The sequence below is a fragment of the Megalops cyprinoides genome, unplaced genomic scaffold (genome assembly GCF_013368585.1).
Source record: "Megalops cyprinoides isolate fMegCyp1 unplaced genomic scaffold, fMegCyp1.pri scaffold_28_arrow_ctg1, whole genome shotgun sequence".
Taxonomy (NCBI): Eukaryota; Metazoa; Chordata; class Actinopteri; order Elopiformes; family Megalopidae; genus Megalops; species Megalops cyprinoides.
In genome coordinates, this window is record NW_023494724.1 from 44,506 (window position 1) to 116,594 (window position 72,089).

Consider the following 72,089-nt stretch of genomic DNA (forward strand, 5'->3'; position numbering starts at 1 on the left):
TCTATAGATTTTTTTTGTCTTAATTTCTTATGTGCTTTTGCCTTGTGATTGTTGATTCTGCAATAACAAAATATTGTATGCTAAATTGATGAATAAAATTGTTTTGAGTTTAAAACAAAGCTTTATGTCTACTTAATGACACGATTGAAATGCGTAATACCTGTAGGTTTATGTTGGTAGCATTTTCTGATGAGGTCCCTCAGGCTATCAGAACATTCTGCAGGCCTAGTTATACCCTGGTAAAAAAAAAAAAAAAAAAATGATTTCAATTTAAAACAGCTTTATGTCTACGGCACCTATTAATGACACTATCGAAATGCGCTACCTGTGGGTTGATGTTGGTAGTCTGAATGACCTTATCAGAAAATGCTATCAGAACATTCTATAGTTATATCCTGGTAGTCTTTTCTGATTAGATTGATTTTCTGGTTTAGAATAGGCCTATCAAAATATGTTACTTAAAGCACACAGCAGTAGTGCCCCAACCGGGAAACCAGCGACCTACACAATGCATAAAAATGTAAAGTCCATGCAGCTCACAGCATGAGGGTATCAGCTAAACCAGCCTTTAAAAACCTGAAATGTCTCTGTGGGACTCAGAATCCCTCCTGCTGTGGGCCAGAGAAAATGAACTTTTCTTAGGAGTTCCAGATTTCGGTCGCAGTTAGGGTTGCCAACCGTCCCGTAAAACACGGAATCGCCCAATAATTGGAAACTGAAAGACGTTCTGTATTGAACTGATATGATCCGAGTCATACTTGTGAGCCGTTCATTTTATCGCTGCGCCCAAATTTCACTGCGTGCCCTAAGGACGCGCTTGTTTCCGTATTTTTGAGAATCAATTCGGTGCAAATCTATGGGAGAGAAATATTACAGATTAGACTATAGAGACAAGGCGATTTGTATAAAAGGAAACCCTGCTGCTCTTCCTCAGCCTGTGTGTCATTATTTTCCCACTACCCTAACAGAAAATGCGCTTTTCATGAAAAGCGCTGTGAGCGTTGCTACGATACGCCTGACAGCGGCGCGCGATTTGTTGTGATGTTTTCTATGGTTCAGTTTTTGTAAAATACATACATTTCAATATTTAATTGTTCTTTTTGTTCTTGTGTTTCATCTGAAATCTAAAACGTTTTTGCACTAATAATTGAAATTCTTTCATAATACCAGGTCTGTTTTATCCAAAATAATATGTAAAATAGCTGTTTTGCACTGTTAAAATTAAATTCTTGAATGAGTACATGTCAATATGAAGTTTATATATATATATCTTTTTCTTAAAATACAGTTCTGAGTTATTCTAAATAATGAGAAAATAATATATTTTAAACTGTTGTTTTGCACAGCCCAAATAAAATTCTTGAATGCTAATCTATTACACACGTATTCCTATCGCTCAAAAATACAAACCTGATGAAATTCAGGTTTGTGTGTTACATATCTGGTAAATGGCTGAAACCATTGCAGCTTCCTTGATGTGATTACGTATGGCATGGATAGACCTAATGTCATTGTGCTTTACAAGGTAACCGCCATGAAACAATCGGAGGGGGAAATTTTCTCTCTCACTCTGCGGGGATCAAACCAGCAACCCTTTAGTTATGATTCCTACTCTATAACAACTGAGCTATACTGACTGAATGTAGGGCACGCAGTGAAATTTGGGCGCAGCGATAAAATGAACGGCTCACAAGTATGACTCGGATCCCTTAGTTCGTGAAGCCTACCAAAGAGCCGTTCAAAAGACTCGGATCAGTCGCGAACGTAACATCACTAGGCTACTTCTCAGTCATTTACTCGCCTTAAGCGCACGGAACGTACAGAGCAGCCATTCCGAAACCTTCTCCTCCGACTACTCTCTAGACACTCAACTGTCCCAGAATATGACAGCAAATTTAACGTGTTGAACAGGAGAACGCATTATAAACAGTTTTAACTCTTATACAGGCTACATAACCCAGATAAAGACGACATTGAAAAAATATTGATTTTCCATCTGAATCATCACTATAGTTGAGATTTAAATCTCATTGTAAATAAATTCTGGATTACCATTACAACACCGAAGAAACCCGACAGTATATTAATGTTGATGACTGACGGTGGAATATCATTAACTTATAGTTGACCTGATAATTGATTGAGCATCGACTTGTAGTTGACTAGGTAACAATGATGTTGAAAAGTCATCGATTTAGTTGACTGGGAAATGATGACGTGATATTGAAAAGCCATGGATTTATAGTTGACCGGGAAATATGATCGAAAAGTCATCGAATTATAGTTGACCGGGAGGCCATCGTGTGGTAGACCAACGTAGCCGTCTGCACCCGTAGCTCTGTACAGCGTCATCCTTCCACAAAGGACCGGTACGTTACAATAATTTAGACACCTTTAAATTGACATTGAAACGTCACATCTGTCAAGGTTGTCAGATTTAGACATCATAGACTAAGTTCACTCTACAGTTTCATAAATACCTACACTAAGTTAATTTAGTCAGATAGCTAACCTTAGTTTACCGTAGGGTTTTATTATATTCGTGGTAGCTATAAATTACGTTAAATATTTGGGATGTTTTACCGTCAATATGTCAAGACTGAAAGATGCAGATGCGTTAAGTTAGCTCGCTAACGTAACTGATCACTTTAAAGTTAGCATTAGATGACGGGATAACGGATCAGTTGAGAGGAAGAGAGAGGCATGCATAGGCTATATTTCGTAGACAACCCAAAATATGAACAAACATAAAATACACGTTTTTTCATGAATTACTCAGAGCAGGATTATTTCTTCCGACGATAAAGTTAGCATTTTGCTTTTATGCTAGTGAAAATGCCCTATTAAGTAGGCCTAACTGATGGAGCTTGGCTATTGTGCTATAAAGTCAGTATAAAATGGTAGTCTATCGAACACTTGCCTATATTGTCACCACTACTGTATTATTTTGGTAATTACACACTTTAACTTATGTGCTCAGTGCGGCGTTGTACACTATTCAACTTCTAAGTGCAATTTCTGTTGAACCTTTTTTTTTTAAATCTGAAATTCATTTTTTTGATTCTATGGTTTCTGTTTTAGATGCCCTGACTCAGCAAATGGGGGCAGGGGTTGTCTCTGAATTTGCTTTTGCCCAGGCAGTTCAGAGATGGCTCCGCTACGCTCCAGACCAGGTGGGTGGGGCTGGACGCTAGACAGCGCAGGAGTGAATTCGCAAAGAATGAAATTATGGAACTTAATAGAATGATTTTTTTTAACTTATGTAAAGTCCGTTGTCATTTATATAGCCTATAGATAAAACCTAATGTTTAATAATAGGCCTATAGATATAGGCCTATTTCATAACATTTATCCTGGCTGTGGACAAAGCAGGACATTTTTCCACAATATTTTGAAGTATTAATAGTAATTTGCTGTGGTTTAAAATCGGTTGAAATACCACCACGTTTATCTTTAGTTATTATTTCAACGTCGCTTCAATGGCCTATTAACCGAGAGTGCAAAAGTGAAGAAGAATCAACATCGGAGTTCGACGTTGAATCAATCAAATTAACGTTGACAGGCAGCGGAATGTTGATTTAACATAATTTCAATGATTGTTTGCTATCTGGGAAGTCTATAGGCTAATGCTTACCTTAAAACGGTTTCCAGATTTCAGTATAAGGTGGTTGTTTACTTGGGCACTGGGGAATGTATTATGTTTCACAGACATATTGATAGGCTACACGGCGCTGTAAAAGTTGTGCTTTTTAATAAGGCGGCGTCAAAGCAGTGTCATATTACTGAGAAGAACGAAAGTGAAAGGATTTATGCAGCTGGAACAATCGCCATTTTATAAAGAGAGCAGCACCTGTGGAATTATTAGCACCGTAAGGTAAGACGAATAAATAAAATACAGGACTATAAAATACCGTGTATATTTCAATGGAGTGTTGCGGGCTGGTTTGTCTGTAGCGGAAGACAAGTTTAAAGTTGCGTTTTGTCCAATGGCTCGTTAAGCAACAGATTTAGACTGAATACGGAAGTAAGAAAAAAGAGCCCAATAAAATGGTGCCATTAAATTCCATCAAATAATGCAAATTCGAAAGACACCTTAATTTTTAAATGTGACCTGAATTCCGTAGTTGAGGGGCTACTACAGGCTACTGTATTCGCTAAGAAGTAGGCTACCAGAGCGGCGCGGCAGGAAGCAACAAGTGTGACGCAGTTATTAGCGCAGAGCTTCTTTGAGTGAACCAAAGCGGACCTTAACCTAACAATGGGTAATAGAAATGTAGCCTATTACACTGAATATTTATTATATTGTATTTTAGATACATTCCCTGTGAATGTGTATATTCAGCTAGGCCTACTGTGACGGATAAAACTGGAATCATGCATCAAATACATCATCTGGAAAATTTTGAAAATTTGAACATTACTGTTTCAGTTTGAGTTACATGCGTTTTCGCTGGCTAAAAGCTTATTTCAAACGAATGTAACTCGTAATGTCCAAATACTTGAGAATGATCAATTTACGATGCAGGGTTTGAACATTGTTACCTGATGCCCGGTGCACACTAGAGGGTTTTCAGATCTTAACAGATTTTAAAAACGCGGGAGACCACAGACGTAGCGACAGATTTAATATTTTAATCGTAAGAACGCACACACCAGACGATTCAGTCAAGACGCAGGACCACACACTAAACGATTTCAGAGTGGCGATTCCCGGGACACACCGGGAGCGGCGAGAGCGTCAAAATTCGCTCTGACCGCCCTTCCAACAAAGTGCCGACCGGTATCTTTGTGCCGACTGACAAGTAGGGTTGACCTCATGAAATCTTTTAAATGTTAAGGTAAGAAATCGATCGATGAAGGAAAGAAATTAACAATAATAATTACATGTTTGGTAACAAAATAAACTAATTAAAAGCCATTTGCGTGGTGTGACTTTTGTATTGATACTACATGCTAAGTCAAATTTCAACATGCAGTTTATAGGATACATTTACTAGCCTTGGTCTTTAGTTAACATTAACGTTAATTTGTGTGTAGCATACATTAATTATCAACCTCTCCATTGTGCTTGGGAACTAATGTTTGGTGGGAAAAAAAGTTTACACCATTGTGTTCTCTAGAACTCTCTAGAGCGCAGTATTCTCTTCCGATTGGTTGCCGCCGAAACTCGTCATAGCTCATTACCATAAAGTTGCCCAGACTTCAACTTTATTCTGACGCCCAGAACGCCCAAGACGCGCCGCCAACGGCCATGCCGCTGCTCGCCGCCGAGAGACGCTGGCTCACATAGAAAATGAATGACTTCCGGTCGCTTTGACGCTCTCGCCGCTCCCGGTGTGAACGTAGGGTTAGTCTCAAACGGGGCTTGTGCAAGCTACTGCTACAAACTATTCGTTATTTGTACACAGGTGGAGGGGAGAGTAAAACCTGTGATCATTAGAAATGTAGTCATTTTTATATATTCTCTGACCTCCCACTGCCATGGAGATGACTTTCCATAATAATATTATTGTGCTCTTGGCTTGTACAAAGGTTAACTGGGTTGGTCACGCTTCCCGGCCGTTCGCTCGCTGTCATTAGCTGTTGCGGGTTTCTGCTCAAGATTCCATCGCTGTTCCTCTCACACAAGGGCGTAATTTTGCATATGGACGGTAGGGACATGTCCCTCCCAATATTTGAGCGAACTCGTTCGCATTACCTTTAGAGTGTCATAAAGTCATATTACATAATTCCAATGTCCCCACCAAAACTACGCCCTTGCTTTCAAACTACAGGATTTCAAGTCGTAAATATCAAACAATGTTTGATATTTAGGCCTACGATTCAAACTCGGGAGACTCCGATCAAGTCGGTAACACTAAGATTAGGCTACGTCTGTAAACCCCTCAAACTACAGAATCATTTGGGCAGACAATCGGTTCCGACCAGCCCCGAGTCGGGAACGCCCCCGATCGTCGGGGAGGGCGAATCGGACCCAAAATCAATGCAATTATCCTCTGTGTGGTTCCAGCATAAGAATATTGAAAACGACGTGCTGTAGTGACGCGCGAGTCGACCCATAACCCGCGGGTTCGGGTAAGCTTACTAGAAAAATATCACGGCTTCGGGCGGGTCGAACGCAGCGTTCAGACTGAGTTATAAATAACTTACAGAAACATTGCGTGTTTAAAATTAGCTAGATTTTTTCCCCCCAAATATAGTGTTCTAATCGCACCGGTTTTATCATACGCGCTAAACGGCAAATCACACCGGTGTGACCGTAGGCGCGAAAGGGTTAATGCAATTCGTTGATTTAACCATGCAATGGCCTAAGAAAGGCTAAATAACAACACAAGACTACTGTTTCAAATCAAATAATGCTTTTATTTCACAGCAGTAGTGAGGCCAGTAGGCTATTAAACCTGAGCATCCTCGCACAATTTAGGGAATCGAAGCACTGGGAACGTAGCTCTACAAAACGCAAAATAATAGAATTTATGAACGATTCTAACCACTGAGAGATGACTGCTAAACTCAACTAAATATTAGACAACAGTGTTTTGTTGTTTTTGCTGTTTTTGTATAGGGTACATAGAAACAATGGGGGACAGAAAATACAACTGAGGGAGTAAAGCCCCCTCGTGGCACCGGGTGCGGTGTGTGCAGAGAGAGAGTTAATGTCTTTAATGAAGGGTTACTTATTTTGCTGATATTCAACAAAAAAGAACACCGTTTGGAACAATTCGTCTGTTTATTTAGTAGCCTAGACCCAAACGCTATTAGGTTAAGATACAATAGGCTATGCCTTGCAATCAGTGTAGTAGCCTATGCTAATGTTTGGGCAGACAGGCCAAAAATGAAATAGTGCAACGCTGCTCACTTTTCTGTAACCTGCGGTGGCTCATGCAAAACCTTGTTGTCTACACGAGCGTCTGTCCTTTTCGAAACGTGCACTAATTAAGAAAACGTTATCTCTTACTCTGTGATATGGATGCCATCGTTATATAGGCTAAAGTTGGCGGTCTGCGAGTCGGGTTGGGTTCGGGTGGTTTATTAACGCGTATTTTTGCGGGTCGGCTCTCATAAAGGGTCGGGTGGGTGCGAGTATTAAAAAAAACCCTGACCCGCGCATCACTAACGTGCGGGTTTGTGGGAGAGTTTGCTGTAGGAGGTGAAGTCAAGCAAAGGAGATCCGCAAACTTAACCTAAATTGTGGAGCTGAAAAATGGTTCGGAATATCAGATGATCTGTTTCTCATAAATATGTTATTAATCTCTACAGAACACTTGTTCTGTGGGTTTGTAAGTTTTTTTCTCTGTCCTTAGAAGCTTTTCCTCGACTGCTCGCATAGACCATAACAAAGTCAGAGGAGCCTGTGAAGGGGGCGTGGCTTCTTACATGAATACTGAAGGAGAGGAGGAGGGCGTGGCCTCTGAAATGTACCACCCCCTCAGTGGAGCTGTGGACCCACAGAGCAAGAGGTGAGGAAAAGGTGTGTGTGTGCGTGCGTGCGCGGGTGTGTGTGCCCATGCACGTGCGCGTGCAGGTATCAAAGACTGTCACATGCCACAGGCGTGATTGGGCTTTTTGAGAGTGATCAGCCGGGGGTTTGGAGGTGATGTTTATCTAATCTGCAGACCCGTGTTTATGATTCAACATTGCTAAGGAGAAGAGAGCAAGAAACAAAACGAATCAGAAGTCCTCACAGGTCTGCCAACCAGAAAGCAGCAAACTAAAGCTACAAAGACAGAACAAACACATCTGGGACCCGTGGCCATTGTCCCTTTTCAGGGGTATTTGTAAGGTTTTCAGCAGAAGGGTTTCTTTCTGTTTTCTTTATAATAAAATCTCAGGTTATCTCTGAAAACAATAACTGGTTAGCTAACAGACAAAAGGAAATCATTTTATTGCAATATGATAGACCACTGGTTCTCAAACTTTTTTGGCTTAAGTACCCCCTTTTCATGATTTTTTAAGCCAAGTACCCCTTGACCAGACTACAACATTTTGCTTTAAAATACTATGAAATGGTAGGTAGCCCAGAGGCTGGAGAAGCAGTCTAGCAGACAGAGGGTCACCAGTTTGAGTCCTGAATAAGAATAACAGTGAGACAGTTATTATATTTGATGCCTCCCGAGCAGGTTTATTTGTTACAACTCCCAGCACAAATATTTCAGTATGTAGCTTTATGCAAGTCCAGTTTTATGTCAATAATTACCGGCTTGTGTCGGGGTTTTTTTCACAATGATCGGCTCGCTGTACATTATCCCGTACATTATCCCGCTTATTACACGGCTACTTCATTTCGACACAAAATATTGATTTACAAATGATTTTATTGCTTCTGCTAAAAAAAATAGTTCGTTAGAGTCTATGGTTGGAACTGCGTCCATAGCAACGTAAACTCAGTGGCCTTCTGAAGATTAGCCTACTCAGCATTATAATTCATGTTAAACTGAAGATTTCCATTGATGGTGAAGTGAGACAAGGTGAATGGGACTTCTTTGGGAATATTGATGTTGACGTTTCTGTCCTCATTCATCTCTACGTTTTCTTCTTGCTGGGGCTTTGCAGTTGACACACTTTGCATTTTACGAACCGTGCTTCCTTATTATCTGGCTATTAGACTAGCTACATGGATTGTCCACACGCACTTGATTTAAAATGACACGGCTCATAGCTTCACCATCCAAGGACCGTGGTTTTCCAGCTAGTGCTACCATGCAAAGCTTCTCAGCATCCTGAACCGCAACAAAGTAACGTTACCAGTCACTAACATATCACAAACTCAGCGGTGGCTACTTAGCCGGCTAACTACACCAGTAGGCCGGAAACTGCACGTTAAAAGACAAAAATACAATTTCCAACATTTTGTAAGAATCTAAAACGTATGCACATATTCATGCAACAGAAAGTAGGCGTACCCCTCAGGCCCGGTTCTAGATTTCCCCAACTGGGGGGGCAATCATAGTTTTGGGGTGGGCAATTTTTATTCACCAATGCATAATTTTCTTTTTACAGCATATCAAAAAATGCGTAGTACAGCCTATAGGCTACCAACAGCCTATAACTTGACAGAAGTGTAAGATATAAGGGGTGGCAGTATCTCATATAGGGAATTGAATGGTTTCTGGTTCAAATCCCGCTTCATGTTGCATCCTACTGAGGGTGTTTGAACATGGCTTGTTTCGCTGTAGCAGATGACCTATCATCAACAATCATTTAGAAAAAATGTTGGAATGTCGATGTGTTATTACAGTTTTTCTCAATTACTTTGACTTAACCTTCAAAAAGTGAGTTTTGCACTTGTTGTTTTGAAAATATTAAATATCATTAGCCAAAGCAATTAAGAAAAACTGTAAATTTATAAATTGACAGATTTATAAAGCTTCTGATTCCTAAAGCTACCACTCTTTCAAGACAGCAGTAGCTAACTAGCTAGGGGAACTGGCTAGCTAGCTAAGCAGCCTATCCTAAATCTGGGGCGATTCTAGGATCAAACCTTTAGGGGGGCTCAGCCCCTAATGAGAATGTGACATGCATACAGTGCCTTGCAAAAGTGTTCAACCCCCCTGTTAAATCACTCATTTCACTGGATAACAATTAATACATTAATATTTTTCTATATATGATATTTTAATTTACAACAATAATACATTTAATAAATTACTAGTAGCCTAAATTACATGAGTTTTACACCACAAAATATTTTTTTAAGAAAATGAACAATGAAATATGCTGCTTGCAAAAGTATTCAACCCCTATCACTTTGGCAAACCTCAATTCAATTAGGTACACAATCTTACCTTCAGAAGCAACCTAATTAGTTGGGTGGTCTATTGTAGTGTATAATAATAATGGTTCAAATGTACTGTAAATATACCATAAAGCCCAATTCTGTCAGAATAAGAAACATGTGACTACTTTAACTAAAATAATAAAGTGCATCAGTTAGCTCCTTAGCTGGCACCTGTGAAAGTAGACTAGCTCAGAAAGCAGACATTAGGCAATAATCTCTAGCGAACTAGGTCTTTGACACTATTCACACCTTGGAATTATAACCAGACACTTTCTAAGTAAAGAATAAAGCACAACTGGCAGTGCAGTTCTATGGAAATAAACCACGACAGGGTGGTGTGATGCGGCCCCATGGCGCGGGCCAAGGGGCTGTTAACCACCCTGAAGTGAAATAATGGAGAAGGGAATAATGCACACCCCTCCAGCCAATCAGCAACAAGTATTTAACCAAGCCGTGGTATAAACCTGTTTAAATAAAGCCATTTGAACCTGCAACTGTGTGTCCCGTCTCTACAGACAAGTTCACAAAATCTTACGTTAGAGGGCAAAAATGATTTAAGAAAATAATAATAATAAGTTATTATTATTATTATTATTATTATCATTAGGTGTCGCTAATCTAATGTCCTAAACCTCACCAGAAACGCCCCTTATACTGCACAACACAAAACCAATAATAGTAAAACTATCAAAAAATAAATGTACAATGATTTTTTTAATATGTCAGTGTTAAATTACATATGAGAAAAACGTTGCTATGATCTAGTCTTCAATCAAGAGCCATGCACTGTAGAACTGTCAGTTAATTTTTCCATCTCCAAGTTTTGTAGTATCCATCCAATCAGAAATGGGAATAGTATGAAATTGCTGAGCTAGCCAATGATATTGGCGAGGGGGGGGCAGAAAAAAGTGATTTGTCTACAGGATTCCAAACGAGCGTAACTACTCTGACAGATATAGCCTACACATGCTTCTGGCCAGAAAATTTGGGTGGGAAATGCTAAAATTTGGGTGGGCAATGCCCACCCTTGCCCACCTCTAGATCCAGCCATGGTACCCCTATTTGAGAAACACTGCTCCAGAATCAATGATCAGAACTGCGTCCATAGCAACGGTCTGTTATTCATAGCAGCGGTCTGCTGTTCAGAAATAACAGAATGCCCTAATCGACCAATCAGAATCAAGTATTCAACAAAGCCATGTAATAACTCTATTTAATACATTGAAATTCATTTTTAATTTATCTGCGTGTAGGTCTAATTTTATTTTAAAAATGTAATAGCCTATTTTCATGATTTATTCTTAAATATAAGTAAGTTTCCACTTTCTCTCACGTACCCCCTGCAGTACCCCCAAGTACCCCTATGGTACCGCGTACCCCTATTTGACAAACACTATGATAGATGATAACACTGTCATTGGAAAAAGGTGAGATTGGACTGATGATTCAGCCATCTGTTTGACATCGACATTCCCTATGGAGTAAACAGTAGCTATCTGTAGACAGTCCTGTGAAATAAATCACACAGAATTGGTTGGTCAGTCTCTCTGACCACTTTACCAATTACCTACCGAGTTATCCAGACGTCTGGAGAGCAAAATCACATTGTCCCGTCTCTGGTGATGGCAATGGCGACAGAGAGGATTGAGACACAGCTCTGTCAGAGCCTGAGAGCGAGGCATGAAGGAGCTCCCAGTTTCATGTAGGTCTCATGGTGTTGACAGGCAGTGTTTCCAGGGCTTTGGGTACAGCCAGTTCCTCTGCAGTAGAATTTGAAGTGTTTACTGCATTTTGTTTTTTGTACATGTTTGCTTTTGCTGTACAGATATTAGTATACAGATACAGTATTATTAGTATACAGATACAGTATTATTTTCTAGGATTTATTTGTGTAAAGAACACAGTTCTGTAATTAATCAGAGCTGCTGTGATGAGTGGAGTTTAATGACATTCTGTCTCCATGTGCTGTTACCAGGATCAGTCTGCAGAGGGCAGAGTCACCGGTGCCCAGCTGTCAGTCTGTGAAGAGTGACCAGACCATGGATCGTCCAGTTAAGTTTAGTGAGGAGCATCACCCCCTTGAGTCAAGGTGAGGTCACAATGGCTAAGACTGATATCACGACGGGTTAATCCAAGCCCAGTGTACCAAGATTTTACCTGAGATTTGAGCAAGTTTTGGATAAATATGGTGAAACTGCTTTTGTCTGAGTCTGATATGCTGCAAGGTTCATGACAACAGAAAGGGAAAGAAATGATTTTGCTTATTTTGACATATTAAAGCTAAGTGCAAGGTTAAAACCTTTAAGCACTCAGCTCAAATAATTGATATGCTTCCACTTGAGTTTAGTGGAATCTGTCATGGCAGTTTTTTTCATTTTTATATTTCCTGATTTGAAAATGCATACTTCAAAAATAGAAAACATTTTCAATAAAAATTACTTTTGTTGTCTTTTATTTCAGACTTAAGAGTATACTTAAATAGATCTAGGACATGAAATATTCATCAGATGTTGTGGGCTTCACAAGGCACATTAGACATGAATGTAGCTAGTTAGCCATGTACCAAACTCAAGAGCTTATTCAATTTGTAACATCTTATTTGGCCAGGAAGGTAAGTAGCAGTGGCGTGCAGTGGGTTTTTCACTTAGGCAAGTGAAAACCCCGAACATACATACACACAGATATCCACACGCATGGTGCCTGAAGTGGTCAAACATACCATTTTATGGCCATACAGGAAAACAACACTGCTCTCTAGATTTTGAAGTCTGTCCAACATGGTGCAACTGTCTGTCTCATGGTTTTCTACTGTCTGTCTTTCCTGCCTTGAAAGTAAAGTGCCTCTCCTGTGTCTTGCTGCACCCTGCCTAACCAAAGGAAAAAATTACTGCGATTATTTATTTTAATTGACACTAAACTTTGCACATATCTGGAGAAGCTTGCTTGAAAAGTATATTACAGGAAAACCTTCCACACTCAATACACAATTTTTGTGGTAATCTTCAAAATGCTTACCATTTGATGTAGGACCCTGGACCTTCCTTTCTGCACATATTGTGTCTCTCAAACTTACTGATAACCCTGCACACTGCCTTACCAACAGAAACAGAGTGGGGTCAGTCTTTAAAATCGAAAAAGGCACACTGAAAAATGTTTTGTTTTACTTGGTTTTAAAAAGTTTGTGAATATGCAAAATGCGATCCCAATATAAATATCAACATTTTATGCATGTATTTATGAACAATATGTCTAAAGATACTGCTTTATAAATGAGTTAACTACACCTGAGTGCACAGAATAAATCAGAAGACCGGATTTCAAGTATAAATGAAACTGTTCAGATTCTGAATAAATTTCAGAGTTTAGCCAGATTGAAAGTCTGGAGAAGAAGTGGCAATAGGGGTTTGAACTGAAAACACTGAGACCCTCCCATAAGCAAAAGAAAAGTATATCAAATAATTCAGACACGCTGTGACCTTGAACAGGGAAGCCACTGAGATCTTCAGCTGCTTTGAAGGCAAACCTGATTTCTCTTTGTCACCTTGAAACCTTATCGGAAACTTCAAAAAGATAATATGCATTTTGATCCTCTAGTTCTTTCCATTTAATATACGTAGAACTGCTATGCTGAATATTTTATCACTGTATAATTATTTGTGTATGAACTAACAGAAAAATGTGTGTGAAGTTTTAAGTCCTGCCTCCATGTGCTGTTACCAGGGTCAGACCACAGAGATCAGAGTCACCGGTGCCCAGCTGTCTGTCTATGAAGAGTGAAGATGACATGGAGCGTCCCAATATGTCTAGTGATGAACGTCACCCCCTTGAGTCAAGGTGAGGTCACTTTGGCCAAGACAGAAGTCTCAGTGGGTTTATCCAAGCCCAGTGTACCCAAATCTTACCTGCAATTGGAGCAAGCAGCTTTGGATAAATGTGGTGCACCTGCTTTTGCTTGAGTCTGATCTGCTCCGTGGTTTATGACATCAGAAGAGGAAGCACATGGTCATGCTTGTTTATTATGATAAATAAAAGCCCAGCACATGGTTAAAACCTTGCAGCACTCAGCTCAGTGAATTGATACAGTGCCACTTTAGTGTTGTTGTTACACCAGTGACTGGGACACACACGTGAACCACAGGATTTTCCGGTTCCAGGCGTTTATTGAAATTGGTAGGCAATTCGTAAGACCAGAGACAGGCAGGGTTCACAACACAGAGAAGCAGTCCGGAGGCAAATCCAGGATCGGGAGTCGGGGCAGACAGGATCAGGAACCAGGCAGGTGAGTCGTAAGCGGTCGAGTCCAAGCAGCAGGCAGAAATTATAATCAGGAATCAGGCAGGATCGGCAATGTGGCAAAGGAGCAGGAAAACTACGGCGGGGACGAGACAGATAGAAAACACTGAAACAAACTAGCAACAAGACAGAGACACACAGCGAAGATATAGGGCTGGGGTGACGAGGAGATGGGATGCAGGTGAGCAGGCAGGCAGGTAAGGCAGGTAAGGCAATGAGGAAATCAGGTGGGTGGGGACCAGGCGGGGAGCAGGGCGGGGCTGGAACACAAGGAAAACAAAAGCACATGGACAGGGAAAAACAAAACACCGCGGCTTAAGGGGGCAGAGCCCTGACAGTTGTGGCATGTGTTACGATTTTTCCATTTCTTCATTTCCTGAAAGGAAAGTGCATACTTAAAAAAAAAAAAAAACATTTTCATTCACATTTACTTCTGTTGTCTTTTAAGTCAGACTTAAGATTATGTTTAAACAGATGTAGGGCATGAAATATTCATCAAATATTATGGGCTTCACAAGGCACATTAGGCATGAATGTAGCTACATGGCTAGCTAGTCAGCGCCAGAGCTAAGAGAGGAGGAAGCTTGCGGTGAAGCAGAAGATGATAAGGAAGAAAGGGCAAAGAGTCCAAGTTTTGGAATTCCTAATATGGTCGCATGATTTTGTATCCAGATGATGTCTGTTTAAATGAGTTCGTATGGTACATAAGTACATGTTTGTAATGAGGCAGACCTCAGACTCATTGTGATTATTTCTTTAGGAAATTCCAAAAGTAGCCTAAGTGCAGGTGCTGTATATGTATGGGTTATGCCCGCAAGTTGGCAGATGGCACACTTGCTATCCCAATATAAATATCAACATTTTATGCATGTATTTATGAACAATATGTCTAAAGATACTGCTTTATAAATGAGTTAACTACACCTCAGTGCACAGAATAAATCAGAAGACTGGATTTCAACTATAAATGAAACTGTTCAGATTCTGAATAAATTTCAGAGTTTAGCCAGATTGAAAGTCTGGAGAGGAAGTGGCAATAGGGGTTTGAACTGAAAACACTGAGACCCTACCATAAGCAAAAGAAAAGTATATCAAATAATTCAGACACGCTGTGACCTTGAACAGGGAAGCCACTGAGATCTTCAGCTGCTTTGAAGGCAAACTTGATTTCTGTTTGTCATCTTGAAACCTTATCGGAAACTTCAAAAAGATAATATGCATTTCGATCCTCTAGTTCTTTCCATTTAATATACGTAGAACTGCTATGCTGAATATTTCATCACTGTATAATTATTTGTGTATGAACTAACAGTAAAATGTGTGTGAAGTTTTAAGTCCTGCCTCCATGTGCTGTTATCAGGGTCAGACCACAGAGATCAGAGTCACCGGTGCCCAGCTGTCTGTCTATGAAGAGTGAAGATGACATGGAGCGTCCCAATATGTCTAGTGATGAACGTCACCTTCTTGAGTCAAGGTGAGGTCACTTTGGCAAAGACAGAAGTCTCAGTGGGTTTATCCAAGCCCAGTGTACCAAGATCTTACCTGAGATTTGAGCGAGCTTTGGATAAATGTGGTGCACCTGCTTTTGCTTGAGTCTGATCTGCTCCACGGTTGATGACATCAGAAGAGGAAGCACATGATCATGCTTGTTTGTTATGATAAATAAAAGCCCAACGTATAAAATTCCGAAAGTAGCCTAAGTGTAGTTGCTGTATGTGTATGGGGTATGCCCGCAAGTTGGCAGATGGCATATCTTCCATCCCAGTATAAATGTAAACATTTCCCGGATGTACTGGTGAACTATATGTCTAAAGTTACTGCTTAATAAATGAGTTAACTACAATTGAGTGCACAGAATAAATCAGAAGACTGGATTTCAACTACAAATAAAACTACTCAGATGCTGAATTAATTTCAGAGCTTAGTCAAATTCAAAGTCTGGAGAAGAAATGGCAACAAGGAGTGGAAGTCAGAACATTCAAAGCATGTGCTTTGGATCATAATTTTAAGAGGTCTTGGAAAATAAAAGTGCATTTTTGTGCTATATTCTTTATAGCTGGGTTGTACAACAATTCTCAGGTTTGCAGACAGGGTATACTTACAAAACCTGGTGGATCAAGAGGTGAAAAATAAATAAACAAGTTTACAAAAAGGCTCTTGTGAAGTCAGTGGAGTGAAGTTGTGAAGTCAGCTAGGCATCAGTAGTTTTACCTCTTGCTCCCTGAAGCCTCTCATGAGGATATTAGCAACTACTAACCAATGGAATGGTAGGTGTAAAGCAGAGGAGGCTCGTCCATTGAGGAAAGGGAGGACCACTCTCCCTAAAATTTCAGGGAAAAATAAACTTCCAAATAAATAAGCACACTTAAATACATACACAAATACAATAAATACACTTAAATTTAACAGATTAATCTGTTAAAATACTGATAATATTACTATTTTAACACTTCGAAGCCACAAAAATCCTCTCCCCCACCGCAATTGAAAATTACTGTACGGAGGTCCGACCTCCCCAAGCCTCTCATTGATGTCCATTATAAAAGGTTGTTACCCCAGCGGCTTATGAGTCCTGGCTTTTAACATGAGGGTGAATGGCCGTAAGGGAGGACGGACCTCCCTTTGGGCGGGTCTAGCCAGAGGCTCTGGATTTAGCGCCTAACATCAGTGAACCAATCAGCGGACCTGACTGCGCTGGTGAATACCCAATCAGAGTTTTGAGGGAGGGGGTTATCAATCATATCATGCAAGAATCTTGTCTTGCGTCATACAGCAAGCATAACAATTGTTGTGTTTAGTCGAGAAGTTTTTTTTTTTTCTTTTGGAAGTTAGCTTTGTTGATCGCTAATAAAGCCCCAATGGAAACAGCGGATGTTGTCCGTGTTTTATTAAATACACCATTTCACTCGTTGAACTACAGTGAGAAGCAGCAGCAGAGAGACCAGTTCCAAAAATGGAGATGGAGACCAAACCAAATGGTAAGGTCAGTGTGTTCAACACCACATGGTATGAGAAATACCGATGGCTCACTGGCAGCCTAACGAATAACCGTCTGTATTGCAGGCCTTGCCTGATAATGGGGAAATCTCAAACATGATGTATTCAGGGATTTAGTGATAGAAAGAATTTGGATAGGGCAACAAAACGCCACGATAGATGTAAAGACCACGTTGGTGCTGCAGTTAGATTGAAATTGCTGGGCAGGATGCCAATCAGTCAAGTGGATGAGGGTGTACGGTTGAAAATGGCGCAGCACAATGCAAATGTGTGTCGTAATAGAGATACTGTGAAGCGCCTGGTTGATGCCACTACTTATCTGGGCATGCAAAAATTAGCATTCAGGGGGCATATCGAAGGGGCAAGTTCAGACAAGGGAAACTATAGAGAGCTAGAGGTGATTGCACGATATGACGATTTACTTGCAGAGCATTTGCAGTCTTCATCGGTGTTTGCCGGCATGTCTAAAACCATCCAAAACGATTTGATTTCAGCAATAGCCATCTCAATTAAAAGCGAAATCAAGCAGGAATTAGAGGAGGCTCCATTCTTCTCTTGGCAGACTGATGAAACCGCAGACATAAGCAAGCTGTCATTCACAGCTCTCAGTCATCGTCAGATGTGTAGACCATCAGGGAACTATTCAGGAATGTTTTCTGGGTTTTTTCTATGTTCCGAGGGGGCAAGATGCGCAGTTGTTGTTCAAAGTTGTCGACTTCTTTTTCAAATGAATGCCCATGTACCCTCAGTAATTAGCTTAAACCTGGCACGTCCCATTCACTACAAGAGTACAATTTATCAGTTTCAATCAGTATAACTTATAATTCAGTATAATTTAAAGTCTAGCAATTTGGCTTTAAAACAACAGAACGCAGCAATCTACTACTTTTTAGGTATATTTTTACTGGCAACTAGTTTTGGTGTCATCTTCAAATTCATTTTTATAGTATATGGTCATGTGAAGGACAGAAGAAGTGTTTTGATATATTTATGTTGCAGTCTCCATTGTGATATGAGTGCATAATTAATGGATCATTTTTAACGGAAAGGGTTTTAGGCTGTATTCGAAACCGCCTACTGCATACTGTGTACTGCGTACTACACAAGTATATACTGTATGCTGCATGCTATTTTTCAGTGTAGTACCCAGTGCGACCATGAGTGATTACATTTGTAGTATGTTACATTGTCGCGTGAAATCATGGTGAGTTTAGATCGCATTTATTATGTGAAGGACGCGCTCATCATCACCGCTTAGAGAGTTATACACCTGTAGTAGCATAGTGGTTAAGGAGCAGTGTTAAAGGAGCAGGATGCAGGACTTGTAACTGAAAGGTTGCTGGTTCAATGCCCCATGGGGGCACTGCTGCTGTACCCTTGGGCAAGGTACTTAACCCACAATTGCCTCAGTAAATATCCCGCTGTATAAATGGATGACATTGTAAAAACATGTAATTGATTGTAAGTCACTCTGGATAAGAGCTTCTGTCAATGTAAAAAAAAGTCATATAGACGTTCATTGTGGTCTGAACGAGAGGGCTGGTTGCCCTGACTTCCATGTAACAGTAGGTCTCATTGTGGTGTGGAAGGTTTGAGCAGCTTGACACAATGAATCTATTTTGAAACAATTACTTCAAATGGTTCATTGAGTTGAGAAGGTTCATTTTGCCCATCACTACTGTGAGTAAAGAAATTGAGCAGAAGGGGTGAAACCTACAACACAATCATTTCAAAACCAATAAATACAGGAACCAGCCTTGGACAAACAGCACACATCCAAACTGAAAAGAATGAACCCCCCTCTGCAGCCACACACCTGCATTTAAAGCCTGCTGATCAGAGCAGGTGTGGCTCATTAACCAATAGCTGGTTCAGGGTAAGACTCCCTGTCCAACAGGCCTCTGCTCTTCCTCACTTTACAACCCAGTCAGACTGCAAACAGTCTCATGTCTCACTCACGCTGGTCCAAAGTCAGACGGAGTGTGTCTGTAACCATGTGCTCTTCATGATGATTAAATGAGCTGGTGATGTGATAAGATAAATGTACATAAATGAAAGGCCATAGAGGTCATTTCTGCCAGGAAACACTGGAACATAAAGACCCTTCTGTTTGCTCTGTCTGTTACATTTCTCCTTAAATCCTACATCCTGGTAAGTCAGTGACTATTTATGAAGCCAAAGTGGGTTCACTTCTGGTAAAATACTCTTTGGAAATAGTGAAGCTCTGTGATGCTTTCCAGCAGGCGTCTAATCATATACTAATATACCAAGCTTGTTTTTCCTTTAGCCATTTTGCTGCTTTAGCACTGATTAAATGTGCATTCCTGTGTCTGCAGTGAGCTGTCAGAGCTCCAGTCCATCTCTGCAGTGTGTGAGCAGATGAGCCAGCAGAGACTCTGCCAGCAGGTAAATGACTTCACTCATTCACCTGAACCTGCCTGCACCTGGAGTCACTCATTCACCTGACTCTGCCTGCACCTGGAGTCACTCATTCACCTGAATCTGTCTCCGCCTGGAGTCACCCTTTCACCACAGTCTGTCTTTACCCGGAGTCACGGATTCACCTCAGTGTATCCAGGTCTTACATATTCTTCTAACTGTGATCTGTACTGTATTCACTCATTTACCTGTGTCTGTCAGCCTTTATTCATGCAGCCCTCTTATTCACTGACTGGCTGGATTGTCTGTCCTTTAGCCCCTCATTCTTCTGAATCTGTCTGTCCAGTACAAAGCTCACCTGTCTGTCTCAGATACTCACTCATTCATCTGACTTCACTGGAAAAACTGTAATGTTTCTCCAGCTAATATTCTGAATTGCATTTTCTACAATTATTTCTTTGTCTTCATATTATCTTTTTCATTGTATATCCTTAATCTCTGGTTTAACTGGTGTCTTTATTTCTCTGCAGTCCATGATTGTAGATGCCTCACCCCTGTGCTCCAATGATCAGGACCTGGAAGCAGAAAATAGTAATAATAATAATTTTCACTGTATTATTATTACAAATCAAAAATGGTTATCAGAATATGGTCATCTCTTAGAAAACCTCATCAATTCATCTCACCCACAGCATCACTATCTACAGACACACAACTGCTATTTAATAATACAGCTACTGACACACTACTGCTATGCAATACCACATAATACTCTCACACTCACTCTCACTCCATTTATCTTGCAAATAGAAAAGGGTTATCTGAACAGGGTCATCTTTTAGAAAACCTCACCAATTCCTCTCACCTACACCATCACTAACTACAAACACACCAGAGCTGTTTAATACCACAGCCAACAGACACACTACTGCTGTATAACACATTAATACTCCCACGCCCTTCAGCCACACTCTTATGAAAATGTCTCAATTTTTACAGAGAAATGTGCACAAAGAATCCAAGAGAACCTGAAATCCAGTCTGAAGAAGAGGTTTGAGTGCATATTTGAAGGGGTTGTAACATCAGGAAAACACACCCTCCTCAACAATATTTACACAGAGCTCTACATCATAGAGGGGGACAGTGAGAGGGTCAATAATGAACACGAGGTGTGGCAGATTGCGACAGCATGCAGGACACAGACCACAAAATACACTGCAATCAACTGCAATGACGTCTTTAAACCCTTACCTGGACAAGAGAAACCCATCAGAACTGTGCTGACGAAGGGGATCGCTGGCATTGGAAAAACAGTTTCTGTGCAGAAGTTCGTTCTTGACTGGGCAGAAGGAAAAGCCAATCAGGATGTTCGTTTCATGTTTGTTCTTCCTTTTCGGGAGCTGAACTTGATTCATGATGAACAATACAGTCTGCTTGGGCTTCTGCATGTCTTCCACCCTGAAACAAGAGGGATTGAAAACATTAATTCTGATGTCGACAAAGTTTTGTTCATCTTTGATGGTCTGGATGAAAGCAAACTTCCCTTCAATTTCCAACACAGCGAGGTGTTGTCTGATGTAAAAAAGACGTCCTCGGTGGACATGCTGCTGACAAACCTCATTAAGGGGAATCTGCTTCCCTCTGCTCTCCTCTGGATCACCTCCCGGCCGGCAGCAGCCAATCAGATCCCTTCAGAGTATATCCACCGTGTGACAGAGGTACAAGGGTTCAGTGACTCACAGAAGGAGGAGTACTTCAGGAAGAGATTCAGTGATGAGAACCAGGCCAGCAGAATTATCTCTCACTTGAAATCATGCAGGAGTCTCTACACGATGTGTCACATTCCAGTCTTCAGCTGGATTTCTGCTACTGTTCTGGAGCAACTGTTTGGTGAAGCTGACTGTGGAGAAATCCCTAAAACTCTGACTGGAATGTACACACACTTCCTGCTCATTCAGTCCAGCATCAAGGATCAGAAATATCAGGGAAGAAATGAGACAGATCCACAAAAGCTTCTGGCACTGGATAAAGACATAATTCTGAAACTGGGGCAGCTGGCTTTCCAACACCTGGAAAATGGCAATCTCATGTTCTATGAAGAGGACCTGAGAAAGTGTGGCATTGATGTCACTGAAGCGTCAGTGTACTCTGGGGTGTGCACAGAAATCTTTAAAGAGGAGTCTGTGCTGTATCAGAAGAAAGTGTACTGCTTTGTGCATCTGAGCATCCAGGAGTACCTGGCCGCTCTGTTTGTGTTTCACTCATTTATAAATAAGAATGTAAATGCACTGAAGTCTGTTTTAGGTCAATGGTCTAAAGACGCTGAACTTTCACTCTATGACTTCCATCAAAGATTTGTTCAGAAGGCCTTGGAGAGTAAGAATGGACACCTGGACCTTTTCCTGCGATTCCTTCTCGGCCTCTCACTGGATTCCAATCAGAACCTTCTCAAAGGCCTTCTGAAACAGACAGGAAGCAACTCAGAAAGCATCAAGAAAACAGTCCAGTACATAAAGAGTTTGGAAAGGAAGGATTCCACCCCAGAGAGGTGCATCAATCTGCTCCACTGTCTGGCTGAACTGAATGATGATTCACTTATGAAGGAGGTCCAAAAGTACCTGAGCTCAGGAAGTTGTTCTGGTGAATGGATCTCACCTGTGCACTGCTCTGCCCTGGCCTATATGCTCCTGATGTCAGAGGAGGTGCTGGATGAGTTTGACCTGAGGAAATACAACACCTCAGACGAGGGGCGCAGGAGACTGGTTCCAGCTGTGAGGTGCTGCAGAAAGGCTCTGTGAGTATTAACATGAATATCACCTTTCTAACATAGCATGATTATCCTTAAAACATATTTTAGAATATGATAGTGCATATTTAGCTGTACCATGTTGCCATATAATCAAAATCTCATTAGATTTTCCTTTCAATGCTTAAACCATTGCAGAATCACAAAATTTAAAAAAAATCAAAACTATTATGGACATTTATAGAGTTCATGTTAAACTGTTTGTGTAGGCAAGAGAGGGGTAAAGTAGTTGAGAAATATGGCCTGTGTCCACCTTAATGTTACAATGGAATATTGAATATTTGAGTGGAATTAGTTTATACATTTTCCCTAAACATCATGCCATCCTATTTCTTGAGAGTGGATAAAATATTTTCTCAGTATTTTTATTTGTTTCAGTATGAGAATATTGTTTAGAATATGCAACATTCTCAGGGAGGTATAGTTATAGTTATGATACTATCACCAGACCTAAATCGTGATTATGCATTACTGTATTATTGTCATTTAAGAAGTGTTTTTTCTGAGCCTTAACTTGAGCATTATGTTTAGCTGAGCAGTAAAGCTTAGAGATGTGGTTGGTAAATAAATTTACAGCCAGCTTTAAAAGGCAAGTGTTCACGGTGTCAGGACCAGCAGGACTTCAGAGTTCAGTATCTTTAAGGTCTGAGACAGATCCAGAAACTGGATTAAATTAGACAATATGTAGACAAGATGGATCCCTTCTGTCTGTGCCTGTCCAAGCATTCATTAAAGTGTAAAAAAGGATCCAGTAGATTAAAAAAAACATTGATTAAAAAGATTTACAAAATTGTGTTCATAAATTTGCAGAGGGAGGGTGACAGAGGCTTTAGTCCCCATCAGCGATTTAATCATTTTCCAGAATGTGGGAGGATTGTTTAGGTTACATAGATTTTCAAAAAGAAGTTTAAAATAAATTCTGATTTTGATTTCCTCCTTAAAAAGTACACTTGTTGGATAAATATCTGAAATGAGTCCAGTCACAGGAGAAATTTGCACTCACGCAAAGACATTTGAAAGTATTATTGACTTCTGCAATCTCTGTATTCCTCAGTGTTTAAAGATGATAAGAGGGTGTAAAACAAAATGTTTTTTTTTTTTTTAAATGTCAGTCTGCAAAAACCACATACCAAATTATCTGGGGAAAGTTTCATGCCTTCTATAAGGAAAATAATGAGATATGACAACTTTAACTGTAGACTTGTGGATTTTTCACACAGATGGAAACTGTTCCTTCATAAGGTCTCTTTCTCTAAGACTCCCTCAGTTTTGTATAGGTCGTGACAGAATGTATAATTCCTTTGGTCCCATGCTTATTCTTATTCAGAACTGAGAGTCAGAACTGAGCAGGAGATTTGAGAGTCTCTCACCACACTGACAGGCCGATTCGAGCTTGTGAGAGCGTGGTGGCGATCTTGCTGACGGGAACACCGTGTTGTGGGGATGGAAGCAGCAGCAGGAGGTGGCTGAGTTATCAGGAACCTCAGGAGTAGCAGAGAGTCTCACAGCAGCAGACACAACACCACAACAGTGGGGTGGTCACTGCTATAAAAGTGATTAAAATCAATGAGATCAATATGAGATAGCAAATTTAAATCTTTTAATATACTCTGATTAAAATAATGAAAGCTTGTCAAAGTTGTCCATACAAATACAATATATATTTTTCTGTCAGAGACATTGGGAAGTAGAAATATTTTTGTTATAGTGAATATTTGGCCATAAATGCTGTATTATTTTGCTCTTTTCAGATTCAGTAACTGTAACCTTACAGAGGAGTCCTTTGAAATTGTGGCCTCAGCTCTCCAGTCAGCCACCTCACCCCTGAGAGAGCTGGATCTCAGCTTCTGTAACCTGGGAGAATCAGGCGGGAAGCTACTCCTTGCTGGACTGAACTGTAGTCTACAGATGTTCAAGTAGGTGCAACTCTTTATCATTTGCTTTGATGCACTGTGGTTGGATTGGAAGGGGAAGGTATATTTGATGGCTGAAATATGCTGGAATCCATGGTGATTGCAGCTGTAATTGGTCGTACTTCGAATGCTTTGCAGTAGGCCCTATAGCGATAGGATGCATATCCAGATAGGATAGACCAGTGGCGGGAAGAATTATTAGGGGTAGCAGAACATTTGATATTCACGGAGGCCGAGAACAGCTGTGCTTGCAGTTATTTTTTTAATGTCGTTATCTCGAGATAACTGGTTAATTTATCTCATTATCTCGAGATAACAAGGCTCGTTATCATGAGAAAACAAAAGGTTGTTTCCTCTTATTACTTATAATGTTTATCAGAGATCAGGAGCGCCATGCCAGCATGCATAGGTGGCATCTTGACAACTGTAGCAACTGATTTCCATAGATATTAAATAAACCCTTTAAGAAGAAAATCCCAGTCTTGCTTCTCCCTTCATGATTTCAGCAGTGTAGCATCCAGACAGCATGTAACGCCTTCCTGGGCCAGAGGTTAAACACAAATTTGTACATTTTTTAAATACAGATGCAGATGTAGATGTAGATTTAAAATGCAGATAGCGCTGAGGGTAGAAGGGGGAGAAATGATAAGTCGTGTTTTTTCAAGTTAGCACAGCAGATGTATTCCTGTAAGCTTATATAACATGTAAAGTTAGGTGTTAGTGCAGTGCTCTGTTGCCTGCTATGAACTTTCAAGCATTGGCAGATCCGCGAGAGAGTCTACTGTAAGTGTTCAGAAGGAGTCAGACCTCTGGCTCATTGGGGTCATGTCTGTTGGACACCCCAAAAATGTGTGTAACTAACCCTTGTGTTGTGGAGGAACAGGGTATACTCCAGCAGCCTGTACCTCATTGGATGGCATATCTGTCACCTCTGTATCTTTGACACACACCCACATGCTAGTTATTATCAGTGAAAACAAACTATGCACTCTGCCTACTTTAATGTGGGGTACTCAGTCCTTTTTGTGGTCTTGGTCAGCTTTACATCACTGACCTATCACATTCAGAGATGTCAGCCTAACATCATCCAAAATTCATTTTTGAGTTGCATCCAGAGAAAAGACATATGTCCAAAAGTAAATACCCCACTGTAAAGTGGCCGGCAGTGTAGCATAGTGGTTAAGGAGCAGGACTGAAAGGTTGCCGGTTTGATTTCCCCACTAGGGCACTGCTGTTGTATCCTTGGGCAAGCTGCTTAACCCAAAATTGCCTAGTAAATATCCAGCTGCTTAAATGGATAACATTGTTAAACAACAAAAAAAAACCAAATCAACAAAAAAAAAGGTATAACCTATGTAAGTCGCTCTGGGTAAGAGCATCTGCCAAATGACGTAATGTAATGTCCCGCATGGTTTTATTGTGATTACAGCCAGACAAGTACATGTATTAGCTTAGTAGAAAACACTGTGAGTTTCTTCATTATAGTCAAAGGGAATTGGACAAGTTGGGGGGTGCTCGTCAATGTATTGGCTGCTTCAACTCCTGCAATAAGAAGTAGCTTCTGCTTCCATTCCAGTTCTGTTGAGTTCAGTGGGTTTTCTGGTTGCCAGTGCTAACCGCTGTATCTGGTTGTTTGGATGATACTGTGGGGCCTGGGGCTGTGAAATGTTAGCATGTTGCTGTACAAGTGCTGTTGAGGAGGAACATTTTAGTCTCTGTAGTAAAACGTACAGTGCCTGTGACTATGCAGTTAGGAAAAGGCACTATAACTTTTAACAGTTCAAGTGATTTGAAATTTTAAGTTTTCATGTCACTGTTTTCATTCAGAAATTTGTTATATTTCCCATGATGGAGAGGGGATATCCAGTGTAGAACTTTATATACCCAAATATACATATAGGGAAATGTAAATAACACATCGATGCTGATAAACTGCAGTGAGTATGTTTATGAGAAACGCAAAATTGTGCATTACAATATACAAGTACACATTTTCTTTGAGTTTAGTTCAGTAGAGTCCTAACTGATCTGTACCAAATGCTAGCCTGTACCACCCCCTGCTGGTGGGGTTTGCTCCTCATTGTTTCATTCTAACTTTTATCACATTATGCAATTCAAGTCATGCAAATTAAAGCCTATTGTGTGTCTGTGTTTGTGGGTAAACACCAATGGAACTGGTTCTGACCATTTGAAGATGAAAATACCAACTAAAAGTATACACTGTCTCAGAAAACTTATTTTTGTCTTCTATACAGAATCTTTAACTGTACCTTCAGAGAGGAATCATGGGAAACTGTGAGAGAGCTGGACCTCACCAACAGTAACCTGGGAGACTCAGGAGTGAAGCTGCTCTGTGCTGCACTCAGTCCAAACAGTAAACTACAGACATTGAGGTGAGTGGTGCTGCTAAATTTTCAATAGATGGCAGGGAAATAGCATGAATAACCTGAATGACAGATGATACTTAAAATATCTGCTCATCCCCCCATGAGCAACAACCCAGGATGCTGCGGTTTCTCTTATTAACACCAGAGGGCGATGTCACTGACAAAGTGCATGAAGTTAAATTAATGCAGTTTACAGCTGATGACTCCTGACAGCACTCTCTTTATGACCTGTATAATCAGTCTATACAGGTGTTTGGGAGTGAGGGGGAGATATTTAGACATTACAAGGTCAGTCATCAGATCCTACATGTAGAATCCTGAGGGCTCATTGGGCCAATCAAATATTCAAAGCAAATGTGGGGTAACAATGATGTGTCTGTAGGGGGTGATGACATCGGCAGTGTAGAGCACATTAGGATGGCAGGTATGCCTACTGTACTGACAGGCTGGCATGGGGTTTCTCATACCGTTACAACACCAAGAGTTAGGCTCTTTTAGGGATTTCCTTCAGAAATATCCACAAAGAGGTCTAATTCACTTCTTCACCATATATCCTTACAGAAGTAAGAGAACCTCATGCAGCACACAATAAATGACTAAACTTATTTCATTCACTTTCTTTCTTATCTTCTACTTATTCTGCAGTTATCCTACTGCATTACATCGTCACAACTTCTCTAAAACTACAAATACTGTTCTTTCTTATTGGTCTGTCTTATCTGGACAGCCTGTTCAGCTCATTGCTACATCTGTTGATTTGAGCCTACTGGAAAGCATTGCAGCTAATACCAATCACACACGCGTGCACACGCACACACACACACACACACACATGCACACGCGCACACACACACACACACACACACACACACACACAGTGGTTGTGATATTAACACCCAATATCTCTTCACAGGGTTTACTGTTTTAACTAGACTTGCAAGAAGACATTTTATCTGAATTCTTTTAAAAGAAAATATCAACAAAAGTGTGTGCTGAAATGATTTGTTGGAGTGTAGACAGTGCTGTTCATCACAGACCTTTTCTGTTATAGTTGCAGAAAAATCATCACACTGAATCTATGGTTGCATTTCCATTAAAATAAGATTTGAGGAGTGTGTGTATTTATATAATGAGCAGAGATTCTGTCTCTTTTTCTCCACAGACTGACACAGTGTAATCTCACAGAGGGCTGCTGTGATGATCTGGCCTCAGTGCTGCGCTCACACCACTCAGAGCTGAGAGAGCTGGAGCTGAGAGACAATGACCTGCAGGATTCAGGAGTGAGAGCGCTCTCTGCTGGACTGGAGGATCCACACTGTAAACTACAGAGACTGGGGTGAGGAGAATAATAATGTACAGTTAACTCCTGATTATCTAGGCTAATGGAATGGAGCCATGGCACAAATAATCAACAAAGTGTTACATTAATGTTTTCATATGTATCTACCATTTAAATAAGCAAGTAAATTTTAGGATGAAATAACACGTCCTGAAAATGATACACATAGAAAAATGCACGACAATGAATCCAAATGTCTCTTTGCTAAAGTTTCCATTTGAATGGCTGGTGAGCTGCAGCTGTGCTTCCCCTGTGGGCGGGGTTTGAGTTTGTCCCTCTTTCCTGTTGGCTCCCAACATCCATGCACAATGCCTGCCACATGTACATTGTACATTGTTATGACAGATATACCAACACATTTGAGCATGCCCTGGAGAGAAATTGATACAGCTGGCAAACAATTTTATTTTGTTTTATCAAGTGAATGTCACCTATATTATAAATATAATGAAAATATGATCTTTCCATCATATTTTCATTATATTTATAATATAGGTGACATTCACTTGATATAATCACATGATCTGAACCTGTGCGAGCAGTGTATATGTTTATTAGTGAATTAATCCAGCTTTTACAATCAGAAATGAAGTTGTTTGCCAGCTGTATCAATTTCTTTTGAGTTTCAGGTTAGGCTATACAACTCATTTTATATATACAGTAGTTCACATTGATATAAATATTCAGTTTGAATATATGTACACACACGCTGGGTATTTGATTCCCTGGTGTGGCTGGCTTCACTCTGCTGCAGTGGCAGTCTCTGACCTGGATGCAGTGTCTTGTGTTGAAGGTAAAGGGCTGTCTGGCAGGTCCAGCTCAGTAGTTCTGGCTTGGACAGGCTCAGATCAGTGGGATTCAGCAGGAACCTCACCTAGACTACAACAGCAGAGTGTAGCCTTTGCCTGTGTGTCCCCTGCAGTCTTTAAACAGAGACCTGCACTGCAGGCACTGGGAGGTTTCAAACCGCTAATGATTCTCCTCTTTAGAGGTAGGGAAAAATATGCTCAAGATCAAATCGCCTGTTGCTAATGCAGTAATAGGTCACATTTTTAGAGTGAAGGAGGATGTGAACATTATTAATATTTAATAAGCTTCATTGTTGGTGTTAGAGGGAAATATTGCTGAGAGACAACCATGCCATGGGGAGGATTAGGTAGAGTTCTTACTGTTAGTGGATTCAGCCTTTACCCGCCTGTACTCTTTGGAAATTAGATATCCCTTACCAAAAAAAGGGAGAGAATTTATGTAGGAAATGCAGATTCTCTGATTCTCCTAATTAACCTTTATATATAATTTGAAAATGGGAGAATAAGACTATACGAGCAACCTGAAATCAGGGTCAGTAAAGCAGATCAGATCTCCTCAAGGTAAAGCCACCCCTATGGGACTGACTTTCAAGCTACCCGCAATGCATGAGTGCAGGGTCAAAGAGCAAATATATAACTATACAAATATATAAGACTAACACAGGAACATGATGTTAGTTAATCACAGTTTCAGGAGCCAGTCGCAATTTCAGTGCATGTCTTTTAGAGTCTTGTGTTGTGTTGGAGTCAGCTTGGGGAGAGGACTAGCTTTGAATTTGCGTCACTTTGAAAAGCCTTTTTATCAACTCAGCATTGTCTCAGCATTTAATTAAATATAGCTGCAGGGCATGTTCTCTTTGCATACAATGCACTCTCATCTGGTTGGCCAAGAAGTGACCAGATGTGATGACTAGACCATTTAGAGTAGAGTGCATGTTGGATGTGAAGGGAAAAGTCATGTGCTTTACCTAATTACAGTACTGATCAGTTTAACGTCACGCTTGTCAGTCATGCTTGCTCCTGCTTTTTGTGGGGGTAAAATGACATTTTTGCAAGGGTCCCACCCAAATGTATTAATATCATAGTTCTATGCTGCAGTTTCCATTTGCATTATGACCATGAGAATACCCTGAGTGTCGGGTATTCTGGCAATTTCTCCTGCTTTTCCTCCAGAGCTGTGACAGTGAAGGGCTCTTCTCTCCTTCTCTCTGCAGGCTGTCAGGCTGTTTGGTCACAGAGAGAGGCTGTGCTTCTCTGGCTTCAGCTCTGCGTTCAAACCCCTCGCACCTGAGAGAGCTGGATCTGAGCTACAACCACCCAGGAGACTCAGGAGTGAGAGCGCTCTCTGCTGGAGTGGAGGACCCCAGCTTTAAACTGGAGACACTGCTGTAAGCAGAGTTCTGCTCCTTTGTGTGTGTAGATGTCTGGTGTTAATGGAAAACCTAGTGAGATGTGTAAGATGGTGCCCAGTGTTCTCATCTGATCAGTAGAGTCCTGGCAGTGTGTGGAACTCTCCCATTGTTACAGAGCTCTGAGTTTCCACACTGCACTTCATAGGCAGAAAGTCTGTGTCTCTCAGTCTCTGTTCTTCTGTTCCTACAGTGTGGACCATGGAGGAGAGATTAGGCTCAGACCAGGACTGAGGAAATGTAAGTCTGCACTGAAGGCTTTAAAATGGAAAGAACAGATTAACAGAAGAAGGGCAGTTTTTGGAAAAACAGTAAACTATGGTCCTGTTATACTGCCAGTCTATCATCCTCCACTCCTCTCCTCTACAGTATCTGCCTTCTCTCTTCTCTCTTCTTCACTCCTCTTCCTCCATCCTTGGCTGCATCTCAGTCCGGATTTGATCAGTCCTCACCCTCGTGCCCTGCACTAGGAGTCAGCACCTTGAGTCATGTAACAGTGACATCACATGAGTAGATGCTGATTAAGCGGGGGGGGGAGCCATTTAAAAATGATTCTCTCTCATTTACATCTGCACTCAGATGTCTCTCAAAAACATCAGCTGTATGTAACATTTTTTGTTCATGTGTCACTATAAGCCAGAGAGTGCAAACAAATGTGACATTAGATGTAACACACACTCACACACAACCACATCAGACAGACAGACACACATACACGCGAACAGACACACACAGGCATACACTCACACACATACACATACACACTCACACACATACACACACACACACAAACACACAAACACACAAACAGACACACACACACAAAAACACGAACACACACACAGACACACACACACACACACAAACACGAACACACACACAGACACACACACACACAGACAGACACACACACGCTACACACACACAGACACACACACACACACAAAAACACAAACAGACACACACACACACACACACACAAAAACACAAACAGACACACACACACACACACACACAAACACGAACACACAAACAGACACACACACACACACACACACACACAAACACGAACACACAAACAGACACACACACACACACAGACAGACACACACACGCTACACACAAACAGACACACACACACACACACATACACACATGAACAAACGCACACACGAACAGAAACACACACACACATTCATACCACACAGGGCAGTACTGATCTCCTGGTTCTGATGCAGTTGATTGTGTTGGAGATGTTGCCTCTTCTAATCTCCTTCCTGTCTGCAGATGCCTGCCAGCTCACACTGGACCCCAACACAGCAAACAGAGAGCTGTCTCTATCTGAGGGAGACAGGAAGGTGATATGCACACCGGGGAGAGAGCAGCCATATCCTGATCACCCAGAGAGATTTGACTCCATATGGCAGGTGCTGTGCAGAGAGGGTCTGTCTGGGGCTCGCTGTTACTGGGAGGCTGAGTACAGTGGGGTGGGTGTGATTGCAATTGCGTATAAAGGAATCAGCAGGAAAGGAGGATGGGGTTCTGACAGCAGGTTTGGACGCAATGACCACTCCTGGAGTTTGTGCTGCAGAGGTGACGGGTTCTGTCCATGGCACAATAATAACCGCAATTTCATACCCGCCCCTTCCTCCCACTCCGGCAGAGTAGGAGTGTATCTGGACTGGCCGGCCGGCACTCTGTCCTTCTACAGAGTCTCCTCTGACACTCTGACCCTCCTGCACACTTTCCACACCACATTCACTCAACCCCTCTATCCTGGGTTTAGAGTTTGGAATGGCGCCTCAGTTTCCCTATGCATGCTTGGATAGACTCCTGTATCCTGGAGGAGTTGATGGGATGTTATTCACTGTTGTCATGACTACATAAATCTCCACATTAATACTGACAGTGTACAAACACTGGAGGGTTCACTCATTCACTTTAAACAGATTTTAGTTTTAGTTTGATTCATAGCACTGTTGTAATGCAGTCAATCTAGAAATGAGTGATTTATTTTGTTAATTTTTGCAAAGGTGTTTTTTAATCTTGGTCATGTTATTGGGGGGGGAGGCTGTGTTGAATGTGAGGAGGAGGGTCGTACATGCAGGACTGAGTCCCATTGTTCCGTTCAACATCAGGATGCACTGACACGTATTCACCACAAGGTGGGGGTATTAAGACATGATTATCACAAGAAATATTGTATGCCAACAAACTGTGACAACACTGTAAGAGTTAGGGGTCATAATTTGGGGTTGTGATGAGCTGAGATGTAGTATGACTAGTGTTTCTCTTCCCTGCTTTAGTAATTAATCCCACATGCTATCAGACCTAGAAGGGGGAATTGTTACTTGCGGCGCACTGTGTGTGTGTGGAGTCTGGGTTTTTGTTTGGCTCTGCCACCCTTTTGTTTTGTAGCTAGTTGTATGTTTTGGGTAAAGGCATTTAGGCTTGTTTTTGTTTTGTTAAGTTCTTATCGTTGGCATCATCTGTTGTCCTCTCCCCATTTCCTGTGTATATGTGTTACTGTAAATATTGTAAATACTGTAAATATACCGCACACCCTTATGCATTGGCCCTGTGTCTGTGTGTTTTTCCGTGTCTGCACCGTCCAAGCCAGTGGTGGTTGGTTGTTTTATTTTTTTTGTGTTGCATCCCTCACCCGTACCCCTGGACGCCATTTCACATCTGGGACGTAACAGGAATATGGAGTTATTAAAGGGGTAACATCAAGATCAAGACAATACATTGTTCTGATTCAGGTTCTGAAGATCTCAAAGTTTTCTTGTTAGATAGGTCAGATAAGATGCCAAAGTGTAATTAATTAGCTAGACATGGTGTCTGTAAGTCCTGATGTTTAATCTGTTATTTCAATCTTTTTATTTTTGTCATGTCAGTATACTGTGTTTCTATATGATTGTACTCTGAACAGATACACTCTCGGTTATGGGACTCTTTTTTATTTTACCATGGAGTGATTTTGCTTTATTTCATGTATACCATGTTAATTTTGCATTGTTAATGCTTCTCCCTCAACTTCATGATTTCATCTGTGCTTTTTATATCGCCAAAGCCCCTGCTATCCAGGCGTGAAAAGCGCATCTGCTGGCTGTCAGCAGTGTAAAAGGAATGTTGAATGTGCTCATCTTGTGTGTTGCTCTGGATTAGAGCATGCTGAGTAGCAGAATGTAATGTAGTGGGCATGGTGAACTGTAGTGCTGGTTCATTAAAGATTTCTCCACATTCAGCCAACCTTTAAGAGAACTGACGAAGAACGCCTCCAAGTGGGAGTGGCCACAGGAACTCCACGTTGCCCTTGACAACATTAAACAGCGTCTGACTCGTGAGGCTGTTATGACATAGTTTGTCCCAGAAAACATGAATGAACTGGCTGATGACTCAAGTCCGGTTGGATCAGGAGCAGCGCTCGCGCGGAGGGCATCTCCAGGTGAACCAGCCAAAGGGGCAAGTTCTGCCAGCCGGGCTCTCTCCACTGTAGCACTAGAACAGAAACAAGGCTCAGAGGCTCTGGCTGTTGTGTGGGGGTGTGAACACTTTCACACACACCTCTGTGGAGCCCCATTTACCTAACAGAGCTGGATAACCAGATCATTCCTCGGTCTGAAAGTGGTACAGCAGAATGGTGGCCCTCAGCCCAACCACAAGTGGGTGCATTCTGACACCACAGCAAACAAACTGAAGCGAATATATCTGGTGCTTTTCTAAAGATTGGAGTGAAGAAATTTGGGGAAATTATGAGAAAATTACAGATTCTCTGAATACATGAGGCTTTCAGACCCAGACATTATAGTGTAACAATTAGATATACAAAATACATTACATATACATATGTTATAACATAATTATTTATGTTGTAATAATGACAAATTTCTAGAAATTTCTCCCAAAATTATTTTGATTTCTGTGGAATGTTTTATTTGCAGTGATGATATGTGTATCCATAAACATATGATTGGCCATCCCTCAGAAATTAGTCTCATCTAATCTCATCTGAGTAAAGCACTATGGGAAGTGCAGTCCCCGTGGGATCGGTGTTGGGAGATCTACTGCTCCTTATTTATATAAACAAGGCCATGAAAAGCAAGACAGCTCAATTTGCTGCTGATGCAGTTTCACAGTTAATGTACATACAGAATCGCTACATAAATCCCTGCTATAACACAGGAATCAGGGTGCACCTGTATTACCATTCTGCTCTGTCTCCCATTACCTGTGTAAATAAGGATGTAGCACTGCGGTGCTGCGGTCAGAGCACAGCCACACCCTCCTCACTCCTTCTGCTCATTAAAGAGTCATTCCTGCCCTTTCCCAAATTAAAAACTCCCCAACCAGCATGATACCTTTTCTAATAACACTATTTGTGCCTTTCACCTGTGGCTGAAAGCTGCACCTCCCACTCAAATAGGGCTCTTGCTGTGTTTACCAACCAACATTTTACATGTATATACAATTACTTTTTAAACTAAGAGCAGTTAAAACTGAAAAATACACAGATTAATATGTGGTAATTAGTGGTAGCCGTATATTCTTCGGAAGACGATGAGCTCCATACAAAGCGCTCCATTCCTAGATTGGGGAATGAGTTTCAGGTGTGATTGAGTGTGTGCATGGTTGTGTGGGAAGTCGGAAGGCATAAATCTCGATTTCACAGTCGGGGCACTTTCTCTTCTGTTGCTGCTGCTGGGGCCAACTACAGTGGGGTAATTTTCCCCGCAAGGTACGCATTTTAAAGTTTGCTGCTGCTCATATGGTGTCTTTTTTTTTAACCGGGTAGATAATCCGGTTAATTCGTTTGTTTTAAAGGTTACACGGGAAGCCGCTGAGTGGACTGCGCAACACGTAGAATTCAACACAGGTTTCGCACAGCGGTCTGTGTGCAAGTGTGAAGTCAGTAGGCAGTGAAACTTTTTTTACGAGTTAAGGAGCTTCGTGTGTGTGTAATCCCTCATCTAGAACAGGAAGTCTGTAATGTGAATGTGAACTTTTTAAAGGGTTAATTCAGTTTAATTTATTTAATTGGTAAAGTTTAATCAGTTAATTGCTAACGGTGTTATTTATTTTGGTCTCTGTCAGGTTGAAATGATACCACTGTTTCCTTTTAGTAGTTTTTGCTTGTTTCCCTTTAGTGCAGCAGCGCATTTAAAATGGCATGGAATTGTTTCAGGGTAATTATATTGAATTGTTGAATATGCTCGAAGTCTGTTGCTACCTGAACCAAGTGTAATGTCCACTGGTGCCCTTGTAGCTTTGTGTCTCCAGAGTGGGGGGTCTTTCCCCTAGTGCCAGTTTGCCGGCCCATCGTGGAAGGGGGGGGTGGGGGGGGGGCTCTTGGATGCAGTTCCCCTCCTTGCTGTAGCCACTTCTCCAGTGGGTCGGTTTAGGGAGACTTTCCTGCATGAGGTGTCTTAAAGCTAAGTGAATGTGCACTTATCTTTGGTTTGGTTGCAGTGGTTTATTCACAATTATATAGCGGTGTAGTGGCTTGGGTATTTGCTTTCTCTCTCTCCTTCTCTGCTGTCCACTTCAGTTTCTCCATCCGGCACCTGGAGTGAGTGGTGGGGTGGAGGTGGAGCTGGCACTGAAGAAACCTCCTTCCAGTGAGAGTTATCTTTTTTAACAAATGTATACATACTGATTATAATAAATTGTTATATCCTTTTCTACAGTGCATGTCTCATTTGGTGATTTATTATCTGTATGCAGGGTTAGCTTATTTATTAGCTCATGGGATGGGTCGAGGTCCTTCTCCCCAGTAAACTGAAGGTGGTGTAGTCCAGTTGATTGTGGGCCAGGTATTAGGGCACTACAAATATTTGCAGTGTTGAACGTAAGGAGTCTTGGATGCTGGACTGAGTCCTGTTGATGCATTCAGTATCAGGCTGCACTGCCTCTGTTTGCCACTGGGTGAGACAAAATGGAGGTGAGAGTGTTTATTTATGTACCAGAAGATGGTGACAAAACCTCATTTTATCAAACCCAATAGCTATCTTAATTCTGTATTACTGTTATAAAGATACATACTCTCACTCACTCAAAGAAATAAACACACATTCATACAGACTTACATGCACTTACACACACAAACACCCACACATACACACACTCAGTTTTGCTGTAATTACCATTTATATTGTAGGGTGATACAGTGGTAGGGCTCTGGATGAGTGTGTTTTGGGGTGATACAGTGGTAGCACTCTGGGTGAGTGTGTTTTAGGGTGATACAGTGGTAGGACTCAGCCCTATAATGAAATGAGTAAAATCATATAGCTGTACAAAGCCCACCAAAAAGCCTCATAAGTTTCAGTTTAGAGTTCCCTGCACTATGGAGCTGTTTTACATGATTGAAATGCCCACAAACCAGTAAGAATGAAGCCTAACCCACAAAGCAGCAAGAACCCAGCCTAACTCACATGACAGCAAGAATCCAGTCTAAGAGCTGTGAGCAGCTGTTATGTGTGTTGGGTGCAGTCCTGTAGTACGTGACAGTACCTGTTTTTCTAGCTGACTCTCCCTCACAATCACTCTACTTATGGGACCTCTACTAATCATGTTCCAGGCCCAAATCTGTCTTTTGCACATGTGCCCACAATGGGACAGCACTACAGCAGGAATCACTAACATGTAACTGAAAATGCTGTTGCAGTTGAAATGAAACCTCTGCATTCATGATATACTAAAGCAAAAGCAAAAAATACAAGGAGGTCAGACTGGGTTCATGCCAGGTAGCAGATTCAAAGGAAAGATAATCAGTAATAACCGGTCAGGTGACATTCTGTTCCTCAAGTTCAGTGAAAAACTGAAAGTATAATATTGTATCTCCACAGAGGCAGCACAGAGGAATCGCTAAAGTAAATCAGTAAGTGTCTGTGTAGAGACGACTCCTGCCTGTATAATACAAGAACAGCAGATGATACTCAACCTGTGTAGGTTGACATTTTTGGTATGCTGGTGGTTTGTGTTGGTCTGTCTGCTGTGAAGCTCATGATTTTAGTTTAGCTGAGCTTACAGAGGTTTTTATCAGCTGGCTGTAGGGGTCTCTCTCTGGACTTATTTCCTGCTGTTTTAGGGTGATACAGTGGTAGGATTTGTCAGGCAGCACAGGTTAGGACACAGTCGCAGACCCAAAAAACGCGAGGGCAGAGAAACGCACGGCAGAATCAAAAACGAGTATGCAGGCAGGGTCAAAACCAGAGAGGCAGTCCGAGGGCAAATCCAAAACGGGAAAGTCAGAACAGGCAGGGTCGGAAAACGGGAAGGCACAATCAGGCAAACAAAGCAAAACGGCAGGCAAAAATGGAGTCAGAAACAGGCAGGTCGAAAATCACAAAACAAGCAAGCAAAGAAAACGCGGGGACGAAACAGGCAAAAAACACTGAGACGAACTAGCAAAGACTGAACAGCGAGCAGGGCATATAAAGGGACAGACCGACGAGGGGATGAGATGCAGGTGCGCAGGTAATCAGGCGGAGACGGGGCGGAGAAAGGGGCCGGGCAGAAACAAGGGAAAAAAGGAGAAAAAAAAACCAAAAGCGCAGGGCTAGGAGGCGGGAGTACTGACAGGATTAGCAATCAAAAATCTTATTCCAGATTTTTATTGGAGATTTTAGATTATTTTTTATGTATTGAATATTGTCGCTATTTGTTTTTTCTTCAAAATGTTTTGATGGCCAAAGTTGTTTTTTTGTCCCACATAACTGTAATGTGTTGAATGCTCCAATACTATTATTGATACAGTATCTAAGCCGAGGTGCTAATATAACCTGGAGATAATGTGGGAGCCCCCTGCCTTTGGGAAAGAATTTATTTCTGTTATTAATTCTCTGAATGCTGAATATAATGGTTGTGTAATGGACATTCTACATTATAACAGATTGGTTTAACATTACAAAAATTTTGTACATTGTGCACTTGCGTTTTTTCTGTGCTAAATGGATGTTGCCAAAATGTTGGTTGCAACAAAAACACAACCTTATTGAAGGGTAGCTGAGCACTGTAATCAGTGTTGTGTACAAGTCTGACCTTTACCTGTTTCCAAAGTTACTGTGTGTTGGTGTGAAAAGTAATGAAAGAAGACCAATACAGAGCATAGTACTGAAATTTAAAGCGTAATCAGTTTTAGGGTGCTACAGTGGTAGGACTCTGGGTGGCTCAGTTTTAGGGTGCTACAGTGGTAGGACTCTGGGTGGCTCTGTTTTAGGGAGAGACAGTGGTAGGGCTCTGGGTGGCTCTGTTTTAGGGAGATACAGTGGTAGGGCTCTGGGTGAGTGTGTTTTAGGGAGAGACAGTGGTAGGACTCTGGGTGAGTGTTTTAGGGAGATACAGTGGTAGGACTCTGGGTGAGTGTTTTAGGGAGATACAGTGGTAGGACTCTGGGTGAGTGTGTTTTAAGGAGATACAGTGGTAGGACTCTGGGTGAGTGTGTTTTAGGGAGATACAGTGGTAGGACTCTGGGTGAGTGTTTTAGGGAGATACAGTGGTAGGACTCTGGGTGGCTCTGTTTTAGGGAGATACAGTGGTAGGATTCTGGGTGAGTGTGTTTTAGGGAGAGACAGTGGTAGGACTCTGGGTGGCTCTGTTTTAGGGAGATACAGTGGTAGGATTCTGGGTGAGTGTTTTAGGGAGATACAGTGGTAGGACTCTGGGTGGCTCTGTTTTAGGGAGAGACAGTGGTAGGACTCTGGGTGAGGGTGTTTTAGGGAGAGACAGTGGTAGGACTGTAGGTGACTCTCTTTCCAAGTGTAGCCAGTGATTGTAGACTCTTTCCTGTATTGTAGGGAAGGAGTGAATGTTGCAAATTCCTCGCACTGTTCAGTGCTTACAGAGTGCCTGTGAATCTTCTTCCAAATTTATAGAGCTCCAGATGAGGGAATTCACTTCATTCAATTCATACTCTAGAGCATTAGCATTTGTCCCCAAACTTCACAGCCATATAGTGAAATGGATAAAATTATGTAGTAATACAACACGTTTTCTGCAGCGGCTCAAAGCCTTCTAAACAGCCTCATGAGCTTCAGTTTGGAGCTGCCTGCATTATGCAGTTTTTCATGATTGAGATGCTCACAAATCAGCAAGAACCCAGCCTAACTCATATGACAGTAAGAACCCAGCCTCACTCATATGACAGTAAGAACCCAGCCTAACTCATATGACAGTAAGAACCCAGCCTCACTCATAAGACAGTAAGAACCCAGCCTCACTCATATGACAGTAAGAACCCAGCCTCACTCATATGACAGTAAGAACCCAGCCTCACTCATATGACAGTAAGAATCCAGTCTAAGCTGTGAGCAGCTGTTTGTGCATGTTGGGTGCAGTCCTGTAGTATGTGACAGTACCTGTTTTTCTAGCTGACTCTCCCTCACAATGACTCTCCTTATGTGACCTCTACCAATCATGTTCCAGGCCCCAATCCTCCTTTTGCACATGTGCCCACAGTGGGACAGTACTAGAGCAGAAATCACTGACAGGTAACTGAAAATGCTGTTGCAGTTAAAATGAAATCTCTGCATTCATGATATACCAAAGCAAAAGCAAAAAATACAAGCAGGTCAGACTGGGTTCATGCCAGGTAGCAGATTCAAAGGAAAGATAATTGGTAACAACTTGTCAGGTGACATTCTGTTCCTCAAGTTCATTAAAAAACTGAAAGTATCTCTGCTGAGCTCCACAGAGGAATCACTAAAGTAAACCTGTAAGTGTCTGTGTAGAGCCGAGTCCTGTCTGTATAATACAAGAACAGCAGCTACCTGTGTAGGGTGGAGTATCATCTGTACACTATGAAGTGAAGTCAGACCAGAGCCCCTGTGACAGGTGAGTTGAGTGAGACCAGTAAATGCTTGTGCACATTTGAGTAGTATGAAGTCAGTCCGAACTGTGTTCTAAGAAACAACCACTGCTTCATAAAATCTGTGAAGTTCGAGGGAAACAAAATCAATCTTCCTCTCTCCTGTCCCACAGAGGATTCTGGCACTCTGAATTTGGGTTTGATACTTTTAACCAAAAATATTTTTAGAGTCTCTAACTGTAGATGGAAATATTATTCTTTTAGAACCATAAAGATAATGGCTCTTATTAGAATGTTAAATGTAATTTGAAACCATGTATTCTCCTTTAGCTTTTAGGTTTCTAAAATCTCACATCCGTTTCTGTCCAGAACAGTTAACAATATACAACAATTTGACATCATGACATGATAACCACAAAACAATGAAGATTTAGGAAGCCAGGCAAAGATGTCAGTGGTTGTTTGTGTATTGGGTGCAGTCCTGTATTACATCAAAATAAGTTTTTTTTTTTTTAGTTTTTCTGCCAATAGTTTTCAGTGTCCTCGTGTTATACCATTAGTATTTCAAGTGCAACTACATTTGCATGGTCATTGTTCATTTTGGGGGGAATAAGTTGTCAGAAGATTGTAATTAAGTTTAGGGAAGAAGGTGTTTGTGTCCAGGAAGTATTTGAAATGCAAAATGTAATGCGTTCCTACTGCTCAAGACAAGGAAGTTTTTTCTATGGGGTAATGGAATGCCTGTGTCCCCACGTCAGCATGGCTGTTGGTACATCTGCACTTGGCTTGTGATGTTCTTGTTTTGGGATTATTAACTTAATTATGATTAAATTTAGTCAATGATGGTGTTTTCTCTGTCATTATTTCTGTATATTACATGTTTTCTCTGTATTTTCTCATTCCAGTTATCGATGCAACTTGTTTTGAGTAAAAATTTGGTTTCGGTTTTTGGTATGCTGGTGTTTTGTGTTGCTCTGTGTGCTGTGAAGCTCATGATTTTAGTTTAGTTGAGCTTACAGAGGTTTTTATCAGCTGGATGTAGGGGTCTCTGTCTGGGCTCATTTCCTGCTGTTTTAGGGTGATACAGTGGTAAGATTAGCAGTTGAAATCTTATTCCAGATTTTTATTGGAGATTTTAGATTATTATTTTTTATGTATTGAATACTGTCACTTTTTCTTTAAAGAGTTTTGATGGCCAAAGTTGGTGTATTGTCCCACATTATTGTAATGAGTTGAATGCTCCAGTAGTATTGTTGATTTTGTCTCTTGTTGAATTTGTCTCTTATTAAATTTTGTCTCTTGTTGCCGCCTTAACCCTGACGCTCATTGTGCCGTTTTGAAGTTGTTGAAGTTTGCCGTTCGAAAGTATATCGTACTAGTTGCCCTTTAGGCTGTAATTGTAAAAATCTGATAGTACTGCGTCCTCAAACAGACCTTGCTCTCAGCTGAGAACTGTCTCATTGTGGAACTGTACACATCCTGTCCCCGTACTGTCGCTGTACCTACTTGTTGATATCTGAGCTGAGGAGCTCAATACAAACTGGAGATAATGTGGGAGTCCCCTGCCTCAGGGAGAGAATCTGTTTGAATTTGAATTTGTTTCTGTTATTAATTATCTGAATGCTGAGTATATTGTTGGTATAACTGACCTTCTACATTGTTGCAGAATGGTTAAAAATTACACAAGTTTTATATGTTGTGTACTTGTGTTGTGTTTTTTCTATGTTGAATAGATGTCGCCAAAATGTGAGGCAACTCAAACACAGCCTTATTGTAGTGCTGTTGAACATTGATCACAATATCACAGTGCTGTGTAGGAGTCTGAACACTGCCATTTTGCATAGTTACTCTGTGTTGGTGTGAAACGTAGTGAAAGTTGACCGATACAGAACACAGTACAGACATTTAAAGCATAATGTGGTTTGTAGGCCAGAAGAGGTTGTATATATAATGGCGGAGGCTCTGAAACTGAAACAATTATGATAACCTCAGCGTATATTACAAGCTGAAGTTCACTGTATTCAAGCTTTCCATAGGCTTCATGTATTAGATATGATAGGCTGTAACTGCGGTTTGCTGAAAAACTGGAATTCCCCCTTCCCTGCTAGGACATATTGAGGAGTAAGTTGCCCGTCAGTGCTGATCTACGACCAGATTCTCCAGACACAGTTCTACCCGTAACGCCTACAAGAGAAACAGAAGACTGGTCCTAGATCAGCACTTACGGGAAACTAATTGGAAGAAAGCAGGAAGCAACAGTGTTGATGCAGATACAAAAGCACACTTACAGGGCCTGTACAGCAGGCAGCAGTGACGACACGAGAAAGCTATCTGTACACCTTTAAGCATATTTTACTCTAAAAGTGAATTTGTCACAAAATCAATATATTTAAAATATGTGAGGTGTTAAAACTGTGGAAAAAAAAGCAGCTGGTACATAGCATAATATACTCCATTAACCACATTAATTAATTAATGTATATATATATATATATATATATATATATATACATATATATATGTATATATATATATATACATATATATATATATATATATATATATATATATATATATATATATGTATATATATATATATATATATATATATATACATATATATACATATATATGTGTATATATATGTATATGTATATATGTATATACGTGTGTGTGTGCGTGTTAAAACCGTGAAAAAAGCAGCTAGTACATAGCATAATATACTCCATTAACCACATTAATTAATTAATGTGTATATATATATATATATATATATATATATATATATATATATATATATACGTGTGTGTGTGTGCGTGCTTTGCAACACTTATACAATGTAACTCATGCCATCTGAATTTGGTACATAAGGGTCAGCTCCACCATTTATTCACAACAGCAATGGCAGCAGTAGCAGTGCTAACACTGGGCAGACAGGCAATAAGTGCATCAGTACTACATGTTAAGACATGACCAGGCAGCCACAGAAGTTTAACCTGTCATAAAATAATCTGTCGCTGCCCTCTAGTGGACATAGCTAAATATGGATCTCTATCACAACATGGATTTTATGTCACCCACATGGTTGCTTGGTGTGGGTGTCCTTTGTAAAGTTGGGCATTCAGCCTCTTAGGTGAACAGTCCCACCCTGGCTGGTGACAGAGAATAACGCACACGTATTTTACATGCCCAAAGATCTCTGCACACTACACAGTGAATTCCTATAAAGTAGTTAAGGGGGAGGATTTTGCATTTGCATTGAAATAAGTGTGAAATTCTGACATTTAAAAGCAAGTTTCAGGTGCTGGCAATGGTCAGAATTAGTGGCTCAACAGGGTAAAGTAATGGCAGTGCCACATGTTTTCCGTCTGTTGGGAACAGTTCTATGACTCCCGTTCAACACGTAACTGCTGGATGGATTATACCTATCATAAATGTTGACCTCCTCTAACAAGCCAAACTGCCCTACATTAATCTGAAAATGAATTACACAATTGATTGATAGTCTAATTGATGATCTTGCGATTTTTTTTCTGCAGTGCCCCTCTGACTGGAACCTATGATAATGTGGTAACGGTACAAGTTGAACAGATCTAGTTAGGGGCTCATTAAACTGGTAGCTGGTAGCTATTCATCCTTGTCTGTATTTGTATAGGCCATGGAAAAAAAGATAAGTTCTGGTCAACTGAAGTTTTATGAAAGTAATCAAAGTCCTGAAATGTGACTCCTTTGAAGTCTCAGTATTTCATGTCCTTGGGACCGGGACTGATACAAGCAGATGAAGAGAAAGTTTCTATTTGACGAAAATACAGTTTTATACACTGCCCAGCATGTAAGTCATACTCTGGGTAGAATTCAGTTAATCAGGAAACTAAAATGATTTTTTGAACCCTGTAATTCAACATAAATCAAAAGTTGTGATAATTGAAAGAGTGTTTGCAGATCTGTTAGTACTTTTTCATAATAGACTCTAGCCAAGGATAATTATTATTCTGATGAACCTGTCTTGGCAAAGGTTTCAGTGTTTGTATTCCCTACCTATAATCTTATTTATCTTACCTTCCCCCACACCCCTTGTCTGGATACTTCTCAGCTAGTGTAAGCACACACTGCCTCAGTGTATCTGTGCCCTGCTGAGTAGACACAGCTCTTCCGCTCTCACCTGAGCACCTGAAACACTGCCACCTAAATGAATTTCTCATGTCTCAAAACTGTTCCCTATTAAACTATTAAAAAAGTAATCTAAAGGTTTAACACACTCATTATCTCTACCAGCTAGCTTGTACCTTGTCTGGCCAACCGTTGAAACCTGTACATGCTGCGCTTCTAATATTGTTGACTCCTAATGATTTTTGCTTGTGTTGTACTCTACCTCACTTGTAAGTCACTTTGGATAAAAGCATCTGCCAAATGAATAAATGTAATTGTAATGTGTATGTATTTGTTATGTACCCTGTTGCATTTTCACAGGTTATGTCTTTTTGAAAAGCATAAACCTGAACCCCTTTTTCATACCAGTTTTCAAATGTCTATCTGAAATGTTGCTCCCCTGGGCCAGCACATGGTACCGTTATAATATACAGGAGAACAATGCCATTTCTGACTTCTCTTCCTAGACTATGCTGACAGTGTAACTAATGTGTCCTGGAGAACCTGAAACCCTCCCCTGCCTCTGCCATTAGTTCCACTGTGTCCAAAGTCTGTGTGCCATCATTAAACTATTGTATACTGGATAAAAGAACAAGATGGCTGCTGGTGAAAATGTGCAGCTTTTGTGGGTTCAGTTCTCATTTTTATCAAAGCATTTGCATGTGCAGCTGCCTCCAGTAAGGGCACTTGAATATATTAAAGAAATTGCAGAGCAGCTGTTTAGCTACAGTAACTGTCATATCACTTTGCTGGTAATTTACCATGATGGTTACCTGAGAGATGCAACACACCTGCTGTATGGGGCCTTGCAGTAATGCAGGAAAATGTCAGTTCCTCATTTACACGTAAGCACAACAGAGGTAATTAATGCTGTTTTGTATTAAATCACTTTATATTTATTTCCTGTTAATTGTTCTGATTCCTTTGGGTGTGTTTACAGGTCTGCTATCCATAGGAGCCTCCCCTTCTCTCTGTCGTCTGCCTCTCTGAGGAGGGGGGCGTGGCCTCTGGAATGAATCGCTCTGAAAGGGAGGGCACAATGGAGGGGACTACGGACCATGAGAGTGAGAGGTGAGAAGAGGGAGTTTTATGGAGTCATATTTATGTCAAAAGTCGCGAGCGCAGGAAACATCTGACGCCATAGGAGTTTGTGTGCTGAGGTCGCCTTAACCGAATATGACACTCAGGTGTCATTCGGTCCAGTTGATACTGGTCATATAGGAACCAATATGGCACCGGGTTTCGGTACCCAACATTATTCGTGTGGTGTTGACATGAAGACTGACCGCACGGTCGGTGTCTCTTTTCATCTTTTCTCTTCATGCCTTTATAAATGCATAATGTATAAGCTTGTTCTGTATATTAATTATAAAAAAATGAAAATCAATGAATGAAAATCAAATGCTATTAAATATGTCTCATTATCATTAAAAATGAAAATTAAAATGACGGGTAATGATAGATTACGACGGAATTTTTACGACCCTGTCCGGACAATGAGAAAGTGTAATGCAACCTCTGTGTGTGAGAAATGCCTTGTTTGTGCCAAGATGATCATTTCTTTCTCCAAAAATCCTAATGCCTGCCCTGTGTGGGAGGAGATGAAACATTCAGTGCAAACAGGAGTGTGATCCAGTTAACAGTTGTATTTCCACACCAAGGTGTTCCTCTTCGGGTCTGTGCAAGAAATTTCAATGCTAAAATGACACAGTGCAATTATTCATGAAATTAATAATAACAATTGTAATGTGAAGCAGAGACCATATGTACTGTCAGTGATCATGTGTTTTATCATCCATAAACTGATAAAGTGAAGAACAACGTCACCAGTTACTTACTGTTATGAGAAAAGCTTAATAGAGAGGTATATAAGCACTTATTAGGAGACATTTATCTGAATGAAGGGACCTTGTCAAACTGTCTTTTAAGGTAACCACTCAGTATCTTAAGGGGAAATACAGCAGAAAGAACTGGCCATCACTGTTTGCAGTCACGTCTTCTTTTTATGTTGTTGTTCCATTTCTTGCTTGTGGAAAACACAAGAGTGTAAGTAATCAGAGTTTCTGTGGTAAAAGGGGTTTAGTGGAGGTGCTGTCTGCATGTGCTGTTCACAGGGTCAGACTGAAGAGAGCAGAGTCACCGGTGCCCAGCTGTCAGTCTGTGAAGAGTAGCTGGTCTATGGAGCCTCCCCCTGTGTTAAGAGGCAACGTTCACCCGCATGATCCAAGGTGAGATATCTGTACCCAAGGTAGAGATCTTTATAGCTCAGTGCCTGATGACTTAAGATCTGAAGCAAACTGGAAAGGATTCTTGATCAGCCTAGTGAAAGGGTCCTCATATGGACTGATCTATATCTGTATAGAGTCTGTCATGTGAATATAAGCTGGCATGTCTGGAAAAGATGCAGGCTCATCTGCAATTTAAACTCTGTCTTGCTGCAACCCAGCCCAATCCCCTGTAGTAAACCTGAGATCCTGACCCTTGTATGTTTACCTTGTTGTCAGTTGAATACTGCACACATCCTCGAATGTGTTTGACTCCTCTCCTACACCATCCATCTTTATTAGTGCTCTTTATTTGTTAATATTACAATTTTTTTTTCCAAATTTGGAACTTCATTGTGATTCAGATGCAGGTGACTGTGAGGACCAAAACTGATGCAGTATTGTGCCATGTTGTCGATGGTGACACAAGAGTAACAGAAATAATTTTGCTTGCCTGTTTTGCAGAAGAGACACAAACACATATATAAATGCTGTTGAAATGGAACTGATTTTTCATGATATGGCATTATATTTATTCAGCAAATGCTGTTATCCAGAGCAACTTCTAGCACAAGAGAAGAGAAACGTATCCATCAATGTCAATGAACAACAGTGTCTGACAAGTCTAATAACACTCCCAGAGCTGTGAGTGTGAGCACAACACCTATAAAGCCCCACCACAAGTTAAGATGTGTAGTACGACTAACTTGTTACTTGTCAGTGTCACTAGTTACCAATGGCCATAAAACATTGTGATACTACAAGTAAATAGGCAGCAAGTAATGCAAGTAGCAGGTGCTAGGGGGTGAGGACTGAAGTGGACCCGAAATGCAGTCTGAAGAGGTGGGTCTTCTGTGTGCATGGGAAGATGGCCAGTGATTGTGCTGTCCTGACCCCTGTAGCAAGTTCATTCCAGCACAGGGGGAGCAGTGCAGACAGCCTTCAGGGCTGAGAGGAGAGACCCAGTCGGGAGGGGACAGTCAGGTGCCCCAAGGTTGCAGAGCAGAGTGATCTGGCCGGTGCATGTGTTTTGAAGAGTGACTGGGTGTATGAGGGGGATGTCCCATTCACTGTCCTGTATGCCAGCACCAAGGATTTACCCTTGATTTGAGCCATACCAGGAAGCCAGTGAATTGAAGTGAGGAGGGGTGTGACCTGACTAAGTTTAGGGAGGTTGTAGAAAACTTGTGTAGCTGCATTCTGGATGAGCTGCAGGGGTTTGATGGCACAGGCTGGAAGACAAGCAAGAAGGGAGTTACAGTAGCCCAGACGTGAGAGGACCAGGACCTGAACTCTACAGAAAGCATTGTGTAGGAGAACAGTTTTCCCACGTCTTTACAGTCACAAAATGTGTGGTGCAAGAATCATTAGTGAACACGTGTGTTACATCTGTACGCTCTGCAGTGAAATGTAAGCGTTCAGTGTTGTTTATTTTTTGCATGTGTTTTTTCTTCTGTTTTTGTTCTGTTGTTCCATTTCTTGCTTGTGGAAAACACAAGAGTGTAAGTAATCAGAGTTTCTGTGGTAAAAGGGGTTTAATGGAGGTGCTGTCTGCATGTGCTGTTCACAGGGTCAGACTGAAGAGAGCAGAGTCACCGGTGCCCAGCTGTCAGTCTGTGAAGAGTAGCTGGTCTATGGAGCCTCCCCCTGAGTTAAGAGGCAACGCTCACCCGCATGATACAAGGTGAGATATCTGCACCCAAGGTAGAGATCTTTATAGCTCAGTGCCTGATGACTTAAGATCTGAAGCAAACTGGAAAGGATTCTTGATCAGCCCAGTGAAAGGGTCCTCATATGGACTGATCTATATCTGTATAGAGTCTGTCATGTGAATATAAGCTGGCATGTCTGGAAAAGATGCAGGCTCATCTGCAATTTAAGCTCTGTCTTGCTGCAACCCAGCCCAATCCCCTGTAGTAAACCTCAGATCCTGACCCTCATATGTTTACCTTGTTGTCAGTTGGTTACTGCACACATCCTCAAATGTGTTTGACTCCACTCCTAAACCATCCATCATCCCTCTTTATTTGTTAATATTACAATCTTTTTTTCCAAATCTGGAACTTCATTGTGATTCAGATGCAGGTGACTGTGAGGACCAAAACTGATGCAGTATTGTGCCCTGTTGTCGATGGTGACACAAGAGTAACGAAAATAATTTTGCTTGCCTGTTTTGCAGAAGAAACACAAACACATGTATAAATGCTGTTGAAATGGAACTGATTTTTCATGATATGGCATTATATTTATTCAGCAAATGCTGTTATCCAGAGCGACTTCTAGCACAAGAGAAGAGAAACGTATCCATCCATGTCAATGAACAACAGTGTCTGACAAGGCTAATAACACTCCCAGAGCAGTGAGTGTGAGCACAACACCTATAAAGCCCTACCACAAGTTAAGATGTGTAGTATGACTAACTTGTTACGTGTCAGTGTCACTAATTCAATTAAATTAATTTTTATTTGTATAGTGCTTTTTACAACACAAGTTGTCACAAAGCAGCTTTACATTGTTCCCAGGCCTGAGACCCCCTGAGAGCAAGCCAAAGGCAACAGTGGCAAGGAAAAACTCCCTATCAGGAAGAAACCTTGAGCAGAACCGGGCTCATAGGGGGGGCCCATCTGCTTCTGGCCGGCACTGGGCAGATAGAGTTAAAGCCAAGTTATACAATGTACCTTAAGAGATTTACGTTTGATAGACAATAGTAGTTAACAGCATAGCGATTATAAGAATGTCTCGTAGGATGTCCGCTTCTTGGAACGCAGTTGACTTTGATGGGCAGGGCCGCGAAGTAGCAGGACTGGAAAACGGGATGAGATGCTTGGGCTACAGCTCCGGACAGGAGCCCGGAGCAGGGATAGGAAGCAAACAGAAAACAGTGGTTAGTGGATGATAAGAATGGCAGGGATGTAGAACAGAGAGGCAGGAGAGGAAGGGCAGTGAAAAAGGTGCCAGTGTGCAACAAGGAAAAAACCCCGGCAGGCTAACATTATGGCAGCATACCTAGGAGACGGGAGGCAAGGGACCGGCGTAGTCATGAGGGCAACCCTAAGACAGTCAACACCAGATCACGGCACATGAAGTCCATGAAAGCAATGACCACTTAGTCCACCAGAGACTCTATGATCCACGCCAGCACCAGGCCATGTCCCTCAGCTGAAGGATTTACTATATAGATATGCTTTGAGCCTAGACTTAAAGGTGGAGAGAGAGTCTGTTCCCCGAATCTTGGTGGGTAAGCTGTTCCACAGGAGAGGGGCTTGATAGGAAAAGGCTCTACTGCCTACAGTAGTTTTGCCCACTCTTGGAATGATGAGAAGCCCGGCATTTTGGGAGCGAAGGGCTCTCTGCGGAAGATATGGGTGAAGAAGGTCCTTAAGATAGGGAGGGGCAAGCCCATTTAAAGCCTTAAATGTGAGTAAGAGTATTTTAAAAACGATCCGGTATTTAATAGGTAGCCAATGGAGAGAAGCCAGAACTGGGGTAATGTGCTCAAAGCGTTTAGTTTTAGTTAAGATTCGAGCAGCTGCATTTTGCACCAGCTGAAGGGGTTTTAATGAAATGTTTGCACATCCTGACAAGAGGGCATTACAGTAGCCTAATCTAGATGTTACAAAGGCGTGGATTAATTTTTCAGCGTTGTTAATTGATACGAGTTTCCTGATTTTAGCTATATTTCTCGGATTTTTGTCAGTTGATGACCGAGATAGAGATGACCAGGACCTGAACTCTACAGAAAGCTTTGTAGAGCATTGCCTTCACCGGTGCACAGCTGTCAGTCTGTGAAGAGTAGTTGGTGTATGGAGCATCCCACTGAGTTAAGAGGCAACGTTCACCCCCCAATCCAAGGTGAGATTGCTGTACCCAAGGTAGAGATCTTTATAGCTCAATGTCTGATCACTGAAGATTTCAGGTAAACTGGAAAGGATACTTGATCAGCGTAGTGAAGGGGTTCTCATGTGGACTATATCAGTACAGAGCCATTCACCTGCATATAGCCTGGCATGTCTGGCGGCAGTGTAGCATAGTAGTTAAGGAGCAGGATTTAAACCCGAAAGGCTGCTGGTTTGATTCCCCACTGGGGCACTGCTGATGTACCCTAGGGTAAGGTTTTTATCCCACAATTGCTTCTGTAAATATTCAGCTGTATGAATGTGTAACATTGTAAAAAAGTTTAACTGGTGTAAGTTGCTCTGGATAAGAGTGTCTGCTAAATGCCTGTGATGTCTGGGAAAAAATTTAGCCTCATGTGCAATTTCAGCTCTGTCTTGCTGCAAACCAACACAGTCCCCTCTAGTAAAACTCAGATCCCGATCCTTGTATATTTATTTTGCTGTCAGTAGGATACTGCTCGCATCCTCATTTGCCATAGAGATCCTTATGGCTTAATGCCTTATGAACCAACATCTCTATCAAGTTGGAAAGATTCTGGATCTGTCTGGTTAAAGGGTCCTCATGTGGTATAAACTATGTCAGAGTAAAGTCCTTCATTTGAATATAAGCTGGACAGGAAGCACTTTCATCTGAAATTAACAGTTTAATAATGCACATGTCAAAATATGTAACGTTTTACTATACATTAGTGATGCAACGGTACACGGTATGTTGTCGAACTGTTTCGTACGCCCCCCTTCAGTTCAATCCGCACACGTGAACCGCGGTAATACGATATGCCTGTCATTTTCCCATAATTTCCAAAACTTGATTATTGCGCTGCAGACTACACGCATATTGCACATTCAGATCGACAGAACATCTCTGGAGCCCGTCAGAATTTCCCTGGAGCCTATCAGCACTCTGTATGCAAATACGAGCTGGAGAAGAGAGGGGAAACTAAAGACAAATATTCTTGCATAGGGTCACACTGGTGTGATTTGCCGTTTAGCATGTATGCTAAAACCAGTGCGATTTAGGGATGAAACGGTTTCCGGTTACCGGGTTCACGGTAAACCATGGTAAAATTCCAGTCGGTTAGTATTACCGTTTCAAATTTTAATTATCATTAAAACTGTGGTTGATTACTGCGATACTGCCCAGCATCAACCGAAGTTAGCAACAAACGCAGGTACGCAGGCGCTCCGGAGATTTTACAGCCTTCTAAGAGAACTAATTTGCTATTAAGAATGAATTCCGTGTACATTTGTAATTGCATATTCTTGAAACAGAACACGGTTTAGACCAGTTTATTTCCTTCTTCTGTATGGATTTTTCAGCGTAACTATGATGTGACAGCATTATTTGTATTTGTCTGAAGTTCAGTAAATAGTTGAACTCTTACGAAGTCTTGAATCAGTTAGCCTACTTTGCTGTCAGGGGGAACTGAACATTGGAGAACGCTGCTTTTTAATTTGCCCTCTTCAGTATTATCATTATATTCTGAAAAGACCTACAAATTAGCCTGTATTATACCAAGACTTTTAGAAAATAACATGCACAAGCAGACTCGACTTTTCCCTTGCAGGCAAGATCGGCGAAGTGGCAATCAATCAGAAAAACTGCGGCGGGGACAAAACAGGTCGGAAACACTGAAACAAACTAGCAACAAGACAGAGGCACACAGGGAAGATATAGGGCTGGGGTGACGAGGAGATGGGATGCAGGTGGGCAGGCAGGCAGGTGAAGGCGATGAGGAAATCAGGCGGGTGGGGACCAGGCGGGGAGCGGGGCGGGGCTAGAACACAAGGAAAACAAAAGCACATGGACAGGGAAAAACAAAAACACCACAGCTAAGGGGGCAGAGCTCTGACACAGCTCTACTAGTCAGTCATGCTGCCATTTTTCTGAATGAGGCTAAATAAAGAGTTCATTGTTTAACGGGTGACGTGTTTTTATTTTTTTCATAGATACAAAGATACCGAAACCATACAGTAACCGTGGCCCAAAAACCACGATACATACCGAACCGTGGGCCCACGGTACTGTTGCAGCCCTACTACACATTGTCATGGCACGGGCTACCCTGCCACCAACTGATGGCTACCCAAAACAAAGACAGGGAATACCTAGCTAGCGTGAACTATGGAATTGTCTAGGGCATCCAAACTACACTACCTAGGGCCGTCCATAACTTGCCGTGTGCAGTGTGCAAAGAACGTGAACTTGAGCCATGTCACAGTGTGACCGGGATGTTGGATGCACCTACTTACCTGATGAACCAGCTTACCTGAGGGCTTCACGGCCTCTCCCAGTACCAGCACCGTCTTTGCTTCCTCCTGAAGCGGCGTGCTCCAGCCTGCTATCTCCGTTCACGTTTATTTTCGGTGTCCCAAAATGATGATAACAAATTAATAACAAACATCTCAAAACGTCTCATGAGTGCATAGCCTTGAGCGGGAAAAGTTATCTGCCGCCACTGGAACTCTTCCTCTTTTTCCTCTCTCCATCCAGGTAACTTCCTGTCAGTTTAAAAGAACGCAGCCACGCCTCACAATCAGCTGGCCCCCTGCAGCCATCAATGTCAGTGTAATAGGCCGTCCCTAACTAGCTCCCTAACATCAAGATGCATTTTTTGCCATAAAAAATAAACTTTTCATGACAGTTTACTTCACCTGTAAAGATCTAAGGTATTTATTAAACAGTACATTTACTCTTATTTTTTCGCCAAAGGTTTTTAAGTATGCAATGATTTTCATTTTTTCTCACGTGTAAATACATACATGCACACATATATATTGTCTCTATGTATACAGCTTATGTATGTCTGTCTTTATTAATGTCAGTACTAATCACCCCAACGTTTAAGGTATAAAGACTTTTTAAAATTAACACTTAAATATTTGAATTTCTATGGCAACATAAGAGATTTACCAGATTTTGAAAGTTTAAATAGTTTTTGCCCATATTGAAGCGTCATCGGTCACAGAACATTATGTGTCTAACATCATAATGGCATATGCTAAACAAGGAAAACCTGCTACAGGAAATAGGAACAGTGGTCACAAGAAAAATGCTCACCAACAGGGATATAGGGTCCCTTCAACAGGATAGTTGCTAAAACCCACAAAAACAACAGTCTCAAAAATGACCACAGAACTGAATATATAGGTCCCTGACCAGTCTCAACAAAACGGTATATCATGAGTTTCACAAAGCTGATATATATATTACACAGCTGCCATCTGCAAACCCCTTGTAACCAAGGCTGACATGCAACAGATAACCTGGTGTAATGAGCACAAAACCTGCATTTCTGACTAGCAAAAGTAAGTAATATCATCTGATGAACCCTTTACTCTTTTCCCTACATCTGGATGGGTTAATATTTGGAGAAAGCCAAAGGATACCTTCAACCCATATTACCTGTTCCTGTTAAACATGTGGGTAGATCTGTTGTAATATAGGCTGCCATCTTCTTTCAGTTAGTGGGTCTGATAAATACGATGCAGGGTAGAATTCCAGCCAAGGCCATTTTAGGTGACCAGGTACACCCCATTTTGTAAACATAGTTTCATCAAGGTTTTCTCATATTCCCAGATGATAACATCCCCATACACACTGTTAGACGGATTAATTATTGCCAGGATATAGTCAGCCTGTTCTGTGTCTGCCCCCCCCCCCAACCCCCTTGAATACGGAAATGCATACTGCAGAAGCCTCGTCCTCAGGGTGGTATGGCACTCCCAAATTTTCAGTATTACTATTGGGCAGCTAACATTAGGGCGTTGATGTATTGGCTGAAGGACGTAGATGGCATTGATGCCCCCAAATGGTTAATCTTAGAGAGTTCATCTTGCAGCCCTACCTCCTTACCAGCGTTACTGTGCTCCAAACTCCCATTGGAAAAGCCCATCTCTTATTATACCAACAACCCCATTGTTGTACAGTCAGTAAAAGTTTGGAATCAGTTTAGGCGGTCATTTGCCCTTCACAATTCCTCACTATTCGCTCCGATAGTTAAAAACCACACGTTTACCCCTTCGACATCAGATGGAGCATTTAATATTTGGTCTAGGAGTGGGATCTCATCATTTCATGACCTCTATATAGATAATAATTTTGCATACTTTGAACAACTGGTGAATAAATTAAGTATTCCTAGATCACATTTTTTCAGATATCTACAGCTGCGGAGCTTTGTAGCCTCACATTTTGATTGTTTTCCTTTATATCCCCCCACATCACTGTTAGACTCTATTTTCAAACTCAGGATAGACCTCAAGCAGATTATAGGTAGGATATATGACCTTCTCAATCTACACAATTTGGTAATTTTAGATGATCTTAAGAGCAGGTGGGAAGAGGACTTAGATGAACAAATTTCAGAAGAAATCTGGCAGAGAATTATTTGAAGAATTTACTCATCATCCATCTGTCAACGCCATGTTGTTATACGGTTCAAAGTAGTACATCGACTTCATTGGTGCAAGGTTAGACTGTCTAGAATTAGACCAAATTTGGACCCTACATGCGATAGGTGTAAACCAGCCCCTGCAAGCTTATTACATATGGAGCCAATAGACCCCTCCCCCTATATTGCATTATTTGGTGTTGTACCGCCGGATGTCCAATTAAATAATCACAAATGCAATATGCTGGCTTTTTGTACTCTGTTGGCCAGGCGACTAATATTGTTTAGGTGGAAAGATCCTCTTCCCCCTACTTACTCTCAATGGATTAAAGAGGTTATGCAATATCTCAAACTAGAGAAGATAAGATATTCTCTCCAAGGGTCCGTACTGAGATTTTACAAGATCTGGCAGCCCTTCTTGACATTTGTGGAAAATATGGAACCAGAGAATATAAACCTATAGTATGCCTCCACTCCCCCCCTTTTATTTATTTATTTATTCATTCTTTTTCCTCTTCCTTTATTATTGGTATTATTATGTATTTCTGCTTTTCATGTAATTTTGGAATATGACTAGCTCTATTTCATTGGTACAGGTCTGAGGTGTGGGTGGTATGGGTGGGTTTAGGGGTTTAGTACTGTTTGTACTTGTATACAGTGAAAATCTTTAATAAAAAGACCTTGATTAAAAAAAACATGGGGGTAGATCTGTTGTGATGTGGGCTGCCATCTTCTTTCAGTTAGTGGGTCTGATAAATACTATGCAGGGTAAAATTCCAGCCAAGGCCATTTTAGGTGACCAGGTACACCCTATTTTGTAAATATAGTTTCATCAAGGTTTTCTCATATTCCCAGATGATAACATCCCCATACACACATTAATCTGTTAGACGGATTAATTATCGCCAGGATATAGTCAGCCTGTTCCGTGTCTGCCCATCCCCCTTGAGTTAACCTTCACTGAACCTTTATGGGGGGTTCTGGAACGTTCAGTACAAGGTACATTTCCACCTCCTTCATCTCTCAAAGAACTGCAGGCTTTCATTCTTGAAGAATGGTCCAAAATTCCACTAGAAACAGTTCAAAACTTGTTTAACAACTTTCCAGAAAGGACTGAAGCTTTGAAATGTATTCTTCAGTAAAAGTTCGTTGTTTGTTAAGTGTTTCTATTGATTTGTGTACCCCCTGCGTATATGTTTGCACTTGTGTGTCGTATATATAGCAGCATTTCTTAGCTAATGTTCTGCCATGCGTCCGTTTGGTGCAGTTCTGTGGTTCAGTCTCCCTCTGCTTTTTTTTCTTTGGTGACCTGCACAATCCAACAAATGGCCTATTCCAACAGGGAATAAATGCTCACCAACGGGAATCTCCCGTCCCTGACTCTGTGCAGACTTTCAGCTTTAATTCAAGGGGTTTGACAAAAATATCCTATAAACCGTTAAGAATCACAGTAATATTTATACATAGTCCCTCCATTTTCAGGGGCTCAAAAGTAATTGGACAAACTGACATAATCATAAATACATTTTTTTTAATTCTTGATTACTTCATTTCAAATCCACACACACATCTTGTAAAACACTTTCAACAGATGCAGAAATTTCTACTAGGGATCACTGTGAAACATAAAGAACATTCTGATTTTTCTGTCTTCTACATTTTACCTTAAATGCAAAGTCCCTGTAGAAGCTCAGTGAATATTTTATGATACAAAACTGGTTCATATCACCAGGGAAAATGCTCCTTGCAAGTGTTCGAGCTTTATGATGCTCCTAACTGAGCCATTTCATTGCCCAAGCACTGATTAAATGTGCATTCCTGTATCTGCAGTGAGCTGCCAGAGCTCCAGTCCATCTCTGCAGTGTGTGAGCAGATGAGCCAGCAGAGACTCTTCCAGCAGGTAAAGGACTTCACTCATTCACCTGAATCTGACTGCACCTGGAGTCACTCATTCACCTGAATCTGCCTGTACCTGGAGTTACTCATTCACCTGAATCTGCCTGTGCCTGCAGTCACTCTTTCACCTGAATCTACCTGCACCTACAGTCACTCCACCTGGATTTGCTTATTCACTTAAATCTGTCCTGGATTCATTCATTCATTTGGCTGTGTAATCCCATTATTTACTGACTGGCTGGATTGACTGTCATTTAACCTCATTCATCTGAATCTGTTTGTCTAGTATTAAGCCATTCACCTGTCTGTGTCACACACTCACTCATTCACCTCACTCTGCATATCTTATATTCACTCATTCACTTACATCAGAGTCAGTTTGTCCTGTGTTCATTTTCATCTAATCTCCTCACTGAAAAGATGTTAATGTTTCTTCAACTGAAATTATGTATTTTCTACAACTATTTCTTAGTTTTCTTTTAACCTTTTTATTCTTATTAATTTATTTTATTCTTAAGCTTTGGTTTAACTGGTGTCCCTATTTCCCTGCAGTCCATGATTGTAGATGCTTCACCCCCATGTTACAGTGATCAGAACCTGGAAGCAGAAAATAGTAAGATGTTTTTCACTGTATTATTATTACAATCTCTTGGAAAACCTCACCAATTTATCTCACTCACACCATAACTATCAACAGACACAACTGCTGTTTAATAACACATAATATGCTCACACCCTTCTGCAACAGTCTGTTCTGAAAATGACTTCATTTTTACAGAGAAATGTGCACAAAGAGTCCAAGAGAAACTGAAATCCAGTCTGAAGAAGAGGTTTGAGTGCATATTTGAAGGGGTTATGACATCAGGGAAAACACACCTTCCTCAACAGTATTTACACAGAGCTCTACATCACAGAGGGGGACAGTGAGGGCGTCAATAATGAACACGAGGTGTGGCAGATTGAGACAGCATCCAGGACACAGACCACACAAGACACTGCAATCAAGTGCAATGACATCTTTAAACCCTTACCTGGACAAGAGAAACCCGTCAGAATTGTGCTGACGAAGGGGATCGCTGGCATTGGAAAAACAGTCTCTGTGCAGAAGTTCATTCTCGACTGGGCAGAAGGAAAAGCCAATCAGGATGTTCGTTTCATGTTTGTTCTTTCTTTCCGGGAGCTGAACTTGATTAATGATGAACAGTACAGTCTGATTGGGCTTCTGCATGTCTTCCACCCTGAAATGAAAGGAATTGAAAACATTGAGTCTGATGTTGACAAAGTTGTGTTCATCTTTGATGGTCTGGATGAAAGCAGACTTCCCTTCAACTTCCAGCACAGCGAGGTATTGTCTGATGTAACAGAGACATCCTCAGTGGACGTGCTGCTGACAAACCTCATTAAGGGGAATCTACTTCCTTCTGCTCTCCTCTGGATCACCTCCCGGCCAGCAGCAACCAATCAGATTCCTCCCAGATATGTCCACCGGCTGACAGAGATACAAGGTTTCAATGACTCACAGAAGGAGGAGTACTTCAGGAAGAGATTCAGTGATGAGAACCAGGCCAGCAGAATTATCTCTCACATGAAATCATGCAGGAGTCTCTACATCATGTGTCACATACCAGTCTTCTGTTGGATTTCTGCAACTGTTCTGGAGCGACTGTTGGGTGAAGCTGACTGTGGAGAAATCCCTAAAACTCTGACTGGAATGTACACACACTTCCTGCTCATTCAGTCCAACATCAAGAATCAGAAATATCAGGGAAGAAATGAGACAGATCTACAAAAGCTTCTGGGGCTGGATAAAGACATCATTCTGAAACTGGGGCAGCTGGCTTTTCAACACCTGGAAGATGGCACTCTCATGTTCTATGAAGAGGACCTGAGAAAGTGTGGCATTGATGTCACTGAAGCGTCGGTGTACTCTGGGGTGTGCACAGAGATCTTTAAAGAGGAGTCTGCGCTGTACCAGAAGAAAGTGTACTGCTTTGTGCATCTGAGCCTCCAGGAGTATCTGGCTGCGTTGTATGTACTTCACTCATATGTAGTCAAGAATGTAAATACATTAACAGGATTATCAATTAAAAAGTTTCTATTCTTCAATCAGTCAATCTATGACTTGCACAAGGGAGCTGTTGACAAGGCCCTGGAGAGTAAGAATGGGCACCTGGACCTTTTCCTGCGATTCCTTCTCGGCCTTTCACTGGATTCCAATCAGAACCTTCTCAAAGGCCTTCTGACAAAGACAGGAAGTAACTCAGGGAGCATCAAGAAAACAATCCAGTACATCAAGGAGTTGAAGAGGGAGGATTCCTCCCCAGAGAGGTGCATCAATCTGTTCTACTGTCTGGCTGAACTGAATGATGATTCATTTGTGAAGGAGGTCCAAAAGTTCCTGAGCTCAGAAAGTCATGAAAGGATCTCAGCTGCACACTGCTCTGCCCTGGCCTATATGCTCCTGACGTCAGAGGAGGTGCTGGATGAGTTTGACCTGAGGAAATACAACACCTCAGACGAGGGGCGCAGGAGACTGGTTCCAGCTGTGAGGTGCTGCAGAAAGGCTCTGTGAGTATTAACATGAGTATCACTTTTCTAATATACCATGGTTATTGTGAAAAAATGTATGTTAGAATATGATGCTATATATTTAGATATACCATGTTGCCATATAATTAAAATCTCTTTCAATTGTCTTTTCAATGCTCAAACCATTAAAGAATCACAAAATTTAAAAGAAAAATCAAATAACATTCATAGAGATAATATTAAAATTGCCTGTACTGGCAAGACAGTGTAAAGTAGTTCAGAAATGTGGCCTGTTTCCACTTTAATGTTACATTGGAATATTGAATTTTTGAGTGCTATTAATTTAGATATTTTCCCTAAACATAATGTCTTCCTATTTCTTGGAAGTGAAACAAAAATCTCTTCTCAGTATTTTTATTAACTGCTTTATTACGGACCACCAGATATGTTCATTACTGCTACTGCTGCAGTCACAGCTGTAATGTAGGGCAGCATAGTTAGAATCCAGGGGCCTCATTTATAAAGCAGGCCTGCTCCCAGATTTCATGCAAAATTCTGCGTGTGCAGAAAGCCATGGCAGCACTTTGACTTTGAAACCTTTAACTTGATGTGAGAATGCGTGTACCTCAGTGTACGTACTTCAAATCTGGTCCATGTGAACAAACTGCGCCTTTAGGCTGAACAGTGTGTTACAGGCATGAGTTTTCCTATGTTTAAACATTACTCACTGAAATACAGTAAAGACAGCATTAAATGAACAGTGAAAATGCTGAAGAAACAGCAATGTGTGGGCGGCAGTGTAGCTTAGTGTTTAAGGAGCAGGACTCGTGACCGAAAGGCTGCCACTGGGGCACTGCAACTGTACCCTTGGGCAGGGTTTTTAACCCACAACTGCCTCTGTAAATATCCAGCTGTATAAATGGATAACATTGTAAAAAACTGTAACCTATGTAAGTTGCTCTGGATAAGTGCATCTGCTAAATGGCAGTAATAATAAAAAAAATATATATGGAAAATTCAGTACAAGTCTATATTACAGGTAGTGATAACTTTCAGCAATAAATAGACTATAGGTTAAATAGACTATAGGTTAGTCTATTTATTGCTGAAAGTTATAAAGTTATAGACTATAGGTTAAATAGACTATACAGGTTTTTGAATTGTTCCTCAATGAAAAGATTAAATGAGATACTGTCATAATATAAATCCAGCATTTGGAAATTGAATGACAATGTGATTTCAATTGATGTGACAGCATTGCTGCCATAACCAAATTATTTTTACTGGTGTGAGAGTTTAACAAAGACATGATATACCTATATCTACAATATGTACTGTAGATGTCTGTTACTCCACTTAATGCACTAGCACTTTTGGAGGATGTGGCTAATGGTACTTTACTCCATGAGCGTGCATTCAGAGATTAGGCAGACTTCATGGTGCATGAGTATGAATGGTACAGCACTGCTTCTTCCTATATATTTGCATGCTGTTGATCCCAGCACTGGAGAGCCCAACTAGATAAATACTGCTGTACAAGTGCAGAGGCAAGTCCTCTCCACCTGTGGTTTTCTGGCCACAGGGAGCTTTCAGAGGGAGCCCAGTGACAGGTCTGCATGTCCCATCACTAAGAGGCATTATGGCTGATGCACAGAGTGGCATCATTCATATCACAACACAATATACTCACTTCCTCTGCACTGCAGAATCACACATCACAATATACTCACTTCCTCTGCACTGCAGAAACACACATCACAATATACTCACTTCCTCTACACTGCAGAAACACACATCACAATATACTCACTTCCTCTACACTGCAGAAACACACACATCACAATATACTCACTTCCTCTGCACTGCAGAAACACACATCACAATATACTCACTTCCTCTGCACTGCAGAAACACACATCAGCAGGACATCAAATGGAATTTACAGTTTGAACATTTTACCTGCACCTCATTTACAGTAAAATAAATTTTTTCTTGGGTGCATCTCACACGCTGAGCCATCTTCACTTCTTCGGCTGTTCTTTTTGTTACACAGAACAACATGATTAGATTCCAAGTTCTACTGAAATATTTCATATTTTTATGTTGTGATAAGCTGTAATGGGCTGTTTGAAAACCCATCAGTTAAAATCACATCATCAATTTTTAAGAATCAGTTTTCGCTCATTTATCACTTGTAATACAAGACTCAATGGAGTGCATTCAGTAAGGCAGCACATTGCTGTTCATTGTCTACAGCTTGTTCAATATCAGTGACTACTACAGAAGCTGTAGTTATACAGCTGTCACCAGACCTAAATGCTTACTGTGCTTCACTGTATTATCATGTAAGGAGTGTTTTATCTGAGCTTTCACCTCAGCACTATGTTCAGCTGAGCAGTAAAGCTTAGAGACAGGTTTGGTAATTAAATTTTCAGCCAGCTTTAAAAGGAAAGTGTCCAAGGTATTACCACCAGCAGGCTTTCAGGGTTCAGTGTCTTTCAAGGCCTTACAAATTTTGATTCTGAAAATTATTTTTTTTTTCATTAATTTGATTACTGTAAAACATTCAGCACAACTATTTACATGAATACATATTGCAAATTATCCTTATGATTTCTTGGATGATCCGTACAAATTTCAACCCAATCCAGTAAAAAATATTGGTGAGGCTTATAATACACATACAAAGAGTCGCAAAAATGATGAAATTTAGCTCAGAGGGCCAAACTTTCATAAAAAAAATTCATAACTAAAAAAGTATTTGGAGTAGAGCTATAGGATTTTGCGAGGTCCCGTGAATTTAATAGAAGTTTTAACATGAATTTTTTCGAGAAAATCCATGACATGAACTGGGAAGAGTTCTGAATTCTGGGTGAGTTGGCATGGAATGACTCATTTACAATTTCTACATGTATTCCATTTATATAGCTGGATATTTACTGAGGCAGTTCTGGGTTAGAGACCTTGCCCAAGGGTATAGTAGCAGGGAATCAAACCAGCAAACTTTTGGTTACAAGCCCTGCTCTTTTACCACAATGGTACACTGCCACCTGATCTTGCTGAGGGGAATACCAGCCAAAGTCCTAAAGGTAGGTGGACCAGACCTCCTCAGACATATCCATGACCTTCTATGCAAAATATGGGACAAGGAGGAAATCACTGCACAACTCAGGGATGTCCTAATTGTCGCAATTTTCAAGAAAGGGGACAAAGCAGACTGTGGAAATTACCGCAGCATTTCCCTGCTCTCCACGACAGGGAAAGTACTGGCTAGGGTCTTGGCCAACAGACTCCTGCCCCTGTTTGAAAAAACACTACCAGAATCCAAAAACGGTTTTCGTCCCAACAGGAGCACCATGGACATGATTTTCACAGCTCACCAGCTCCAAGAAAAATCCCAGGAACAAAATGAACCACTGTGCATGGCCTTTATAGACCTCACCAAAGTGTTTGATTCTGTAAATCGCCAGGCCCTTTGCCTAGTTCTGGCGAAATTGGTTCCCCTGAAAAATATATCAGAGTACTAAGACTACTACATGACAATTTGTCTGCCAGAGTACTCAGCAGGTGTCGATTTATGGCACAATTTTTACTGTCATAAAAATGCCAATTGCAGAGATTTTTACGGTCCTTTAGTTCAATTCTGACCTAGTGAAGGTCATTTATTATTATTACTATGTGGTCACATAAACAACTTTCATGAGGTTTGAAGTGTCACATACCTTTAATGGTATCGGGTGCTGATGATAACCAGTCCCAATTTAAATGCCCCATGAGAACAAATTCTGAATCATTAAACTTAACTGGTTGACCGGGGGATGATGTAATAGTCTCTGTTGAAGCAAGCAGTTTTGTAGAAACCTATGGCTGTAACAGGAGTTATTGCTAATATTCATTGTTATTTATTCTTTCAGAGTGCTTTGTTTTTTAATTGATTTAGTAACTGTTGTGCTGTACTTTGTGTCCACATTGATTGAAACTCCAGTCTATATGTGTATCCAAGTTTGCGTTATCCAGTAATTACCGGTTTTTGCCTAGTAAAATTTATAAAGAACCGATAAAAACTTGCCGGTCAAAATGTCCGGTAATAATGCTCATACAAAACATCGCTATACGAAGGCGATCCTTAAACAGGACATGTGTGTTTTGACAGCGAAACAGCCGAGCCCCGACTGGGCTACGCTGGCTAAAATTGGCTGTGTTCTGCCCCTGTCAAGCATGCCAGCAGAGAGGGGCTTCTCTCTGCAGAATCAAATTAAGACGGCGCTGCAAAGTCGTCTGGAGGAGGAGAGAGTGACGCGGCTTATGCGCATTGCAAGCTGGAAACAGTGCAAAGACACAATGAGGTTTTGCTCAATAGCTACTGTTCGTTTTGCTTAATCGTTACTGTTCATTAAATAGTCAAACTGATTTGAGGTCGTTGTCATTTTTATGTCAACCTAGGTGTACATTATATTTGCGTTTGTAACATAGACTGTTATTGAAGTGTGACTGGCAAGTTTCAGATTTGTCCAGTAAAATAATTTCTTTCCGGACACCGGACCTGCAAAAAAAAAAAAAAAAAAAAAAATCTTAGCTGAAACCGTGATGTGTATATATCTATAAAATACACACATACACACACACACATACACACACACACACATACACACACACACATACTTAAAGTGCTCAAGCAAAGACATTTGAAAGTTTTCTATGGTGATGATCTCATCATCACATCATCATTATTGTCATTTAGCGGACACTGTTATCCACAGCGAATTTCATATGTTATAGTTTTTACATGTATTCCGTTTATACAGCTGAATATTTACTGAGGCAATTGTGGGTTAAGTACCTTGCCCAAGGGTATAGCAGCAGGGTCCAAAAGGGATCAACCTGGCAAACTTTTGGTTACAAGCCCTGCTCTTTTATCATTATGCTACACTGCCATCCGATCTTGCTGACGGAAACGCTGGGTTTTGGGGATGGAAGCAGCAGCAGCAGGTGGCTGGGTTATCAGGAACCTCAGGAGTAGCAGAGAGTCTCACAGCAGCAGCACTGCAGGCAGACGCAGTAGCAGTGATGGAGGATTTAGTCCTGGGAGGAGGACCAACACTTCCACAGACACAGCACCACAATCAGTGCTAGGATGGTCACTGCTGTAAAAGTCATTAAAATAAATGATATCAATAGGAGATAAATAAAATGCTGTTAATGTACTTTGATAAAAAAATTTAACTCTGTAAAAGCTTTTCAGGGTCTTCCCATGCAGATGTACAGGATCAGGTAGTTACTTTTCTCTAAGACACAGTTTTAAGTAGAAATGCTTTTGTTTTAGTGAATATTTGATCATTAATGTTTTTTTGTGCTTTTTGTCTTTTCAGGCTCAGTAACTGTAACCTTACAGAGAAGTCCTTTGAAACTGTGGCCTCAGCTCTCCAGTCAGCCACCTCACCCCTGAGAGAGCTGGATCTCAGCAAGAATGACCTGGGAGAATCAGGAGGGAAGCTGCTGAGTGCTGCACTGATGAGTCCAAACTGTAAACTGCAGACTCTGGATCTCAGCTACTGTAACCTGGGAGAATTAGGAGTGAAGCTGCTGAGTGCTGCACTGATGAGTCCAAACTGTAAACTACAGACTCTGGATCTCAGCTACTGTAACCTGGGAGAATCAGGAATGAAGCTGCTGAGTGCTGCACTGATGAGTCCAAACTGTAAACTGCAGACTCTGAGGTGAGTGATGCTGCTTGATAATCCTGATTCATCAGCATTTTTCATTGAATTCATACATTAAGTAATTCCCGAAAGATTCCAAGAAAATAATAAATATGGATCCTTATTAAACAGTTTTGACTTTAAGAATGAAAACGTCTGGTCTAGAGGTGAAACGGTCTGAAAATTTAACATCACGATTATAGTGACGAAAATGGTCACGGTTATCAGTATTATCGTGGTATTGTTAAAATGTGCTGAAAATGTTCAAAAAGTACTGATACACAAACTGAAATCATTTCACCAAGTTTTATATTGAAAACCACAAATAAAATTAGCAGCACTATGCACTTTTTGTTTGCATAAACATTAAAATAATGACATAGCCAATACCTTCTGTAAACATATGAACACCATATCAAATGAGCATTTGAGTATATGCAATGACCAAGTGCAAAATTTACATAAATACAAATGAGTCTTAAGAAGACAGTGATAGTAATTGCAGTGAGCCCAACAATTGACATAAATACAGAGGAGTATAGTGTTTTTCCACTTTTACAACCAATTCAACGACTGTAGGATTTTAAATGAACAAACTATGTTGGTTGGGTGACAAAACTACATAACGTGTTACCGTGTGCAATGGGCGAATAGAGTCTGCAGACACGACGCATAGGCCTACAGCAGCAGAACAGAGCGGAACAAATATTATTATTATTAGACCTATTACTGTTATTGTTGCTAAATACCCACATCAAAAGAAGGTGATAGGCTAGCCTACATCTGTTCTGTCCGTTAAAATGAATTACTGCACAATAGTCTACTAGGTCATTAATAGATGACGTTACTTTCTCAGGCTACAAAAACACTCTAAAATGAAGTGCAGATACGTGTTTTTAAATGCAAAAATTCAGTTACCTGCTCCAACATTCTCATGCATGGCTCCGGTTGCTTAAGTGAGCTTGTAAGGAAGACGTAAATTTCCGAGTGAGGATGCTAAGGACGCGTTATTCATCGCAAATCAAGTGCAAAGGGAAGAGTCGAGTCTGCTTGTGCATGTTGTTTTCTAAAAGTCTTGGTATAGTATAGACTAATTTGTAGGTCATTTCAGAATATCATGATAATGCTGAGTGCATCTAGGAGACTTTTGTTAACTTTGGTTGATGCTTTAACATGAGTTTCTCAAAGCGCGGTAATTAATCAACCATGATTTTAATGATAATTAAAATTCGAAACAGTAGTACTAACTAAGTTAACTTACCTTGCAATCGCTATAAAGTAGTGGGTGGTGGTCACGCAGATGACTCAAAAGATTTTAAGTGTTGACCCCTTTCGCAGCGATTTTCTTTCTGCATGTTCTGCAGACAGGGTGACCATCTTCAGTCAATCCCTCAGCACTCTTATAAAAACCAAAATACGACCACACTTCAGATTTAGTCGTCTTAGCAGGCTGAAAAATCTCCAGAGCGCTGTCACTGCCTTCCGCCGTGTTTTCTTTGACACAAAACAAACCCACGTTGCATGCTGCGCCTGCGTCTGGGAGACTTGCTAACTTTGGTTGATGCTGAGGTTTAAAGCATCATATATTGTATTCCTTTCATGGAATCAGATGCTGATGATAATCAGTCCCAGTTTAAATCCCCCATGAGAACAAATTCTGAATCATTAAACTCAGCCAGTCGACCGGACCGCAATCTTTGACCGTCACATGACAATTACATGAGAAATGCTGTTGTGCTGCATTTTATGTTCATTACCTTATGTTACATTTTATGTTCATTATGTTACGTAACTACTCAGCATAGTGATGCACTTATTTGTAAGTCGCTCTAGGTAAGAGTGTCTGCTAAGTGAAGTAATGTAATGTAATGTTCACATTGACTGGGACTTGAATCTACATTTGTATTTATTTATATCAGCTTTATAGACACACATACAGTTCTCAAGCAAAGACATTTGAAAGTATTGCTGAACTCTGTATGTCTGTGTTCGTCAGTGTTTAAGGATGATGAGGGGATGTACATTATTGTCATTCAGCACCCACTCTTTCCAGAGCGACTTCCACAGGTTACAGCTTTACATGTTATCCATCTATACAGCTGCATATTTCCTGGAGCAACTGTGACTGCCCAAGGGTACAGCAGCAGTACCCATTCAGGGAATCGAAGCAACAACCTTTCATGGTGATGGTATCAACAGCTGGGAAGCACATTCGGATGGCAGGTATGCCATCTGCCTACAAAACTTATGGGTGGGTGGAGCGTTTTCTAGATCTTTACATCACCAAGAGTTAGACTCTTTTAGGGTTTTCCTAAAGAAATAATTTATATATATATATATATATATATATATATATATATATATATATATATATATAATAACAAATGAATTCAGCACAAAACTGTACTTGATACCTTTCATTATAGGTATCAAGTACAGTTTTGTGCTGAATTCATTTGTTGAAATGCAGACAATGCTGTTCACCACAGGCTTGTTCTGTCATAGTAGCAGAAGAGGTATTAAATTTGAGGAGTGTGTGTATTTATATAATGAGCAAAGATTCTGTCTCTTTTTCTCCACAGACTGGGTTGCTGTAATCTCACAGAGGGCTGCTGTGATGATCTGGCCTCAGTGCTGCGCTCACACCACTCAGAGCTGAGAGAGCTGGAGCTGAGAGACAATGACCTGCAGGATTCAGGAGTGAGAGCGCTCTCTGCTGGACTGGAGGATCCACACTGTAAACTACAGAGACTGGGGTGAGGAGCATAATAATGTACAGTTAACTCCTGATTATCTGGGCTAATGGAATGGAGCCATGGCACAGATAATCAACAAAATGTTACTTTAATCTTTTTATGTATATCTACCATTTAAATAAAGAAATAACCTTTCGTTTGAAATAACATGCTTTTAGAAGATGCACAGTACAACAAATCCAAAGTTTCCATTTGAATGGCTGGTGAGTGTTAGACTGAGCCCTTCCCCCAACCCTCCCATATGACTGGAAGGGTCTAAAAGCACTCTGCACTAGCTTAGCACGTATCTTACTGACCTCTTGTAGTACTTCTCAATAACTACTCTTGCATAGCGATGCACTTATTTGGAAGTCACTCTGGGTCAGCGTCTGCTAAATAACGTAATGCAATGTAATGTAAAAATAGCAGAAAAAATCAAATACATGAAGTATTAAGGCAGGATAGCTTTGTTAACCAGTACTTCCTATATCTCAGGTTCTGTACAATTCATCATTTTAAATGCTGTTGTCAAAGCACACAGGACAGGTAGAAAAGTGCAGCTTGTTCTAATCCCATTGTCCTTTGTAAAATAAATTACTCAGGAATACCCATGTTTCTTAAAGCTTCTATAACTGTCGTCTTGACATAAATGTTCTTATTTTTCCATTGTTTAAACTTTTGTCACTGTTAAACAGATAAAATTCAGTTGTCAGTCATTTCAAAGACTGACAGTTGTTGACCTTCAGTAGTTGGTGTGAGAAATATAGATTCTGAAGTATCATGTCCTTGAGCCCTGCATCTAGCCTAAGTGGTACAAAGCTGTTGATACACAGTAGATGTTAAGGCTGACACTCTGGAGGGCAGATCAGATGTTTGTTGTACCCCTTTCCAAACTCTGTAACCAGCCCATAGCCACTCACCCAGTGACTCCCCTGTGATCCTTCCCTCACAGAATGGGGTTGCAGACAAGAGTATATGTGCACATTTAAACTGCATACTGAACCACCTGGTACTGGCAGTGTCTAGCATCCATACTGTCATTGCACAGAGCTGGGCTGCTGCCAGTAATGATACATTTACATTTACCTTTATTCATTTGGCAGATGCTTTTTATCCAAAGTGACTTACAAGTGAGGCAGAAATGTTAAAGATGAAGTAGTTCTAGACATTCCAGTTGTTTTGGTGGATCCATCTACCCTACCAGGTAAATCTGGATATGAGCTTATTAAGTGAGTTAAACGTGGGTTTGGGCTACAAAAGTGTGTCTGGAAGCGGAACAGGAGTATGAGGACTAGATTCAGTATAACTGACTCTGCTGTGTCCATTAATGTGAGGGGCAGCATGGATCAGCAGGTCAGATCACCCTTAATTTTGAGTGAGTGATACCATTCTTAGGCCACCTGAAACACCATGAGGATTTCACCTGGGGAGTAATCAGTGTATTCATCACCAATGCCTGTGTTTTACATTTACATTTATTCATTTTGGCAGACGCTTTTATCCAAAGCGACTTACATAAGTTACAGTTCTTTACAATGTTATCCATTTATACAGCTGGATATTTACTGAGGCAACTGTGGGTTAAGTACCTTGCCCAAGGGTACAGCAGCAGTGTCCCAGCGGGGATCGAACCAGCAACCTTTCAGTTACGAGTCCTGCTCCTTAACCACTATGCTACACTGCCGCTGTTTTGTCAACATTTACCTTGTAACCTCAGTAAAATCCAAAATTTCCAAAGCCTGTTGTTAGCTTAGAGATTGAATTTGAATTGAAAGGGATACATATTTATGAGATATAAATATGCATGCATGATAATATAAAATATATAAATATATAAATATATTTAATATAATATAAAGATAAATATGCATATGTATCTTCATTTTTACTTACTGTTTGTCTGTGTGATTGTGGGGAAGAGTACAGAAGCGGAATGAACTTGATAAAATTCAGACTAAATCCAAGTGTTAGTAATGTTTTAAAAAGAAATGGTGAAGACGCAGGGCCCAGTGCCTTTTAAGCATGCAGTGCTAGTGCCACACATGCTACAGGCTGGGATGTAACATTAAGGAGCCTACGGATATTAGCACGCCGCTGGGGGATGGGGGGTCCTGGCCAACCTGCCCACCCCTCCACCCCGCTGGAAGGAGGCCAGTTTGTTCTGCTGTTGCTCCCAGTTGCTGTCGGCAGCTGATGGAGCTGGTTTTGAGCTCGGATCGTAGTGCTCAGCCTGTGCTTGGAACAGGCGTCTTTACTGTCCGAGTCCCGTAAATGTCTCCTCTTAGAATACCTTTGTTTCAGGAGCTTTAAATTCTTCTCCACTCTTTCTGATAATGAAGAGTTAATAGCGTCTCAGCTTCATTGAGCTGGGCTAAACTGGCAGCAGGTCATTTCCCTTAGTGTTGCTGTTCCAGTCTCCTCATTTGCTTTTCCAGAGCTAGACCTCCAATGCTTGGCTTCTCTGAGGGTTTTTACTGATGCATAGGTGACGAGTTTCCCTCTCAGTTTTACTTTGCCTGCCTCACCCATGATACTGTGTGGTATATCTGAGCTGTGGTTAAACTCCATGTATGGCATAAACGTAGCTCAGATGTGGGCTGGAAAGCTAGCTTCACCTAATATTGAAGTTTTTAATCATCGGTGGCCTGAAGAAAAACATTGACCAAAGTCTAAAACTAGATTAAGGGGTGAATGCACCAACATTTTAGTTTGATTGTAAAACTGTTATTTTAAAACATTGTGTATATGAACAATAATGATTGTTTAAATACATTTATCCTCACACTGTCACAGCAAGCAGAGGTCAATGGTATTTTGTCATGAATATAATGTCGCGAGGTTTATCAAATAATTTCAGTTATTATCTCTAATAACCAAAACTGTATGGGTAAATTGAATCCTCTCTTCTTTATTCATCTATCCCCTGGTTCCGTGCACCAGAGATGAAACTGTGGAATCAGTTGCAAATGTGCACTTTTTATTGCATTATTATATTGATAATTAGTAAGAGAACAGTGATGATAATGGAGGTATTGTCCTGTGGAAAGAGATTTAATTAAATATAGCAGCAGGGCATGTTCTCTTTGCATACAATGCACTCTCATCTGGTTGGTCAAGAAGTGACCAGATGTGATGACTAGGCCATTAGAGGAGGGTGCACATTGTATGTGCAGGGAAAGGTCATGTGCTTTACCTAATTACAGTATTGATCAGTTTAACTTCTAATGGCCCGTCCACATTTAAAGCGTTTCGCTTGTCACCCGTCGCTGACAGTTGGTCAGTTGGCGACGTGAAGTGGCAGGGTTCCAATGGGAGCGAAGGATATCGTTGACTGACAAGGTATCCTTCGCTCCCCTTGGTAGTCGCCTCAAAGTTGAGATTTAAACTAATGGGAACCCTCCCACTTCACATAGCCAACTGTCATTTCGCCTGACATCGCTGCAAGTCGCCGAATTTCATTAACATTCCATGGTCTCTCGTCGCTTAGTCTCTTCCAGTGTGTATGGGGCTATACTTGTCATTCATGCTTGCTGTTCATTTTTTTTGATGGTCAAATGACATTTTTGCAAGAGTCCAACCCACATGCATTAATATTATTATTGCTCTCTGCTGCAGTCTCCATGTACTGAGTGTCACATATTCTGGTAATTTCTCCTGCTTTTCCTCCAGAGCTGTGACAGTGAAGAGCTCTTCTCTCCTTCTCTCTGCAGGCTATCACTGTGTCGAGTCACAGAGAGAGGCTGTGCTTCCCTGGCTTCAGCTCTGTGTTCAAACCCCTCACACCTGAGAGAGCTGGATCTGAGCTACAACCACCCAGGAGACTCAGGAGTGAGAGCGCTCTCTGCTGGAGTGGAGGACCCCAGCTTTAAACTGGAGACACTGCTGTAAGCAGAGTTCTGCTCCTTTGTGTGTGTCGATGTCTGGTGTGTTAATGGAAAACCTAGTGAGATGTGTAAGATGGTGCCCAGTGTTCTCATCTGATCAGTAGAGTCCTGGCAGTGTGTGGAGCTCTCCCATTGTTACAGAGCTCTGAGTTTCCATACTGCACTTCATAGGCAGAAAGTCTGTGTCTCTCAGTCTTTGTTCTTCTGTTCCTACAGTGTGGACCATGGAGGAGAGATTAGGCTCAAAGCAGGACTGAGGAAATGTAAGATACACACACACACACACATGCATACACACGAACGGAAAACACACACACACAAATGAACAGAAACACACAGAAACACACACTCACACGCACCCCAATCCGTCCTGCCCACTTTTGATAAAAAAAAAAAAACTTCTGATGAGCAGCATCACATCACTAGTTATGGATGGATGTCTGAATGTTTTACATCATCATTTAGCCTACTGTGACGACCATCACGAACTCGGCTACTCGTGGCAAGTGATTGCTGTAGTATAGCCCACTCAAACACCAAACACACGCATTTCCTGCTGTCTCCCGTTCACCCCGTTTGCTAGCTAGACATTGTAGAGTGTATGCACTGCTATTAACCTCAACATTTTCACTAATTTTTAACCTCAATTTTTTACACAAACACACACAGACACACATACACACTCTCACATACAGATACACACACACACACACACACACACACATACA

General features: G+C 41.1%; 1 protein-coding gene and 1 pseudogene across 1 annotated transcript; both read left to right on the forward strand.

Moving 5' to 3' along the window:
- Nucleotides 1-3,652: 3,652 nt before the first annotated feature.
- LOC118772322 lies at nucleotides 3,653-59,086 on the forward strand (annotated as a pseudogene).
- LOC118772326 (stonustoxin subunit beta-like) lies at nucleotides 31,289-31,999 on the forward strand. The gene has a single exon (XM_036520596.1). The coding sequence runs from the start codon at nucleotides 31,343-31,345 to the stop codon at nucleotides 31,937-31,939; it is 597 nt and encodes a 198-aa protein (XP_036376489.1). The 5' UTR covers nucleotides 31,289-31,342; the 3' UTR covers nucleotides 31,940-31,999.
- Nucleotides 59,087-72,089: the final 13,003 nt, after the last annotated feature.

Excerpts from the sequence above, each read along its gene's own strand:
- LOC118772326 (XM_036520596.1), top strand. The coding sequence starts at position 31,343 with ATGCAGTTGATTGTGTTGGAGATGTTGCCTCTTCTAATCTCCTTCCTG.